The 72,089-nt window shown below is 31.7% G+C and overlaps 1 protein-coding gene and 1 long non-coding RNA gene across 3 annotated transcripts; one reads left to right on the top strand and one right to left on the bottom strand.

The window, feature by feature from the left end:
• Positions 1-34,613: 34,613 nt before the first annotated feature.
• LOC139867431 (V-type proton ATPase subunit B 1) lies at positions 34,614-44,334 on the bottom strand. Its single transcript, XM_071855794.1, has 15 exons — positions 44,201-44,334; positions 43,099-43,171; positions 42,869-42,924; positions 42,639-42,737; positions 41,966-42,025; positions 41,535-41,646; positions 40,730-40,938; positions 40,055-40,186; positions 39,805-39,942; positions 39,353-39,503; positions 38,870-38,952; positions 38,679-38,726; positions 38,525-38,578; positions 35,166-35,249; positions 34,614-35,052 (listed from the first exon to the last, which is right to left on the bottom strand). The coding sequence occupies exons 2-15, from the start codon at positions 43,154-43,156 to the stop codon at positions 34,867-34,869; spliced, it is 1,470 nt and encodes a 489-aa protein (XP_071711895.1). The 5' UTR covers positions 43,157-43,171; positions 44,201-44,334; the 3' UTR covers positions 34,614-34,866.
• A 335-nt stretch (positions 44,335-44,669) lies between these two features.
• On the top strand, positions 44,670-46,781 carry LOC139867425 (uncharacterized). 2 transcript variants are annotated; one of them, XR_011765836.1, is made up of 3 exons: positions 44,670-45,606; positions 45,891-45,983; positions 46,257-46,781. It is a non-coding gene; the product is annotated as an uncharacterized lncRNA (long non-coding RNA). The 2 variants fall into 2 exon arrangements; XR_011765835.1 differs by having other exon boundaries at positions 45,891-46,781.
• The last annotated feature ends 25,308 nt before the right edge of the window (positions 46,782-72,089 follow it).

Below are 72,089 nucleotides of genomic sequence, written 5' to 3'. Positions count from 1 at the left end.
TACTTTAATGTTTGATTTGATTAATGCATGATAATTATGAGTTTTGATTAAGAACCATTCTTGTGGGTGTTGATTATTGTTACTAGGTTGATTAGTGATCTTGTTTGAACAAAGGGAACCCTGTTTCAATTTAGTACACTAGTTTTCAATTGATTTGTCTTAACCAATTGGGTGCTTACTGGACCAAGGGGTAAACCGGGTAACATAGATTAAACAAAATAGGGGTGAATTGTGTGGAGCGAACGCGTAACCAATTAAATCTTAATCTTATAATTAGTTAATTACTAAGTCACAAGCGAAAGAGGTCTTTGGTGAAAGGGAACCCTAAGCCAATAAATCCAAGTTTGACGTGTTTGCTAAAAGAGAACTCTGGGCAAACCGACTCTGTAGTTGCATGTATTGATAAACTGAACTAGAACTTAATAACAAATCATCCAACACTGCGAATAGGAGATCTAGGCGAACATTCTTTTATATATTGAATTCAAATATCTTTACTTTCCGTTGAGTCTGCATTTATTTCTTATAAACTTAAAAACACAAAAATATTGTCTTTTACTTTTAATCAATCTTTGATTTGGCTAATCGTTAAATAGCCACAAAATAAATTATCTCGTACTTTCGATTTTCATAGATTAACTTAGTATTTTATTAGTTGCAATCTTAATTCTCACGTTTAAAACTGTCCTTGGAACGATTTCGGAATTACCAACTTTATACTATTGCATGATCGGGTACACTGCCCGTTAGTGTGTAGTAATCTTTAAACCGGCATTTTCCAAGATAAATTATATACTAGATTTTACACATCACTTACCATTAAGATCTTTGTTAAAAACTCTTGAGCCACTTTGGATGGCAGTTTTATAAAATTTGTTAGGAAGTCTTTGCGCTCATAAAATGTTCCTTCTAAGGTTAGACATGGCAAGAACGTGGGCCGATAAATCAATTTTCTGAGGTACACTCAGTGGTCACCCTATTGTAGGAAAGGCACTAGGTGGGTTTCTACTCTTAATATTTCACGGCTAATCGCAACACCCTCATAAACATCATTTCTATGATCCAGTACGTTGAGATTCTTTTCACTTGGAGTAAACCACTCTTTATGACCAAGGGTTCACGTATCTTCTCATCCGTGCATCCCCTTAAGTATAAGGATAAATTTAGATCAACTCGCTCGTTGTACGAAGAATTCACTCTAGTTCAAAGATCACACCTTTCGTGCGATTTTCTTTCGGAAATGTAATATAAAATACTTTAAAAACCCCTTGAATTCTGGAATTCAACCATAACTACGTCAAAAGTTAAGACGCACCTTATTTTCTAAATTCAACCCTGTTTACGTCAAAAGCTAAGGAAAATCTTATTTTCTTCAATTCACTCTTTTGCGATAGCTTCACTCGTATTCTTAGAATAATCAAATTATTTTATCAATATTATTCAATGATGATAAACCTCTAATTATCAACTCATATTGGTCATGAAATTTTTTTTATTGTAAGCCATGACCACCTCACTCAAATTTTGGGACGAAATTTCTTTAACGGGTAGGTACTGTGACGACCCGGGAATTTCCGACCAAATTTAAACTTATTCTTTATATGTTCCGACACGATAAGCAAAGTCTGTAGTGTTGAAGTCTCAAAAACTTTGAACTGTATTCATGTACACCTTTGAACTTTGACTAAGCTCGACGATTTACAAACAATTGTTGTTAATAATTATGTATATATAAATGTAAGTATAGGTATATTAATTTGAAATTATAAAATATAATTAACATATAGTTAAATAGGTAAACTGAAATACAATTTAATTAATTGTAATTTAAAAATGAATCTATATATATAAAGTATTTTGAAAATATTATAAAATGATTTTAGTACTCGAAGTAACAATGAGTAATTATATATGGTAGATTGTTATATATATATATATATATATATATATATATATATATATATATATATATATATATATATATATATATATATATATATATATATATATATATATATATATATATATATATATATATATATATATATATATATATATATATAAACATAGAGTTCTATATATTGTAAGATAAAAAGTATAAATAATGCATGTTGGAAATTTATAAAATAACATATAGTACTTATGTAGATAAAACATTATATTTGCATACATATGGTATGATATAAATAATATGCAACCTCATAATATATAAAATGTATAAATATTCAATATTTAATATATGCTATATATAATTTATTAAATACGGTAGTATCTAACAAAGTGTGATATCAATAGATACAAAGTAATTACAAGTTTAAAATATAGTATTATACTAATATTATTATTATTACCCTCTTCATTATTATTAGAATTAATATATACTAATATCAGTAATATTAAGACTATTAAAAATATATAAGAGATATATGTATATAGAGATAGATATATGCAGCTATATATAATATATATACATACGATGTTATATATAAAAATCAGTATTTATTTTACTTAAATTATTAACATAAATATAATTAATAATTAATATCGTTATTTATATAAAAATCACACAAATTGGAGTTTAATTCTGTTTCAGGTATCCATCATATCGTAATCAGTTTTATTTTTTGTCCCTAAAACTAATGCATAAACGAATCTGGGTAAACACATATTCCAAATTCTGTTATCTATTATTATCACTTTTAATTTTTTAAATGAAAAAAAGTGTACGATCGATTTATCCCGTGATTTCCTTTTTGATATAAAACAAATAGAATTGCTTGGTGTGTGGAAAACAAACTATCAATTCAGTTCACCACTATTAGTTAAGTAAACACAATTATTCAGTATATTTTTTTTCCAGTTCGACACCTCTGTTTCCCTTTCACTTTTATCAAAACTAGAAATCAGAACAATTGTTAGAATTTAGAATTATAGAGTTGTTAGGAATTATTCAAATAATCTTCCTGCAAAGTTTCATGACCCAATTCCCCTTATCAATTGTTAATTTTCGAGTCAAAGTTAATTTCTCTAAAAAGTCAACTTTATGTTCATCATCAAATTCAATTCTGTTTTAATGTTTTTGTTGAAATTAACGAACCAAAATGTTTCTATATACGAATTAAAACATGTTTCATTTTATATGTATAATCTAAAACTTCCTTAAAATCAAAAGGCGAATTTTTTTTAAAGACAGCAGTGACGAGCAAGAAGCTGTTCGTTCTTTTTTTTATTTTTTTTTTCTTTCTTTCAATCTAATTTAACTGAAATAAAAGTCTCTCTGTTGAATAATAAATTCTAAAACTAGTTAATAAACTGATTGTTAGTTGGAATTGATCCTTGGTTGAATTTATACAAGTTGGAGGAAGAAGATGAACAAGAGAAACATACGGTTTAATTAGTTTCAGTTTAGGATATAAATCAGAAAACATTAGACAGCTGAATGTTAAAGAGGTGGTGACGGGTATACAGGAGGTCTCGGGTTCGATCCGTGGCAAGGACATTTTTTTTAGAAAACCTATTTCTTGAGGTAGCTTCATCATTTATTATTATTATTATTAGTTGATGTCGTAGCGTGGGGGTACGAAATAGTACTATATTTTACTACAAAATACGTTACAAATTACACAAGTTTTAATTATTTAATTACAAATGGGATATACCTAAACCTTGCTACAACACTATAGGCAGTGTACCTAATCGTAGAGTAGTATAGTTTTTAGTAAGTCCGGTTCGTTCCACAGGGAGCGGGCTTATTTAACACTATATTTTTAAACAACTATATTTGTACAAAATATATATAATTATATATATTAATATATAAAAGGGGGTTTACCGTTTAATGACCGGTTTGTCGATTTATATTTTAAACGAAGCGTATAGTAAATGACGATATTTAAATAAGAATATAAAATAAATAACAATAATTAAAATGACAATAAATAAAAGTACGAGGAAAATGAAATAAAATATATTATGCTTATTTAAACTTCCGTAATCATGATGTTTGACGTGTTGATTTTAGTTTTATGCCCATGGGTTAATTGTCCTTTGTCCTGGATTATTTAATATGTCCGTCTGGTTTTTGTCCATAACAGTCCATCGGTCATAAATTTAAAGTGCGAGTGTCCTCGTCAAATTATCCTTATACCAGAAGTCAAATATTCCAACTAATTGGGGACTTAAACTGTAACAAGGTTTTAATACTTTATTTAATAATTACACCAGGTTATCGACTGCGTGTAACCCAAGGTTTTAATACTTTGTTATCAATTATGCCAAGTGTCCTTGTACATAATTTCACCCCTGTTTTAATAATTCCATAGACTATTAATCCATTCCCGTATCCGGTTAAATGAACGATTATTCGTACATATAAATACCCCGCCCATCGTATCCGATTGAGTGTATATGGTTATTTATAGAGACGTTCAATTGTAAATCTTTATATTAAAATTAACAAACTATCATTTAGTTAAACAAATATAAAGCCCATTAATAGCCCATAGTCTAATTTCCACAAGTGTCGTTCTTTTGTCCAAACCCCAATTATGGTACAAAGCCCAATTACCCAATTTTAATATTTTTAGCCCAACATCATGATTACTTCGTCTTAAATAAGCATAATAATAACTTAAGTACGAGACATTAATTTAAAAAGGAGAACATAGCTTACATTGATTATTTATCGCGTAGTGTTACACGGACAGAGCTCCGACTTTAAAACCCGTAAAATAACCTTTACATAACCCGAACTAATCTAATATAACACTAATCTATATTATATATATATATATATATATATATATATATATATATATATATATATATATATATATATATATATATTATATATTTATTTATATTATACTAGGGAGTATTATTATTATTATATTATTTTTACTCGCAGAATTCGTGAACTTTTAGAGGAGTTTTGATTTCTGACAGCTCCGCGAGTCGTGGAGTTTTTAGCCTTCAAACTCCGCGAGTCGTGGAGTTTGAAAATCCAGCTCAGGATCATTTGTCTCATAGCTTGTCGACATAATTTTTAAATATATATAATATATAAATAATTTATATAATTATTTAAATATTATATTATATTCTTGTGCATAGTTGACTTGTAATTTTTGGTCCGTTGCGTCGGGCGTTGATAGTTGACTAATGTCCCGGTTCCGGATTTTCGAACGTCCTTGCGTACAATTTAATATCTTGTACTTTGCGTTTTGTAACTTGTACTCTTGTCATTTTTAGACGTTTTTCATTAATAAATTGAACCTTTTGAATTGTATCTTGAACATTTAAGCTTTTTGGACGTTTGTGTCTTCAAATCTTCGTTTTCGCCTTTTGTCTTCGCACTTATTTATTTAAACAATTACAATGAAAATATAATACAATTACATATGAAAACCTATTATTTAGGAGGGATATTGCTATGAAATATATGTTCCTTTTTAGCCTTATCAAACATCCCCACACTTGAGCGTTGCTTGTCCTCAAGCAATACAGAACTTGAAATAAAAACATACATGAATCACTTTTTTATTCATCACACTTTGTACATCAGTGATTTTGATATGGTGGTATAAACAATGATAGTAACGATAGAACCATGGTTAAAGGTGGGTGTGTCATCTACAGTTGCCTCGGGTTTAGGTCAACGACACTTGCAATCAAATAGCCGATTTACTTTCGGTTTCCAAAGCAAAGTGCACATTTGAAAGGCGGTTTACAGTCCCACATGACTATGAAAATTTAGATCCGTTAGGAAATTGGATCTTTATGAAAATATTTGATCTTTTAAAAATTCAATCTAGCTTTTACCCTAGACAAGTTTTCCGGAATAACCCTTCACCGGTGTTGCAAAATATTTTTGTGGGTTTTGTGGGTTTCAGATTTAAAAATTTTAGCTCAACACTTGTGGTTTTGTGTTACCCACTTGCTAACCTTGTATTAGGAAAGCAACACGTCCAGTTTACTTGTCCCGTATATTACCTTTCGGCAAACTACCGTCCGGTTGTAAAGGAAAGCGATGAACAAGCAACTGTTAAGGCAATGTCCCGTGACATGCTTTTGATTATGGTCTATAACGTGTCAGACGCAATTACTATCCTTTGTAGGAGCAATAGTAAAGCTCACCCTTATAATTTTTCGGTCTGGCACAAGGTCCTGTCTTCGACCATGCTATGCAACCACCGTTCTTACGGTTGACACCCGATTTGGTTCAGGTGACCTAATGAATTCTAGGTGAATTCCTAGGATTTTACGTTCAATGGTAATGAACGCATTGAAAATAGGTTTTCAGAAAACAAATCGGTTTTAATTTTGATCAAAATATTTTCTCGTTCAAGCTCGAGTTTAGATATCATTGAATTCCATGAGTTTGTAATTCTCAATCTTTAAAGTCAATCTCAAGGATTGAGTAATATCAGTCTTAAAAGCTGATTTTTAATCTTTAAAAGGATATTATCCTTTCTGGGGGTCTGATTCATTAGTCTTATCAAGCTAATTTGCACGGCGTCCTCCCCATTTTACGAGACAGATCCTCTCATGGTTAGGATAAGTCTGACCACTTGGCGACCCTGTTTGATGCTGAGGTCCGTGGATTTCCTGCTGATTTTAGTGATGACTTTTCTAGATTTTTCGTCAACCTACAGCTGGTATGGACGACAACTTCCTGACCTAAATCAAGAAGCGCGTTTATTTTTCGGAAGACTTTACTTCCTTTTAATAGATCCATCTTTTCTTTTCTTTCATCGGGTAAAATAGTTAATTTAGTCCAAAACAAAAGCACCTGCAATAACTTTACGGAAACATGTGATAGATAGTTTTTAATTGAATAACTTGGCACATTCTCCCCACACTTAGTTTCTTTCTTTGCCTTTTTATTCTCCTTTATTCCATTTTAAATGAATTCAATCGTTTTAGGGTGTTTCTCAATTTATGTCCTTTCCGAGGTAACGATAATTTCGGTATTAACACCTAGTTTTCACCGTTCATAAATATATATAAACATGATTTTAAATTCATTTAGTTTGAAAATTTTTCAAATTTTCATAAAATTTGGCAAATAAACCAAGTATAAACCCGAGAGAATTTATAACCCTTCCCCACACTTGAGATCATGCAATGCCCTCATTTGCATGAAATCAGACTCTAATTATAAATTCATGAGGGTGATTAGTGTAGAAAAGTGATTGAAAATACCCAGTTTGTAATTACAAAGCTTGTCGAATGATAGATGGCGCGCCTCATCGTTCATTCCTTCTTGTTTTACCACACATGCTTTTTTTTTTTTTCAAAAACGGCTGCTTTTCTGAACTGTTTACTAATATTTGAAAAAGCGTCTTTTACCCTAATCATGCATTTTTATTAACGAGTTATGCACTAACCCGAACCCCTAATTTAACGTTAAGTGGGGTTAGACTTCCCCACACTTAGCTGACGACATGTGAAATCGGTAGAATAAGTTCCACGAATTAGAATAGTGAGCCAGTTATTTACATCTCGGGTGGTGTATAATATATCAATGGGTTTAAAGTTTAGACTCTCCCGATCGTCACTACTTAATTCTTTTTTAAGTGTAGCTTTTAGTAAATGGATATGTCTCTTTTCTGGTTCTTGGTCAAATGGATCGATATACACCGACATATATATTATAGGGTGGTCAATTCCTAACATTTCCTTCCTTTTATTCTCAGGATTAAAGGTTTCACCTCTATTACCCAATTGGGTGAAATTTGAGGTGTCAATATCTATTACAGCTTGTAGTTCATCTTTGGTAGATGACTTGTCTATTGAGAATATTGAGTTGGAAGGTTGTGGAATGGTGAATTTCGGGATCAAAGCAAATTCTTCTTCATTAATCAGTCCCACCATTTTGGTCTCGGGGGTAAAATTTTCAACGTTATCGTTTTCCCATGAGTACCAATTTGTCACCCTTACTTCTTCTTCATCCATTGATGGATCGATGATTTCGTTGGTAGAGGCTAATGTGTCGATATGTTGTGAAATTGGTAAAACTGAATAAAAAGTATCATCGGGATAGTTGGTGATTTCGGAGCTCTCGAATTCATCAAAATTCGATGATATGAGATTTTCTTGCACAATACTCCTCAGATCAACAGGTGTGTAATCTGATAGAGTTTCAGCTTGCCGATTTACAAACTCTCTTATTTTTTCATTTTGAGCATCGAGTTCTTCGAGTTTGATTTTCATATTGTCTAATAAATTTTCAGACACGTAATTTTCCTCGTCTACTGGTTGTTGAGTTTGGATATATTCTTGGGAATAATCCCAATTAGAATTGTATTCCTCATAATCATTCCATTCAGGTTCCGTAGGTGCGTAATTTTCCATAGGAACGTAATAATAACATTCCCATGTTGAGTGATAATCTCCACAGATTTCACAACCAGTTATTGTTTCGTCATTCGTGATCCAAGATTGACCGAACGAATTGTCATCAACACCCATTTGAGAGTATTGATTTAATTGATTTTGGATATCAAAAAGAGTTTCCATAGCCTTGTTTTCAAAATTTTCCATTTTATTACGATGACCAAATTTTGGCTACAATGTGGTGCATTTACTAATTATCCTATTAGTTATAAAAATAGAAAAACTTATATAAGTTGTTCAATTAATAGACTTTTCTGCTTTTGCCCACGTTTCGAATAGCCAAAAGATGCAGCAGGGAGCCAGAACCCTTTAAATCGGAAGCTCACAACTCAGCCACTAACAAATCCAACTATTACTACGAAGCAGAAAATTGTCAACGTCCATTAATTTAACCATTTAAATAATTTTTCTTTCCGTTTGAGATATTAGATAAGAAATAGAGAAAATTTCTAAGTCCTAAAAAAAACTAAAGCGTCGAGAAATAAGAAAGAAAAAGAAGTGCGTCGAAAAATATCGAAAAATAAAAGTGTCGAAAAATAATAGGCGTCGAAAAATAAAAATAAGAAAGTAGCGCTTCAAAACTTAAAAAGGAATTAAAAACTAAGAATTAAAAGTTGCGTCTAAAAATATTAAAGCTTAAAAGAAAAACTATATCCCAAATGGTAATAACTTAAAAAGGTACTAAAATATAAAAACGGCGTCGCAAAATTCTAAAGCACCAAAATCTTAGTCTAAAGAAAAAACTCTTAAGGGATTTTATGACAAAGCCTAAAAATCTAGAAATAAAAATAACTACGGCAAAAACTATGACTTAAAACTAAGTACGAGCGATAAAATACAAATATTACGCTAAAACAAATAAAAAGATACAAAATATAAAAATAATCTTAAAGTTGTAAAAAGTACAATTTTTATAAAAATATTATTTTTATATTTTTATTTTATAAAAGTATTAATTTAAAATACATTTTAATTAAAAATTAAAACTAATTATATTAAATTAATAAAGTAATTAGGGTTTAAAAATAATAATAAATAATATTACTCCGTAATTAAAGCGAAAATAGGGTTTCTGTCAGCGCGTCAGAGCAGCTCCGCGAGTTGCGGCATTTTAAGCCTGCAAACTCCGCGAGTCGCGGGGTTCCAAAATTCAACTCTGGTACAGTTTTAAATTTGACGTTTTTTTTTTTTTTTTAACTTAAGTTTTATATTGTTTTTCTAAAAATATATATATTTATACAAAAATAAATTAAAAATATAGAGTTTCGCCGACTTCCCCGGCAGCGGCGCCAAAAACTTGATGTCGTAGCGTGGGGGTACGAAATAGTACTATATTTTACTACGAAATACGTTACAAATTACACAAGTTTTAATTATTTAATTACAAATGGGATATACCTAAACCTTGCTACAACACTATAGGCAGTGTACCTAATCGTAGAGTAGTATAGTTTTTAGTAAGTCCGGTTCGTTCCACAGGGAGCGGGCTTATTTAACACTATATTTTTAAACAACTATATTTGTACAGAATATATATAATTATATATATTAATATATAAAAGGGGGTTTACCGTTTAATGACCGGTTTGTCGATTTATATTTTAAACGAAGGGTATAGTAAATGACGATATTTAAATAACAATATAAAATAAATAACAATAATTAAAATGACAATAAATAAAAGTACGAGGAAAAATGAAATAAAATATATTATGCTTATTTAAACTTCCGTAATCATGATGTTTGACGTGTTGATTTTAGTTTTATGCCCATGGGTTAATTGTCCTTTGTCCTGGATTATTTAATATGTCCGTCTGGTTTTTATCCATAACAGTCCATCGGTCATAAATTTAAAGTGCGAGTGTCCTCGTCAAATTATCCTTATACCAGAAGTCAAATATTCCAACTAATTGGGGACTTAAACTGTAACAAGGTTTTAATACTTTATTTAATAATTACACCAGGTTATCGACTGCGTGTAACCCAAGGTTTTAATACTTGGTTATCAATTATGCCAAGTGTCCTTGTACATAATTTCACCCCTGTTTTAATAATTCCATAGACTATTAATCCATTCCCGTATCCGGTTAAATGAATGATTATTCGTACATATAAATACCCCGCCCATCGTGTCCGATTGAGTGTATATGGTTATTTATAGAGACGTCCAATTGTAAATCTTTATATTAAAATTAACAAACTATCATTTAGTTAAACAAATATAAAGCCCACTAATAGCCCATAGTCTAATTTCCACAAGTGTCGTTCTTTTGTCCAAACCCCAATTATGGTACAAAGCCCAATTACCCAATTTTAATATTTTTAGCCCAACATCATGATTACTTCGTCTTAAATAAGCATAATAATAACTTAAGTACGAGACATTAATTTAAAAAGGAGAACATAGCTTACATTGATTATTTATCGCGTAGTGTTACACGGACAGAGCTCCGACTTTAAAACCCGTAAAATAACCTTTACATAACCCGAACTAATCTAATATAACACTAATCTATATTATATATATATATATATATATATATATATATATATATATATATATATATATATATATATATATATATATATATATATATATATATATATATATATATATATATATATATATATTTATTTATATTATACTAGGGAGTATTATTATTATTATGTTATTTTTACTCGCAGAATTCGTGACCTTTTATAGGAGTTTTGATTTCTGACAGCTCCGCGAGTCGTGGAGTTTTTAGCCTTCAAACTCCGCGAGTCGTGGAGTTTGAAAATCCAGCTCAGGATCATTTGTCTCATAGCTTGTCGACATAATTTTTAAATATATATAATATATAAATAATTTATATAATTATTTAAATATTATATTATATTCTTGTGCATAGTTGACTTGTAATTTTTGGTCCGTTGCGTCAGGCGTTGATAGTTGACTCATGTCCCGGTTCCGGATTTTCGAACGTCCTTGCGTACAATTTAATATCTTGTACTTTGCGTTTTGTAACTTGTACTCTTGTCATTTTTAGACGTTTTTCATCAATAAATTGAACCTTTTGAATTGTATCTTGAACATTTAAGCTTTTTGGACGTTTGTGTCTTCAAATCTTCGTTTTCGCCTTTTGTCTTCGCACTTATTTATTTAAACAATTACAATGAAAATATAATACAATTACATATGAAAACCTATTATTTAGGAGGGATATTGCTATGAAATATATGTTCCTTTTTAGCCTTATCATTAGTATTATTATTATTATTATTATTATTATTATTATTATTATTATTATTATTATTATTATTATTATTATTATTATTATTATTGTAACTATTGTTATTAATATTTGAATATTAATGATTGTCATGAGTATTAATATAAATTTTGAGTGTATTATAAATATAGTATTATTATTGTCATAAATACTAGTATTATAAGTAATATGGTAATTATTATTGTAAATATCATAATTGTTAACTTTATTATAACTACAAGTGTTATATTTATTATTATTAAATTTAAAACTTTAATATTAGTGTTATTATGACGAATATGTTTAATATTATTATTATTATAAAAATAATATAAATTATTATTATTTTCATAGATATTAGTATTAATATCTTTTTATGAACAAAATTAACATAAGTAATATTAGTTATATTATCACAAGTATTATTATTATGTAATTACTAAAATCAATATCATGACATTTATTAACAAGAAAAATTAATATTTTACAAGTATTATTATTAATATCCTATTAGTATCATTAATAGAGTTATTACTAACATTATTAATTTTATTAGTAATATCATTATTCTAATCATTTCAAATATTTTCTTGTATTATTAAAATACTGTTCTAAACAAACAAATGACATTTATATATAAATATATATTTATTACAATTAACATAACAAAATTTATGCTTTTATATTATAAAATGAATATAAGTTATTAATATAAAAACTATATCACTAATAATAATTAAATTTTGTCCGATTACGAATATACATTTTAATATAAATAAACAAATGATATAGGTTCGTGAATCGAAGGCCAACCCTACATTGTTCAGTTGTTTAATGTCGTTATATTTATTTTTGCTACAAAATACATTAGGTGATTTTCATTTGCTCCCTTTTTAAATGCTTTTGCTATATATATTTTTGGGACTGAGAATACATGCGCTGCTTTTATAAATATTTTACGAAATAGACACAAGTACTTAAAATTACATTCTATGGTTGGATTATTAAACCGAATATCGCCCTTCAAGTCTGGTAACCTAAGAATTTAGGGAAATGGCCCCTGATTGACGCGAATCCTAAAGATAGATCTATAGACCTTGACAAGTCCCATTCGGGGTACGAATGCTTTAGTACTTCGAGATTATTATACAGACGAGAGGTTCTGTTTTGGGGATATTCTATTGCATTAAGTTAACGTCGGTTACCAGGTGTTCAATTCATATGAATGATTTTTATCTCTATGCAGTTTGCGAAATGCCTGATATGAGATGTATATTTATGGAAAAATTGAAATCTTGTGGTCTATTAAAATGATAGAAATGATTATTTATGTTAAACTAATGAACTCAGCAACCTTTTGGTTGACACTTTAAAGCATGTTTATTCTCAGGTACGAAAGAAATCTTCTGCTGTGCATTTGCTCATATTAGAGATATTACCTGGAGTCATTCATGACATATTTCAAAAGATGTTGCATTCGAGTCGTTGAGTTCATCAAGATTATTATTAAGTCAATTATATTTGGATATATTATGAAATGGTATGCATGTCTGTCAACTGTCGATGTAATGAAAGTTTGTCTTTTAAAATCGAATGCAATGTTTGTAAAATGTATCATATAGAGGTCAAGTACCTCGCGATGTAATCAACCATTGTGAATCGTTTATAATCGATATGGATTTCATCCAGATGGATTAGGACGGGTTATGAAAGTTGGTATCAGAGTGGTGGTCTTAGCGAACCAGGTCTTGCATTAGTGTGTCTAGCTGATAGTTGTTAGGATGCATTAGTGAGTATGGACTTCGACCGTGTCTGCATGTCAAAAGTTTTGCTTATCATTTCGTGTCGGAAATCATCTGCTTATCATCCTTAGGAAAATTACCTGCTTATCATTCTTAGTCTAGACACATCTTACTGCAATGATTGCATGAATAGTGTATAGACAAAATTCGTATCTTAGCGTATCTGCTAATTCATATCTTAGCGTATCTGTTACTGTAACATTTGCCTGACATATGCCGTAAATTCCTCCGTAGTCTACGAAATCTTTTGACCTATATATATATATATATATATATATATATATATATATATAGATATTCTATGTAGTTAGAATATCATCCAATATTCAAAAATCATTTCATATCGAAAAATCCTTTATTCTATCGTACGAGATGGAACTCGCAACTAGTTCAAATCCCTCGGATTCCGATAGCTATTCCGACATGGATGTTCACCTAAGCTCCGGAAGCATCGTCACCAGAATGAATCAACCAATCAGGCATCCTCAATTCATCTGATGGGTTTGTAGCCTCCTCAATCATTGGAGACAAGAAAAAGGCGATCCCTTCCATCCACCACATTGCCCTCTCGGCGAAGAACCTGAAGCACTTACAGGCGAACCTGTCCGAAACACCATTTTCTCTCTCATTTCCAGAGTATCTCGTCACGATTATATTCTATCCACAATTCTAAACCTTATTCAGCCGCTCGTTCCGATCGACAATCATCCCGGAATAATATAAGAAATTAACGAACTTCGCGCTCGAGTAATCAATATGGAGAATATGGTGCAAAATTTACCAACTTCAGCAACATCACCGGCACCAACGTTTACCAACCTCAGCAACATCACCGGCACCAACAGTACCACCAACATCGGTACTGATATCACCAGTACCATCAATAAACCATGCCTCAACATCTCATTCTGTACCTCGAGTATAATCATCGTTCTACGTATTGTTCTGCATCAATTATCTTCGTCTTCATGATGATTATGTAATATCTAACGTTTTAGAGATTATATATTCTTGTTCTAACGATAAATCAAATGAGTTTAATATCATATTGACTCATTAAATCCATGATTACATCTGAAGAAAATATATATGTATATATGTTTTCATAAAGATTGTAATTAAAAATTCTTTTGTACAAACTGTTAATGGTGAAAATATTTTAACGGGTAGGTAATACCCTAGAAATATTTAGACTTCACATTAATAAGTTACACTGTATATTCTTCGAATCTGATTCAATAGTTATTTACTATCCTACTTACATCTCCAGATATACGAATCCGTTCACCACAGAATAACCATTTTCATTAAATTTCATATTTGGATTTTGACCTATCAGAATCCAACAAGTGGCATAATGAAGAAAATATTGGACAAAATAAAATTTGTTAGAAACAAACAAATTAATTATGAGAAATTTTATTAAGAATCCACGCTAACTGTTCCTAGTTAACTGTTCCTAGCTAACTGTTAATTCCGTATTACATTTTAATTATCGCAATTTATTTATCGTAATTTAATTATCGCAATTTATTTTATCGCAATTTTAATTCTCGCAATTTTATTTATCGTCATTTAATTTTTGTTATTATTTAAATATCGGGACACGTATACAATGTTGAGGTTGATTCTATAATGATGATTATTAAAATCATTTAATAATAATCATCATTAAATCCATGATTACATCTGAAGAAAATATATATATTATTTGGAATCACCATAGACACTCTATATGCTGTAATGTTAGAGTTTGCTATACAGGGTTGAGGTTGATTCTATAATAATATATATACTTTGAGTTGTGATCGAGTCTGAGACATGTACACGGGTCACGATACGTATTAATTAATTCAAATATTATAAACTGTATATGAATTATTGAATTAGTAACTGTGAACTGCTAACTGTGGACTACCCACTTTGGACAATTAAAATGAATTAAAATATTGATTATAACATATGAAACTAAACGATTCTTCAAGTTTGCCACTTGATTTCATCTTAAACGCCATTTGTATCTTGACAATTCTAATCTGCATTCGAACCTTTCATAATTCTTGAAAACACCTCATTTAAAGGATGAACCAACCGCACTTCATCTACGGAAGAAAAGATTGATACATATAGTTATGCACCTGAAAATACTCGGAACCTGAGTAAACGTTTAACACGTATCTGTGCTAATTCATTTGGTGTTATTATCACCCAAAATAACTTGGTAATTCCTTTCAAAGTAGCAAATTTTGTCACACCTCCAGCAAGTCAACTTCGACTTTTCATTCGAAACAGTCTTATTAACACCTTGATATATATACGTGTGCTCTTTTATTATTACCGGGGAACCTTTTATATTCCACCATATTACCAGCGGACGTACCAGCCACCTCGTTGGTTCTTGACTTAAATCTCTCTGATAAATCATTATAACCCTATCATATGCTCATCCGCATCTTGTAACGAGAACTGTCATACCAATTACTGGGAATCAGCAATCGGTACTTTGAAGACTCACAGCATATCTACATCAACAGTTAAATGTATAACATTTATCTCTTAAGAATTATGATCTTTTATTCTGAAATTCTGAAAAGCACTCATTCTACAAATCAATACTCTGAATGTTGAAAAAGCTGAATGAAGCAGCAGAAACCGTAGACAACCGAAAACGACATTAATCATCGGAAGTTTGATGATAAGGAATAGTATGTTCGAAAAGCTCAGAAAAGTTGGGACTGGAAAATGGATTGAGCTAACCACTAAGGAGAACTAAGGACAAATACAAGGACCACACCCTATATTCAAACAATCCAGGTAATTCTGGATCCGTTGAAATCTTTAGAGAATATCTTGCTCCTAAGTCATGTTAAAATCTTGCGCAAAAATTTTTCTTCATCAACCTTCGAACTTGGAAATTCCAAAATATCATCATAAATATCTTCGATATTTCTGAGGATATTTTCATAAATATTCTCGTCCGAAATTATATACCTCTTCGTGCTTCCTATGTTTCATTATATTGGAAACTTCTGTAAAAAAAAATCTAAGTTTTATTTATGAATGAATTATGGAGAAATGTAAAGAAATTGATGCATGAATTAGTATAATATAATGACACTTGATCAACGTGATTATATTACAGTAAGTCATGCAGAGTTTCTAATGGAACGTGATGATTCACAGATCATAACTTCATTTTGTGCCATGTTACATAACTCTTTCATTCTGCTTAACCTCTGAACATATCAAGAAAATATATTCTTGATAGTTCTATTATCAGTAATTCTGGAAATTTGACAAATAAAATCGTGCTATTATGTTTATTCTTGTTTAGAACATTAAGCTCATTCGAAACTCCGTACTTACGAATTCTAAACCATTACTCGATTTACTAGAGGTCGAGAGGAGAATAAAAAGGCAAAGAGCTCTAAAATATAAGAGAAAATATAAAGCTCAATAACAAGTCGGAGGTTACAAACCATGGATATTAATACAAATGCAATATAGATACACGGTAGAATTAAGAATAGTATCACCCCAAGGTAATAGTAAAAGTAAACAGATTTTCTGGTGGAAGATTGAAAAGAAGGATGACAGAAATGATAATTAGAAAAATATCAAGAATTAGAACTGGATTAAGCATTTTCACAATCTTTTGGATGTACGAACTAAGAAAGTAAGTATAGGAATGGTGAGAATAATGGAACGAAAGAGTTTAATTTATAATGGAAATATCAGACAGAGTAATCGAGGCAGATCACCGTATTTAATTATAGAGATCTTAATTTCCTTACTCGCCGAAGAATCAAATCTTTTAAGATTTTGAAGATTTTCTTTAAACCCCTTGAATTCCGAAATTCAAACATAACTACGTCAAAAGTTAAGACGCACCTTATTTTCTAAATTCAACCCTGTTTACATCAAAAGTTAAGGAAAATCTTATTTTCTTCAATTCACTCTTTTGCGATAGCTTCACTCGTATTCTTAGAATAATCAAATTATTTTATCAATATTATTCAATGATGATAAACCTCTAATTATCAACTCATATTGGTCATGAAAACATTTTTATTGTAAGCCATGACCACCTCACTCAAATTTCGGGACGAAATTTCTTTAACGGGTAGGTACTGTGACGACCCGGGAATTTCCGACCAAATTTAAACTTATTCTTTATATGTTCCGACACGATAAGCAAAGTCTGTAGTGTTGAAGTCTCAAAAACTTTGAACTGTGTTCATGTACACCTTTGACCTTTGACTAAGCTCGACGATTCACAAACAATTGTTGTTAATCATTATGTATATATAAATGTAAGTATAGGTATATTAATTTGAAATTATAAAATATAATTAACATATAGTTAAATAGGTAAACTGAAATACAATTTAATTAATTGTAATTTAAAAATGAATCTATATATATAAAGTATTTTGAAAATATTATTAAATGATTTTAGTACTCGAAGTAACAATGAGTAATTATATATGGTAGATTGTTATATATATATATAAACATAGAATTCTATATATTGTAAGATAAAAAGTATAAATAATGCATGTTGGAAATTTATAAAATAACATATAGTACTTATGTAGATAAAGCATTATATTTGCATACATAAGGTATGATATAAATAATATGCAACCTCATAATATATAAAATGTATAAATATTCAATATTTAATATATGCTATATATAATTTATTAAATACGGTAGTATCTAACAAAGTGTGATATCAATAGATACAAAGTAATTACAAGTTTAAAATATAGTATTATACTAATATTATTATTATTACCCTCTTCATTATTATTAGAATTAATATATACTAATATCAGTAATATTAAGACTATTAAAAATATATAAGAGATATATGTATATAGAGATAGATATATGCAGCTATATATAATATATATACATACGCTGTTATATATAAAAATCAGTATTTATTTTACTTAAATTATTAACATAAATATAATTAATAATTAATATCATTATTTATATAAAAATCACACAAATTGGAGTTTAATTCTGTTTCAGGTATCCATCATATCGTAATCAGTTTTATTTTTTGTCCCTAAAACTAATGCACAAACGAATTTGGGTAAACACATATTCCAAATTCTGTTATCTATTATTATCACTTTTAATTTTTTAAATGAAAAAAAGTGTACGATCGATTTATCCCGTGATTTCCTTTTTGCTATAAAACAAATAGAATTGCTTGGTGTGTGGAAAACAAACTATCAATTCAGTTCACCACTATTAGTTAAGTAAACACAATTATTCAGTATATATTTTTTTTTCCAGTTCGACACCTCTGTTTCCCTTTCACTTTTATCAATACTAGAAATCAAAACAATTGTTAGAATTTAGAATTGTAGAGTTATTAGGAATTATTCAAATAATCTTCCTGCAAAGTTTCATGATCAAATTCCCCTTATCAATTGTTAATTTTCGAGTCAAAGGTAATTTCTCTAAAAAAGTCAACTTTATGTTCATCATCAAATTCAATTCTGTTTTAATATTTTTGTTGAAATTAACGAACCAAAACGTTTCTATATACGAATTAAAACATGTTTCATTTTATATGTATAATCTAAAGCTGTTCGTTCTTTTTTTATTATTTTTTTTCTTTCTTTCAATCCAATTTAACTCAAATAAAAGTCTCTCTGTTGAATAATAAATTCTAAAACTAGTTAATAAACTGATTATTAGTTGGAATTGATCCTTGGTTGAATTTATACAAGTTGGAGGAAGAAGATGAACAAGAGAAACATACGGTTTAATTAGTTTCAGTTTAGGATATAAATCAGAAAACATTAGACAGCCGAATGGTAAAGAGGTGGTGACGGGTATACAGGAGGTCGCGGGTTCGATCCGTGGCAAGGACATTTTTTTCTTAGAAAACCTATTTCTTGAGGTAGCTTCATCATTTATTATTATTATTATTATTATTATTATTATTATTATTATTATTATTATTATTATTATTATTATTATTATTATTATTATTATTATCATCATTATTATTGTAACTATTGTTATTAATATTTGAATATTAATGATTATCATGAGTAGTAATATAAATTTTGAGTGTATTATAAATATAGTATTATTATTGTCATAAATACTAGTATTATAAGTAATATGGTAATTATTATTGTAAATATCATAATTGTTAACTTTATTATAACTACAAGTGTTATATTTATTATTATTAATTTTAAAACTTTAATATTAGTATTATTATGACGAATATGTTTAATATTATTATTATTATAAAAATAATATAAATTATTATTATTTTCATAGATATTAGTATTAATATCTTTTTATGAACAAAATTAACATAAGTAATATTAGTTATATTATCACAAGTATTATTATTATGTAATTACTAAAATCAATATCATGACATTTATTAACAAGAAAAATTAATATTTTACAAGTATTATTATTAATATACTATTAATATCATTAATAGAGTTATTACTAACATTATTACTTTTATTAGTAATATCATTATTCTAATCATTTCAAATATTTTCTTGTATTATTAAAATACTGTTCTAAACAAACAAATGACATTTATATATAAATATATATTTATTACAATTAACATAACAATATTTATGCTTTTATATTTAAAATGAATATAAGTTATTAATATAAAAACTATATCACTAATAATAATTAAATTTTGTCCGATTACGAATATACGTTTTAATATAAATAAACAAATGATATAGGTTCGTGAATCGAAGGCCAACCCTACATTGTTCAGTTGTTTAATGTCATTATATGTATTTTTGCTACAAAATATATTAGGTGAGTTTCATTTGCTCCCTTTTTAAATGTTTTTGCTATATATATTTTTGGGACTGAGAATACATGCGCTGCTTTTATAAATGTTTTACGAAATAGACACAAGTACTTAAAATTACATTCTATGGTTGGATTATTAAACCGAATATCGCCCTTCAAGTCTGGTAACCTAAGAATTTAGGGAAATGGCCCCTGATTGACGCGAATCCTAAAGATAGATCTATAGACCTTGACAAGTCCCATTCGGGGTACGAATGCTTTAGTACTTCGAGATTATTATACAGACGAGAGGTTCTGTTTTGGGGATATTCTATTGCATTAAGTTAACGTCGGTTACCAGGTGTTCAATTCATATGAATGATTTTTATCTCTATGCAGTTTGCGAAATGCCTGATATGAGATGTATATTTATGGAAAAATTGAAATCTTGTGGTCTATTAAAATGATAGAAATGATTATTTATGTTAAACTAATGAACTCAGCAACCTTTTGGTTGACACTTTAAAGCATGTTTATTCTCAGGTACGAAAGAAATCTTCCGCTGTGCATTTGCTCATATTAGAGATATTACCTGGAGTCATTCATGACATATTTCAAAAGATGTTGCATTCAAGTTGTTGAGTTCATCAAGATTATTATTAAGTCAATTATATTTGGATATATTATGAAATGGTATGCATGTCTGTCAACTGTCGATGTAATGAAAGTTTATCTTTTAAAAACGAATGCAATGTTTGTAAAACGTATCATATAGAGGTCAAGTACCTCGAGATGTAATCAACTATTGTGAATCGTTTATAATCGATATGGATTTCATCCAGATGGATTAGGACGGGTTATGAAAAACACTATCCGGACATCAAATCGCATGGTTGAGAACACCATGTTTTCCATTCTATCTGTCAGCATTGTATTGCGACTTAAGCGCTCAATGTTTTAGATGAGTTGGGTAACATTCAGGATGCATTTCATGCATCCAGCTTACTGAAGATGCCTGTAAGGCTAAAAACATCATCTTTCCTTTTGTGCATATATATTCAGATGACATACTCATGTTAACAAGAAACGAAATCAATTTGTTGATCTCTAAGGTCAAGAGACTTAATGAATGGCATATACCTATTCTTACTTTTATACGCCCAAGTACCTTTTAAGGTAAATCGCTCACTTCTAAGCCCACAAGTCTCTCGGAACTTTGATACGTTCCTTCTTCTTCAAATTCGGTACCGTTGTTGGTCACTTCTCAAAATTTCGGGACTAAATTTTCTTTAACGGGTGGGTAATGTAACGACCCGACTTTTTCGACTTATATTTTTGTGCTCTATACTTTCACGAATCTGCGTATATGTGTGTACTCTGGGATCTTTATTCATGATTAATTACTTTCGTTAATATCTTACAACGTGTTGTTAAGTGCGTAATCACTTAACTTGATCCTCGAATGCTTTTACGATCGTTAGTGTCACTTGTCGTTTAAAACAAGCTATGTACTTTGTACACGTTAAACTTTGGTCATAATTGAAATATTATGACTACTTGAAACTAATTGTTATTTTCTAATGACAATTACTTGGCTTATTGGTTGCTTAATTACGCTTAGTAATTTACTAATGCACACTAGTTAGTCTTATTGGACTCTTTACCTTAATGGACTTAAGCCCACCCTACTCTAGTTAATGGACTTTTAAGTTAGCCTAATTTTAATGGGATTATGACCCATTAAAATGTAAGACAAAAACCCATTTAGATGAGCCAACATACTAGCATTTTTGTTAGCCATTACTACATATGTTGCATGGGATCCCAACAACAAGCACCACCTTTAGACCACACCATGCAAAAAGTAAAAAGTTATCCCCCTTGTCCCCCCCCCCCTGGCCTACGGTTTTGGAGACACCATACCACCCCTCCACCACTATAAATACAAGTCTTATTCTTTCATTTCACACTTCATTTCATCCTCATTTTACACACACTTGCTCTCTAATTTTCTCTCTAGTCTTTCTCACACTAAAATTGTAAGTTCTTGAATTTTCTTCTTCTTCTTCTCCTTCTTCTTCTCTTCTTAATCACGACATCATCATCATCATAAGATCAAGTTTTTTAGCTTTTTGATCTTGTTATATCTTGTAGATTCAAACTTTGATTTGAATCCTTTAAGAACATGAAAGATTCAAGCTTTCTAGCTTTGGATCTTCATTACTTTGATGGATCTAAGCTTTATAGATTAAGATCACTTTATTTTTGTTAAAAGATCAAAACTTGTGTCAAAAGGACAAAGGTTGAAGCTTTATTGTGTTTATACAATAAAGAGAGAACTTTGATGTTCAAAACTTATAGAAAGTTAGCTTTTACTTTTAATTGTGTGTTGATGGTTAAAACTTGGTCATAATAATGCTAAAACATCAAAGAGTTGTACACTTGAGGCTTATACGCATCAAGGATGAGAACCGTGATGAGCATCAAACACCAAGAAACCCACCGGAGCACTTGTTTTCTATTTTTCGGGTCTGATCAGACTCCTGAGACTTCTGGAAAGTTGATTTTCAGATATTTCGGTTCGAGTAGATGACTTTTCGTTTAAGACTCGCCTAAATCCGATATACGGTTTAGGATTTATAGCCTTCCGAAAATCACTACGCCTTTGTAACGATGTGCTGAAATTTCTGACCTACTCACGCTTGAACCGTCGCCACGGTCAAACGACATCGAGTTAGGATCTAAAAATTGGATAGCGATACTAGGACTCGCATACAGAGCCTTGGCCACTGACCACACATCTTTTCAGTTTGTATAGAGGTCGTAGCAACTGATCGAAGTCAGCCTTTTATTTCGATCTCTATTCTTGTTGAAAACTTACTTTATCTTTTACGAATGATGATGATGATGATGATGATGATACTTAAGACTTGATTTATTTACTTTTAAACCTTTGGGGACAATTTACTGACTTAGTAACCATTGACTTAGGTTGAGGATGGATCGACCAACTTACTTGTTTGGACCGACTTACTACCTGTTTACATTGTCGTATCAATTTTTCCGCACATTCACTGTGAGTTATAGCTCCCTTTCTACTTTACTATTTTTGAGACTAAGAATACATGCGCTTTTTATGTTTTACATACTAGACACGAGTACTTAAACTTTATATATGTGTGGGTGATATAACGGCACAAACATTCCCCTTAGCTCGGTAACGTTTAACTATTGGTTTTTGAACCGGTAGACACAAATCTTAAATATGGATCCATAGGGTTTGACATCCCCACTCGGGCTAGTCGCGCTAGCATTTAACGGGTGTTTAATACTTCGAGAACATACGCACTCGCCAAGTGTACTTTTAGGGGCGATATTTATATTACTTTGTTAAGTTAGTTACCGGGTGCCCACGGATAAGCATATACTTTATCATACGGATTTGAGATACTGTTTTGAATACAAAATCTCGTGGTCTACATTACATTGTTGTTTACAATTAAACTATAGCTCACCAACATTCGTGTTGACTTTTTAAAGCATGTATTTCTCAGGTGCTTAGACGTTGTTGCTTCCGCTGTTAGACTTGCTGTTATAGTCTTGGTGTTATAGACTTGCTGTTACAGACTCGCTGTGTTAGACTTCCGCTGCATTGTTTAGAGATGTCTCAATCATGGAACTTTTACTTTGCATTCACAACTTATGTTACATTTGAACAATGGTTTTGTAATGACCTTTGTGTCACGTACTTATGTTAATGCTTTCTATTCGTAGAAGCACGTTATCTTTGTAAAACATTTGACGTTGGTAAAGACGTCATCTTTTGTAAAACATTCGACGTTGGTAAAGACATCATCTTTTGTAAAACATTTGACGTTGGTAAAAACGTTACCTTTTCATGAATGCAAAACTTGTTTTAAAACAGCATATAGTGTTGTAACCGTGTAATGGACATGTTGTTGATGATCCGTACACATTGATTTTGTACGGGGCGTCACACATAAGCTCTAGCTAATTTACAAAACACTTATAAAACATAAGCTCCAGCTACTTTACCAAACTCTTATAGAACATAAGCTCAAGCTTCTAGCTTAAAAAATAAGCTTCAGCTTTCAGCTCTAGTTCCAACTCTAGCTACAAGCTAGTTTCATTCAAATACATCTATAAATTAGTTGTATGATACATTTGAGTATATAATTATAACCACTTTAAAAGTAATGCATAGTAGCTTATTTTTATGTTGTACAAACACAAACACGACATTTAGAAAGATCGTTTCTAAGTGTGCAATGCCTTGGTACGTCTACTTTTACATCTTTTTACATTAGACTAAAAAGAAGTCATTTACATACTTCGATGCAAAATCTACGAATTAATTACTTTTCTCGATCTATTTTAAGTGTTCATATTCAACCAACATATTTTTTTTTTTTTTTTTTGAAAAGCCAAAATTATTTATATATATAAAAGCACAAGAGTACAGCATCACATAAACACTACCACTATTGCATACTAACCTACAGCTATAAAACTATTATATATGTACATCCATGAAACAGAAACACACTAACTATACAACATTAGATTAAATGAAGCCTGAAGCTTGATTTATCTATCCATCACCTGTTCGCGCGTTACCATCAGACCCGAAGAAAGAAGAATTAATTAACCATTGATGTCACTCGATAGTTTTCCTTTTTGATCTCTTTGAAATCCATTCAAAACTTTTCACTTGAATATCATTAAAAAGTGTAGAACCCGATTTGAAGGAGTTTTGAAAAACCTTTTGATTTCGATTCTTCCACAACAAATACCCACATACCCATTCAACAGCTTGTCAAATCAATTTACCTCTCGTCCCGATTAAGTTATTACCTTCATCATTAAACATTTCATTAACGCTTGTGGTAGAAAAGTTGTCCAAGCCCCACCACCTATAGATTATTTCCCATACTTCAAACGAATGTTTGCATAAGACTAGCGCATGGTCAATTGATTCCACCTCCTCATCGCACATGGGGCACCGAACCGTATGAATGTGTGTGCCTCGGTTAGCTAATTCCACTCGCACCGGTAGTCTTCTACGTTTAGCACGCCATACGAAGATACCAAGTGATTGTGGAACTAGCTTATTTGAACACGTTTCCATCGCTCCAGACACATGGCCGTGAAACTTATCATCCAATAAATTAACCAAAGTTTTTGTATGGAACATACCATCGCTACAGTGTGAGCAACTCCATCCGTCCGCATCTTTGTTGCTGAAAACCGAAGCTGACAGGTCATTCATCAGCAGGTATAATTCGTCCAAAACTCTACCAGCAGGCTGTCTACTCCATTCCCAGCTTGTTACCAGCTCCGAATTCACTTTTTGTATTCGTTCGCCTACTTTTGCATCTTTAACTACATCTAGCCGATATAGTCTCGGGTATTTCTCTTTAAAACGTTTATCACCAAGCATCGATCATCCCAAAAAATTTGTCCCTGCCGCTACCAATAATTCTTACAAAAGAGTTGTTAAAATTTAAACCACATTTTGCCATATCTTTTCCAATGTTGATAATGCCTCTCCAAGGTGAGGTACCAATTAGACCTCTAAAAGTGCTCGAAGAATCCAACCCCCCATCCCGTCTATATATACTTTTAATAACCCTAACCCAAAAAGTATCGGTTTCGGTATGGAACCTCCACCACCATTTATCCAAAAGTGCCCATTTTTTTGCTTTCAACGAACCAATGTTCAACCCCCCGCCCTCATAAGGTAGTATTTTTATTCTAAAAAAATAAAAATAAAAAAATAGACATTTATAACCTGAAAGTACTAAAATACTTTGGAAAAATTGCAATCAAATGATCTTTAAATGCCGAAATGAAATCCTCCGACTCTTTAAATGAAATTCGGGTGAAGTCGTTTGAATGATATCACATCGTATTAGAAACAAAAACATCGATTGACATGATTGGTTAACAAATCCGGAAAGATATGCATATTAGTCGAGCATGATGGAGCTCTCGTGGAAGTTTTGCCGCACTCTCTGCAGTAGCCTTCATCTTATTATTTTGTTTCGTAAATCCGAGTTTCGCTATGTTTCGTGATTTATGGTTGGGTCTAATTTTATGACTGAGCCATTTGTAACATTGTACTCTTGTTTGTTGTTAATAAGAAAAACTTACTTGCTTTTAAAAAATAAAAAAAATATTAAAGTAATTAGATTAATAATGACTAAGTTGTTATCTAATCTAACTCGATATTAAAGGACTTGTATATCTATTCTATCTATATAAAAGAGATATTTGATTAGCTTACATGTCATTAGCTCCTTAAATATCGCATATTAAGTCAAGTGTAATTTTCACATGTCACAATTATTTATATATACCCTTATCAATCTTTAAAATCACATATTTACTCAAGTAAATAACATAATATGATATATACCCAATTTAAATACTAAAACTACCATATGTACCCATTTAATTTAAAAAATTCACTAAACTCAATTTTACACAATTTAATTCTTATTTCATCCCTACTCCTATATACTACTACGATCATCAGAAAAACCAAAGACATTTGTTCATACACACATGTCCTAAGAAAAATCATAAGAAAAACTACAAAACATTTTTTAATACTAATTTTGAGAGAATAGTAACTAATTACTCCTATTAGTAAAATTATGCCATTACATAATTAGATTCAACCGATTTTTCTTAAATCTGATAAAACTCGAGCAATTTTTTGTTGTTGCAACTGCACGCAATATGAAACATATATGTATTTTATAGTCCCGTTTTGCCAACGAAACATACTAACATACTAGAAATGTGTCATTTTTTAACAACTATGACTTATTGAAAGTAGAGTACGAACTCAAATTAACCACACTTAAGCTATTGGGTCGACATATCCCCCTTAAACGCAACCACAAATTGCTTGAAAATGTAGATCAAACGTCATAAAATTAAAATAAGTGACTTATTTAAAGCGGATTTTGAGTAGTCGTGCAACGCACGGGCTCAAAACCTAGTTATATTATATATTATAATAAATAATAATGAAATAAGTTAGTTATATAACTCGCCATTGCAAGTATTATATGATACTCGTATTTGATATGTAGCTTTAATCCAAAAATAAACGAAACAAACATAGTTCTAGCATCGAAACTCAAAAGCCTTGAAATTAGTATATTTAGGGTCCCCACAAGTTTAAATATTTAAATTTAGAGTGCGTGTCAGAAAAAAGAAGGTGGAGTCCACCATATATGACGGAGGATGTCCTGAACTAATAATAAAATATGAAGGTGCAATCATGATGGTTTGGAAGTACGCATGGCATGTCGTGTTGTACATCTAGGCTACGCTATCAACACATTAAACTTTGTACTCTCCTTCCTTTTTTCATAATATAAAGTTGTTGCTCTTTTAATAACCACCAAAATATTCTTTGCAATGACCTTTTATTCAAAGATACAAAATGAAACTTTTCATTAATTAAATATATTTAAATCACATTAATTATTAGATAGTTTTCACATTTTAAACTATTTATTAAATAGTTCGCAACCTAAAACTATTTCAAGAGAACGAGTGGAACAACAATTACATTCTAAACGAAATTAGTTAAACTTCGAATATATCTGTAAAGATATAGAAAAGAAAAATATATTGAAATTTATGGCTTGTCAACCCGTCATCACACGCTTTGTTTACCCCGATAATTGATGCTTGCAATCCTGATGTGCCCGTAGTTATTTGTGAGACAGAGCCACCCAGGTCGTCCGAACTTGAATCATCAAATGATAAGGCTCCTGATGTCCCTCTTATAGTCTTATCGATAGCGATCCGGTTGTTTCTGCACCATCTTTTTCGTGCTTAGGTAAAAATTGTGAAAAGAATTGTTCACGCGCTTGGTGGTAAGGTTGGTATAGAGAAGGTCACTTCCAATTTCGGTAAACCTTGTGTTATTTCGACTATGCTTCCTTCGGATTCGAACACGTTTGATGGTATTTCGGGGCCGGTTAAATCTTTTGCCGAATTTGATGTATTGATGACGAATTTAGCGGCCGAAAGTGTTGATGGGGATGACAATCCTCGTTCATCCGAAGAGTCCCCTCCAAAGGCGACTAAAGTGAGAGTTTCAAGAAGACGACGTCTGAGATAAAGAAGTTCGGAGAATTCATCAAAGATGCTTGAGTTCTTTTTTTGACTTACGGTTGTAGCGGTGTGATATAGATGGTTGCTAATCGTTCGTAGTACATTCGATTGGCCACCCTCTTTATTTGGTTGTTTGGTTGTTATTTTTGGTATTTCTTGAGCTTTACGTTTGGTCTGAGCTTGGTTATTTAGGTTTAGTTTTAAGTTCGGTTCTCTAAGGTTGTTTGTTTTTTAGGGTCATCAATTTTTGTTGAAGTTCTTTGTTTTAATGAAAGTTATTGTTTTTCACTGAAAAAAATTATTGGTTATCACTGGCCTATCATGGTGATTGTGTATGTGAAAGGGCATTGATCATCACTATCCTTCCATGGCCATGATACGTAGATGATCAGTTATTAACAGTTATTCTTATGGTTAAACAGACATATTTGTTTATAGAGTTATGTTGGTTCATCATGAGACATGATGGTTAGAACATAACTGCCGTATTTACAACTATAAATATCTCTCTAATTTCCATCATTTAATAATAACAAATTCTAGATGTTGGGAAATTACGGTCTCACTAATTCCCACCACCCAGCCCAACAATAATAGTAAAGAAATAAAAACAATACACAACACAAGATTTAACGTGGAAACTCCAAAACAGGAGAAAAACCACCGGCCCCCAAAGAGAGAAAATACACTATATCACAAATTGTTACAATGATATAGACGACTCTCTTAAGCCAACTACACTCTCCAAAATATTTAACTAATACAACTCTCAAACAAGGGTAAGAAAGAAAGAAATAATCAAATACTTAAAGTGTATTGATTGGTGCGATTTGGAATGAAGACTTAGCCCCTCTTATATAACCAAGTCACTCACCCCTCACATCTTCCTCCCACCTATGTGGGATACACATATCTTCTACTAGCCAAAATAAACCAACAAATCTCCACTTTTTGGATAGAAGAAGATAACCATACTTCCACATTGCGAAGATAACCGACGTAGATGCTTCCTCGACGACAACTTCAAGATCCTCATCTTCATGCCGTTGACATTATCTCTAACCCAAGAAATAAAATTTGCATCTTCATCAAACATTGTCAATACCCGACAATCATTGTCATCACAGACAATCATAACTCTTAACAGAATTATCATACTCCACCATTAAGAGTATAGCACTTAGAATATCACATTCCAAGCATTTCACCTCGGCACATGTTATTGAACAACCAGCTGAAACTTTATGGTGCAACTTCCCTGTTTGGCTTTCCCGAAAGTCCCATCAGCTACAACATCAGTTTCCACCACACAACCTGCATAAATGCCAAACCAATGCCCATGTGTAATTGTGGAACCGCTAACAAACATCCCTTTCCATGGTGGCGCGGACACACCATGAGGATGACGTGACTTCAGAGGAATTCGTCACTCTCCGTAACAACGGAGACAATGTTAGCGTCTTTGGAGCCATTTGCCGGATTAGCTCCACCTGGACAATTAACCCTTACATGCCCAGTCTTACCGCACCTCCAGCATACCAGATTCTTCCTAGAGTTTCTCTTTCGCCTATCCGAACACAACACTATCGTATCTCCTGATGACGAGACCCCGTTACCTTCCAGTCTTTTCTCCTCGGATAGGAGCTTGCTAGTAACGTCTTCAAACTTCGGAGTTTCTTTCCCATACATCAAAATAGGTTTCATGTGTTCATAAGACGATGACAAAGATAATATCAACCTCAAAGCTTTATCTTCATCATCCACTTTAACTCCAATAGCTTCAAGTTCTGAAACAATACCATTAAGAATACTTAGATGATCTGAAATCTTTGAACCCCCATCCATACGCAGAGTATGAATTTGTTCTTTAAGACACAACCGATTTGAGATGCCCTTGCCCTGGTACAACTGCTCTAGTTTAACCCAAAGCTCATTTGCCGTTGATAACTCGTGCACATTTGCAAGCACGTTCTTTGCAGGACACAAACGAATCGCACTTGCCGCCCTCAAATCCATATCATCCCATTCTTCTTCATCGAACTTCTTGCTAGAATCACTGCCGGGAACAAGGGTGGGTTTACCCTTCAAAGCCTTGTGTAAACCAGACTGAATCAACACATCCTTGACTTGAACCTGCCATAAGCCAAAATTGATCCTCCCATCAAATTTCTCAACATCAAACCTCATTGGACTGAACTTCGACATCGTATCCGTATCCTATAAACAACACTTTCTCTGATTTTGCTCACGTTTCGAATAGCCAAAAGATGTAGCAGGTAGCCAGGACCCTTTAAATCGGAAATCCACAACTAGGCCACTAACAAATCCAACTATTACTACGAATCAGAAAAAATATTGTCTAACCAGATACCCTATACGATCAATAGAACTCGTTTCTGATGTGGACGATCCACTCACGTGGCAACCACAGAGCATACTCCGACTCCTATAACCGAGACCCCCGTCAAACCTGACGCTCTGATACCAGTTGTTGGGAAATTACGGTCTCACTAATTCCCACCACCCAGCCCAACAATAATAGTAAAGAAATAAGAACAATACACAACACAAGATTTAACGTGGAAACTCCAAAACAGGAGAAAAACCACCGGCCCCCAAAGAGAGAAAATACACTATATCACAAATTGTTACAATGATATAGACGACTCTCTTAAGCCAACTACACTCTCCAAAATATTTAACTAATACAACTCTCAAACAAGGGTAAGAAAGAAAGAAATAATCAAATACTTAAAGTGTATTGATTGGTGCGATTTGGAATGAAGACTTAGCCCCTCTTATATAACCAAGTCACTCACCCCTCACATCTTCCTCCCACCTATGTGGGATACACATATCTTCTACTAGCCAAAATAAACCAACACTAGAATGATTACTCTCACATACACAAATGATATCCAATGATGTTCATGTGAATTTTATGTGCGCTGCATAACGTTCCTCATTTGAGGTTGAATCTTGAAAGAAGTTAGTCGAAACCCACCAGTGTTTCATAGTGGGAGCTAATATTCTTTAAGGACAGTGATCAACACGTCCTCAATTCTTGTTTAATTCTGATAGTATTCGAATTTTCAACAATCTTATAAAATATTAGTAAAGGATTCATCTAGTACCATACTCGGGATGTTTGGAAGTGGCACCATCAGATTTGACAGGATGGATGTGATGAACTTTACTTAATGGAATGAAAAAATGAAGTTCTTGTTAACAGCCCTCAAAGTTTATTACGTTTTGGATGATCAAATATTAGGTGTGTTAACTGAAGAAGAACAAAGACAATGAATTTGTTGAGACCCCAAAGTGTTTAAGGATTTAAGTATGACAAAACAGCATTATATATACTAAAATGTTATGTACAATCAGCATAGGTTTATTTATATATAGACTACATTTGTTGTTGTGTCGAGTGTTCCAGTATGCTGCCTGATCTACCAGCACAAGGTAGACAATATTCTTCAATCAGCACAGGATGTGTGCCCAACAAATTAAGAAGATCAAGTGAACCAGTAGAAGAACCAGTCTAGCTGGTAGCAGCATACAACACTTAGACAATTATGTTCTATTACAAGCATAATAGTTTTATGTGTGGTCTACATCAATCGTACTATTCAACAGAAGTCGAAGACAAAGTTGAATAGAAAATGACACGTGTCGGTGGCTGACAAGTGACCTTACAAGATCACGTGGGAATGCAGAAGTTTAACGCATGTGCAGACATGGGTTATTACTTGTCAACGCCTAGGGAACCCAACATTCTATTTGTTTATTTAATTAGTGGTGCCAAACCGAATTGAGGTGTTCCTGCAAATAGCTACCAAAGAGGAAAGAAAGAAAGCACGCTCTCTAATGATAGACTGTCTACACAGGTACAGACATCCTATGTACCATTGGACAATAGATCAATTACATGGATAATAGGACTCCTATAAATAGATGTTTCTACTATTGTAATATTTAGTAGTGTGAGTTTATTAAATAGAGTCCAAACTTGTAAAAGCTTTAAGATATCATCTTTAGCTAAACTTAAGTGTAATCTGTATCAACCAACTATTTATTCCGTCTTTGAACAGTTGCGATTCTTTGATATTTATATCAATAAAAGAATAACGTTGAAAATTACCCAATACTCTTATTTAATTATCTGTTTAAATACACTTAACTGCTATTTAACTTGTTTAAACAAAAAGAATTGTATTCACCCCTACAATACTCCTATTGTTATCGAAGTACCAACAGAATTCAACGTGAAACGTTGTGTAGAAGGTATATTCAGTCCACCCTCACAGATTGTTTGTATGATCTCTACACACCATTAATATCTGCAAAGGAGATCTGGATGAAGAAAAATACAGTGCTGAAAAAGAAGGAGCAGATAAGTTTATCACATTTAAATTCTTTGAATTTGTCATGGTTGGTGATTTCTCTATATTAAATCATGTTCACGAATTTCGGATTTTAGTTTCAAGGTTTAAAAATCTAAATATTGAAATTCTTTAAAAGTTATTGGCTAGTGCCATCATCACAAAGTTACTCCCTTCTTGGCTTAATCATAAAAAGAAAAAGATGCACACATCAGAATATTTCAATCTGAATCAGATTCAGAAACATCTTCGAATCGAAGAGGAAACACGATCGTGAAAAGAATCTAAATGGTTCATCAACTTCGAAAGTAACTTTGTTGATTCAGGAAAGAAGAACAACAAAGGAAATGACAAGAACCCAACGGAAAATCGGATTTCCTCGAAAGAAAATAAGAAAGGCAAAAAGTCCTATGTGATATGTTACAAACGTGGTGAAAAGGGACATATCAAACTCTTTTGCAAATATACAAAGAAGAAACATCACAGTTCTAAAGATGAAAGTGTTAATGTAGTCGAACATGATAATACCTCAAAAATAACTGCCATGGCTTTTGAAATGATCATTGGCATGATCCATGAAGCACATATGGCTAGTTTGACAACAACTGATGATTGGTGGTATGATTCGAATGCAACTTCTCAAACAACAAATCACTCTTCAAGGATTATGAAGAGTGTGGAGAAGGACAAGAAGTAATGATGGGTGTTCATCATACTTCTAGAGTTGTTGAAACATGGAATGCGGGTACTCGATCCGTGATGGGCGGGTAAAATTATAAAATCTTACCTGCAAGCGGGTCGCGGGTACATAATAACCGTCGCTGGTAAAACCTGATCCGTTAATTCATGAGACTTTTTTTAATTTATCCGTGAATTTATACATACAATTATCAATTTAAAAAGGATTTTACTTCTAATGCAATAATTATTAAAAATATAATATTATATATAGTAAAAAACTTGATTTTCACGTCATTTTACACATGTTAATCGTACATATTGTTTATAATTAATATAATTTCCTAACTTTTCAAAAAAAAAAATAACGAAGTTGTATATTATTACCTGCGGGTCACGGGCATGGGCAAAATATTTTTACCTGCGAGCGGGTAACGGGTCTCAACGAGCACAAAAATAACCTGATGGGCGGGTCGCGGGTATATAGAACCCGTGCCCATTGTATAATACAACTCATCAATACATAAAAATAATGGATCTCTCAATTTTAATGTTAGAATTACAACTTTTTATCCTTGAAACATACTTCATTTGACACTTTTCTTTCCTTTAAAAAACCACATTCACCTAGAAACTATACGAACAAAATTTTGGTGAGAATTAGTAGATGTGGAAAATTTATCAACACCCATTATGTAAATTGTTCGTTTAACCGTCATTAAGTTCAGGCACATACCCAACATATAAAAGTAATTGTAATTTTTTTTTTTCACCTTCTCTTTTAGTTAACTCTTCGTCCAAAACACTCAAAATTCTTTATAAAGTTCTGTTGCCTTTCAAAAAAAAAAAAAAACACTCAAAATTCCATCTTAACCCAAAAAAGAGAAATTTCAACTTTATTTTCCAGAACACCAAAATTTGTTCAAAGATTTATTATATATGTGCCTTAATTAGTTGATAGTTATGATCCCTTTATTGTAACTCTATGATCCATAATCTGTGAATCTATCTATGAATAAAACTAACTGAAACTATAAAGAAACAACCTGCCAACATTGTCACGAATTAGCTTTCCTCCTAACGCGTGTGTGGGTGACAAATGAGAGCTTCGATATCGCCATTCAAAAAAAAAAAAAAATTATACAAAGTACGTTTTCATCCGTAACTATATATGTGCATAGATCTTGTCTGCAAAACACAATTCTCATGCTAACATCTTGCGAGTCGCTCTATACCAAATAAATACCATAATTGTCTCTCAACGAAAAAATCAGTTGTTGGGCTTTCAACAAATTCAAATACAAACATAACCCTTATTACAAAACCAACATGAAGAAGAAGAAGACTATGTATGATACAAAAGGTTTGATTTCAAGTCATCATTTTTTAATTGGATGCTTCACGACTGTAGAATGCGTCAAGGGTTTTTGCAGGTATACGATGAAGAAGTTCACGTGGGAAGATCCTCAAAAGCGTCCACGCTAAATCAAGCGACTGAAAGATGTTTCGCGTGTCGTATGCTCCTTGTGCCACAAACTTCCTCTCAAACTTGTCCAGAAACTCCAAATACAACTGTTCCATTTATTTTATATATTAAACAAAAAAGTATCACTGATATGTAAATGTCAAATAAATATATATAATATCAATATATTTGAATACATATGAGTGAGTGAGATTCAGACCAAATCCTCAGATGAGAGAGCTTCTTCTCCAACCACTGCTTTCATAGCTTGGACATCTTTTCCAATAGCATAATTTGCATATAGCTGAAATATACCAACAAAATTCCTTACTTATTCTGCGAATTTGAAGGTTGCAAGAATCGCTACTCGGGGAGTAATCGGCATGTTGTGGAGTAATTGGATTGAACTTTTTATACATTTATAATGTAGTAAATTTCGAAATTGTGTAAATATACAAGAAATGCATAAACATAAACATAAACATAAACATAAACATTATTATAAATGTCTAGAAACATAATCTTCATTTGTTCAATAACTCTAAAATTCTAATTTAAATTTAAATGTTGACCAATATTTACTTTGACTAACTAAATCTAAATTTGACCCTCTGACAGATGTTGACCAATTAATTACTCGGATTATGGAAAATGATATCGGCCGGTTCCTAAAAAGGAGTAACCGAGGAGTAATTGGCATTAATGAGGGAGTTCGGTGAAGCTAGATCACAATTTGTGTACTCAAAGGGTAATATAAATGTATTAGATTAGATGATTCAAGTACAACTTTCTGACTTCGTCAAATGCCTGAAAGCTTTACATTAGGACATATATAGGCGGAGGCTGAAATGCATACTCAAGTAAAAGTTTTTTTTTTTTTGTCCTAAGGCTGAGTTCTACCATTTTTATAAATCAAAATTTGCGAGTGACAGTCTGATTTGGAATCCGCCTACATTCAGCCCATCATCGGTTTTAACCAGCGAGGAATCAAGTACCCTCGAGTTGATGATTTCAGAAAGTGAAATTCGAGACACGATTTGGGAATGCGGTAACGATAAAGCTCCAGGTCCGGATGGATTTAACTTTGCATTTGTTAAAAAGTATTGGCTATTGTTAAAAGAAGCTTTTTGCAAGTCGATTACAGATGCCTTTCGAGATAAAGGTTGCGTCAGGGGGGTCATCATCCGCGTTTATAACTTTGATTCCGAAAGTCCCGAATCCTGCTTTCATCAAAGAAGATTATGGACCGATCTCTTTGATTGGTATTGTGTATAAGGTCAATGTGAAAATCTTAACCAATCGACTTTCAAAGGTAATTGTTAAGATTGTGAGTAACAAACAGTTGGCTTTCATATCCGGAAAACAAATATTGGATGGACCATTGATATGAACGAAGTCATGGAGTGGTACAAAAAACGCAGACAAAAATTGATGATTTTTAAAGTTTATTTTGAAAAAGCATACGATTCCGTGAATTGGTCTTTCTTGGATTTCATGCTCGCAAAATTGGGTTTTGGTTTTGTTTGGCGATCATGGGTCAAAATGTGTCTTCATTCGGCACGCTCCTCCGTTCTCGTTAACGGGAGTCCAACAAAGGAATTTGACATTCAACGAGGTTTACATCAAGGTGACCCGTTGAGTCCTTTTCTTTTCATTATCGTCATGGAAGGGTTGCACCTTTTAATCGAAGAAAGTGTTATTTTTGGGCGCATTAGTGGGGTTGAAGTCGGCATCATCCGGTAAATATATCGCATCTTTTTTTTGCGGATGACGCTATTTTTGTTACTAAGTGGAGTTTTGCGAATATGGATCATTTGCTCGAGATTTTACATACGTTTTATAGTTTATCAGCCTGCGTATAAACATAATAAATCGCGAGTTTTTGGTATGGGAACTTCGGAAGCTGAACTCGATTCGATGCTAAGGCATTCGGGTTGTATTAAAGGTTCCTTACCGTTTCAGTATTTGGGTTTAACGGTGGGCGGTAACATGAACAGAGTGGCTAAATGGGGTGATCTAGTGGCTCGGTACACGAAGAAATTATCGTCTTGGAAAGCTAATTTACTCTCAATCGGTGGTAGATTAACACTTATTAAAGCGGCACTCGGTAGTCTTGGCATTTATTATTTCTCACTTTACAAATGTCCGGAAACGGTGATCGACAAACTAGAAAGTTTACGAGCAAAAGATTTTTCTGGGGATGTTCCGGAGTTGAAACAAAACTTCATTGGGTTAAGTGGGAACAAATTTTAGCATCACGTGAATATGGTGGGCTATATGTTGGTAGTATTCGAGCTTTTAACCTCGCTCTTGTATTTAAGTGGGTATGGAGATATCACACTAACCCAGATGCTACATGGGCTACCGTCATGCGAGCCATGTATGGCTCGGCAGGAGGTTTAAGTGATGTAAACACTATTCGAGGCAACAGTGTTTGGCCTTGCATTTTACGATGGTTTATTAAGGCTAAACAGCGCCACTTTATTCCTAATGACACGCTCAGAATGAAGATTGGGAATGGACGTTCGGTGAAGTTTTGGTCGGATAATTGGAAAGGAGATGGTGCGTTAAAAACGGAATTTAGTAGGGCTTATTACTCAACTATCGACAAAGATGCTAGTGTAGCTGATATGATTATAGATGGATCGTGGAGATGGTCTTGGACTCGAGAATTGGGCCCTAGAAATGAAGCTATGTTGCTACAGTTACACGAACACTTCGGTGAGTTACAATTGTCTGACGCTCGCGATAGGTGGGAGTGGAAGATTGGAATTGACGGACTATTTCTGGTAAACTCAACTCGTTCCCGTATTGACGAGGTGGTTTTACCCGTGTCTGAAATTGCTACCCGGTGGTCAAAGGTGATACCTCGGAAGGTGAATATTTTTATTTGGAGATTAGCTCGGGATCGTCTTCCTAATCGCCTTAATTTATCTAGAAGGGGTTTGGAAATTGATCGAATCGATTGTGTGGTTTGTGACCGTCAGGTCGAGGGCATTGACCATGTTATGTTTTCATGCCCCGTTGCAGAGGCTCTTTGGCGTAAGGTAAAGATATGGCTCGATATGCAGATTCCAGGATTCGATTCCTGGTCAACTTGTATGGAATGGTTCGATAACTTGCAGCTTTCATCGAAGGCCAAGGACATTATCTATGTCATTATCGCGTCCGTAGTATGGCACATATGGAGATTTCGAAACGACGTCTTGTTTCCAAATAGGACAATGGAGTATTTATTTGATTTTATTAGGTTATTTTCCTATAATTGGTTTTGTAGTCGTTCTTCGTGTAATTATCGTTGGGATTCTTGGCTAACAAAGCCATTGTAATGTGTTCGGTTTTTTTCTCTTTTCTAGCTCCTCGTTAGGAGAGTGACTTTTTGTGATTATTAATAAATTTGACGTAAAAAAAAATCCAAAAAAACAAAACACAAAAAGACGATAGCTGATGTCACGCTGGCATCATCAAGTAGGTATTTGTGTTGGGCAGTTTGGTCATCAAACATTGTCCACTAATATTATTATGTATAATGTTTGTTTACTGATGCGTTAACCAGCAGTGAGACAATATTTAATTTACCTGGTTGGACACATCAGAATGATCTTTGCGAGTCATACCCTCACCAATAGCACTCTATAAGAATACAACTTTAATTAGATAAAACCATTTGAGAAAAACATCACTTATTAAATTTACTACATATGAAAAAATCTGAGTACCACTTTTGGCTTACCTTCATCAGTCGAGATAGTGACGGAAGCACATTGATTGGTGGGTAAATCTGTAAATATTCATTATACAATCATGTAAATTTCAATCTTAGAAAAAGGTCAAGATACATCATCAAACTCACTAACAAGCTAAAGCCTGTTCTATGACTCATAATCTCAGTAACAAAAAAAAAAAATAAAATTAGAATATCACCTGTCTGTTGTGGAGTTGTCTGTCTATGTATATTTGCCCTTCGGTAATGTAGCCCGTAAGATCGGGAGTGGGATGTGTAATATCTGATAAATCATAAAGTTTTGAAAACTGATATCAATCAAGGTTGCAAAAATCGCTACTCGGGGGAGTACCCGGATGTTGACCGAATTTGACTTTTACGGAGTTTAACCGTAATTGACTTTTACGGAGTTTGACCGAATTTGACTTTTACGTAGTTTGACCGAATTTGACTTTTACGTAGTTTGACCGAATTTGACTTTGACTAAATTGGACCAAGTTTGACTGATTTTCCAAGTCTTGGCCGATTTTCCGGGTATTCCCAAATTTTGGCCGAGTTAGACTAAGTTTTGACCAAGTACTCGTCGAGTAATTCCAAGTTCTGCAACACTAATACCGATAAGCGAAACAATGCTAAAATGACGAAAAAACGATATTAAGAAAAGAGTTAGAAAAATGGCAGACCATCATTGGGCATGGTCAAAATTGGAATTTGGGTGATTGACCCCGTTCGGCCTTCAATACGTCCTGCACGCTCATATATTGTAGCCAAATCGGTATACATATAACCAGGATATCCACGCCTACCAGGTACTTCCTCTCTAGCAGCAGAAACCTGAAATTACGAACTACTTCTGTTAACGAGTCTGTATCAGGATTGCAAAAATCGTTACTCGGAGTACTCGGTCAAGACCTTTTAGGGAGTACTCGGCAACTCGGGAAGTACGCGGATGTTGACCAAGTCTGACTTTGACCGATCTTAATCAATTATTGACCGATTTTGACTGATTATTAGAGTAATCCCGAGTTTGACCAAGTTTTGTTGCAAAAACCGAGTACTCGCCGAGTAATTCCGAGTTCTGCAACACTGACTCTGTATCAGAAAAGATGAAAACGAAGGGAGAATATGCGGATACCTCACGAAGGGCATCAGCGTAGGAACTCATATCTGTCAAGATTACAAGAACATGTTTCCCGCATTCATATGCTAAATATTCTGCTGTGGTCAGAGCAATACGAGGAGTGATGATACGCTCAATTGTAGGGTCATTGGCCTATTTAACAAGTAATAATAATGAGAATGAGAATATATAATATATAAGAAGGTAAACAAAAATATACGTACAATAATAATTAATAAACTAAAAACAAATACGAGGAACTTACAAGGTTGAGAAAAAGAGTCACTCTCTCCATTGATCCATTTTCCTCAAAATCACGTTTGAAAAATTGTGCAGTCTCCATGTTCACTCCCATAGCTGCGAACACAATGGCGAAATTGTCTTCTTCTCCCCCAGCCTGTAAGAAAAACCATTTAATAACATTTGTAATATCTATGCAAGGTATATGCACTGTTGTAAAAGTCGGACGACGGGTCGGTTTGGGGACTAGCCCGTCCAGACTCGCCCAAACGCCTTAAAAGTCAGTCAACGCTAAAAGGTCAATCGAAGTCGGATTCATCCGGCCCGAGTTGGTGAAAGTCCCTCAAAGTCAAAATTAGGTAGAAAAAAATATAATTTATAAAATTAGATTTTGTGCCATGTATCTATGTTTGAAATATTTACGTTTTAGGTTTGATATATTTATGTGTAATATATATATGTTTAATTTATTTAATACTAAAAGTCAACGTTCCCGAGTTGTCCCCAACTCATCCCCGATTTGTCCCTCCAAATTCCCGACTGACTTGTCTCCGACCAGCGACTTTTACAACCTTGGTTATATGGTAAACAGACATAACCATAAATTATGCAGAATGAATAAAAAGCCTATTATTATATAAAATATATTCAGTGAAGCGATTCAGTGATTGTGCTATATAATGTTATATGTAATAACTACCTCGAGCAAGTTTTCAGTTTTCTCCAACCGCTTAACGAGACCAGCTTGACGACAGATCTGCGCAGCTATTTCATTGTGGGGAAGACCAGCTGCAGAAAATAGAGGAATCTTTTGTCCTCTAGCGATTGAATTCATAACATCAATTGTTGATATACCAGTTTGTATCATTTCCTCGGGGTACGTTCTCTCACTAGGGTTGATCGAACTTCCTGAAACAATAATATACAAGTGATATAAACACTAACACTATTAATTATGGGGACTGTTGTAAAAAAACCCGATTACTCCCGATTTATCACGGATTACTCCTTTTTAAGTACAGGCCGATCCAATTTACCAAAATACGTTTAATAACTTCGGTTAATTGGTTATAATCGGATTTGTTGGTCAAAGTCGGTCAACATTTTAATATGAATATAAACTAGAATCTTTAGTTTTTGATCAACTGACCGATTATGTTTATGTACGACAATTATGTTAAAAGTTTATGTTTATTTTTATGATCTGTATTTATACATATAATTTTGAAATTTATAAATTAAAAGTATAAAAAGTCAAATCCGAATAATGCCCTAGTTGCCGATTACTCCCTCCAAAGTCCCGACCGATTATTACTACCGAGTAGCGAATTTTGCAACCTTGATTATGGGTCTCATCCAGTCTACCCAGATTGGTTGGGATGATGGTGCTTTATTGAATTGGAATGAAATAGTATGTAACACTACTTTTTTTTCAAAATGGCTAATGGTAAAAGAAAGATTACTGGCAGAACATATATGTATTCAGTGTACTGGAAGTTGATTACCAGAAATATCGAGGTACGCCTCTGGCAATATAGGAGGACCATTGTCGATGGGCTTTCCAGAACCGTTAAATATTCGCCCAAGCATATCCATGGAAACGGGAGTTTTTAAAACCTGCAAAATGACAATCACGTTATCTAACAACATAATTCGCACTTAAATTTGATATAAAGCACAAAATATAGGTTTCTTGGAGCCTCAGAAAACAGTGGATGCAGCATCATGTGCACATGATACATGTCTATTAAAGATTTATTTCAAATGGAAGGTAAGCGCACATAACAGTATGTAAAGATTCATTCAATTTCACTGCAAATCAATATTATTATGAAATCCACGCATGGAAAAGAGAGTAAAATTAACCCAACAAAACTATGCTTTCATCATTAACTTCTTAACAAGGGGTCAAATGGGTAAAAGGAAATTAGTGCACCTCCCCTGTAAACTGAACAGTTGTGAACTTATTGTCGATTCCAGAAGTTCCTTCGAAAACCTGGTTAAGAGAGAAAAAAATTAAAAATTGCATTAGGTGGATTTTTTAACAATTAAATTACTACTTGAAGACCTTAAACAAACTGTAGATCAACCAGTGGCGGAATATAGGCTAGTTTGGAAGGGGTGGGTGCCCCACCTGGCTTTTAACTTCTAACTAGCTATTTCACCTTATTTTGGGCTTTTTATATATTTGTGCTATATATCACCCCCTCTACATGCTACAAACAAAGACAAACATATAATTGAGCCAGTAATAAATTTAGATACAATATCCCAAAATAAAGTGACTGTCCAGCATTATTGGTTATTTGTGTTTTTCATTTTTATAATTTTATGAATTGACGATCTCGTCCCCCCGATAAAAAAGTTCAAGTTCCACCACTGAGATCAACTGTGTGTTTAGACAAAATGTACAGAGAAAGCACAATATATACGTATATATGTGTGTGCGTGTGTGTATATTATCAAACATATAATTTATTATGCGCATTGAAACTACAACCCTAGTGCATTAAACAGTCGATTCCATTGCATTTAGTTAAAATTAGAGAAGCATAGATAAAATGGATTTTGTCAATCATGAATGTACAAAAGAAAATGTATTTAATGACCTGAACAACAGCTTTCTCTCCATCAACTTCCAATACTTGACCACGTCGTGTTGTTCCATCTCCCAAACGGATATTCACAATTTCTTGATATTTCGGTCCCTATCATAATACAAATAGGAATACATAGCAACAACACCATGTTAACAAACATATAAAAAGAATTTATGTTTGCAAATGCATTTTTGTTCAATAACTAAACTATAATAGTTGTGATCTAAACATTAACTTACCTTCACTTTATCAAGGATGACCAACGGTCCGGCAACTCCGGAGACAGTTCTATATTCTGTGCAATAGTTAAGAAATAAAATAGTTAAGATGTCACTATAAAAAAGGAGATCTTAGATTCCATATCCAACTTTATAATACATTTGGTAAATAACGGTAAACTCGATCCAAATCTGACAATTATATCAAATAAAGTTGGATTGGAATGACAAATTAATGATGAAAAGTATACCCATTCCAATTTCAAGTGTTCCATCCTCCACGCCATTACTGTTTTGTGCAACACCCATATTCAACTAACAAACCTACACAATCAAAAATAAGATTACTTAGAAGAAATCATCTTTAAATACTTTACCATCATTTCAGGGTGTGTTTGATAAAACTGAATGATGAAGCGCTAAATAATTCATAATGTGAAATCTGAAATCTGAATAATTCAAAGGTTCTAAATAAATTTGGATCTGAATGAAAATAAGTTGTTTGATAATTGTTTTGAATAAACAATATGAATGAGATAAAATTACCTTATTAACATTTTACATGAACAAAAGAATTCAATAAACTTGTTTGATAAGTGTTCTATCACAAAAAATTTAGGTGTTTAATAGTTAAGAGATTGTTTCAACTCGATGTTGAACCATTCAACATTCAACATCATACTTCATTAAAAGGTCAGAAACAAATGCGTTGAATTCTGAATTGTTCAGCATTCAGTGCTGAACCATTCCATTAAGAGGTAAACAAACACACCATCAGTCAAGTATAACCAATCACAATAACAGTGCATACACGTTTTTACACATTAAAGCCAAACAAAAATCAACGATTGACTAAACAATGGCTAAAAGAATAAAACACAACACTATACAATTGGCAGATAGATTAAACAGCTTTAATAGCAAAAATAAGATCCACACACACAAACCGTACAAAACTAATTGGATCAATCAATTTAGACACACATGTTGAATCTACATCAAAATATTAACTACTCTTTGAAATGATTGGTCCACGACACTTCTAACGGATGCTACAATAATTTAGGTTTCATCTTGAGCGCTACTCTCTGTATGTATAATATAACTTGAATTGAAAAACTACTTTCAACAGTAATGAGATGAGATTTCAAAGAACAATAGTTTGCCCTAAATACTCGAACATAGCTAATTGGTTACAAAATCTATAAGGATCAGATAAATTATGTGGATCTGGAGGGAACTACAGATATACAGCATAAAGAATACTATTACTATATACAGAAAAATATAATAATATAAAATTGAATGAAATTAAAACAGTAGGCTGAGTTTGATGATGATGGTGAATGTTACCTGATAGATGCAGATGGTGCTTTAGATCAAAAGAGGGGAGGAAGGAGATGATTAATGCATCAGAACACAAAGGGAACACAACAATAAGAAAAAGAGAGAATATCAAATGAGATGGCAAATATCGTGTCTGTTTTATTTTAGTTTTATTATTTATTATATGACATCATAAAAAAATAATTTTCTTTATTTAAAAAAAATTAAAATAAAAAAGAAAAAAATCTAGGCACCCTAGATGACATCATTAATCATTTAATTTACAATTAAAAAATATAATTTTTATAATTATACGGAGTATTAGTCTCATTCGGTACGCTCCTTTTTTCCTAATCTGCTCTCAATTTTTTAGACCCATCTTTCAATTCCAATAATAAAAAGAAGCCCTAGAAAATTGATTTGAAATAATCTATTGATTTCTCATTCGATTCAATTCCATTAAATCGTCTCTGCTTCTTCTCATCTCTATTATCACTCGATCTCTAATCGATTGTTCCTGTGATGATTTTAACCGTTACGGTGGTGTTGATCGAATTTTTGCGGTCTTTAATCGATTGGAAAAAAAACTCATCGTTTGCGATGGCTAAAAAATTGAATGTTGTTGGTGGTTTTAACCACTAAGATGGTTTTAATCGATGGTTTTAACCAAGGGTTTGCGTTTTATACTCGATGGAAATATTTTCGATTTCTGTCATGCCTTTCACCACTGCTAAATGCACCTGTTTGATTGTGCTGTTGTTATGGTGTCTTAATATGCTATTATGATAACTATTTTAACTATTGTTTATAGTGATGGTATCTTTTGTAGTTGTTCTCGCTGTTGGTAGTGTTGTGATTAACAAATATTGATTTACTATCAGTTCTTATTAGCTTGCAATAGTTGTTTAATTTTCTTACGTTGGTGCTGCTGATATCCTTTGTTTCGTGTCAACTAGGTCTCGTGCCGTTTTCGGACTTGGCTGCCAGCTCCCGATGAAGATCAACGAGGTCTATAACAAAAGGTTTGAAATACAGGGGCTGTGATGATGAATATGTGGGAGCTGGGTTGAACTATGAGAGTAAATGGGTTCGTATCTTGGCTAGGCAACTTTAAAGTTGCAGCCATGCTCGCCTAAACTTTCTTGCTTAATTATATACATATTTCTGAGTCCATTCTTTTTGTCGCTAGATATAGAATATTTTACAAATAGGCTATGACGATTGACATTTGGGAACTAAGTCAATGAAGGAGGAAACATGAGGTCGTATCTTGGCATGGAAACTTGCAGGTTGCAGCCAGTGCGAATCATGTATTCTTCCCTGATTATATACACGTATCTGAGCCTAATTGATTAGGCGATTTTTAAGGTTTAAATAAACGAGATTGTGAATGGGACTTCTCAAATGTGTACTTTTGATTCGGTAAATTTCAGGTACTTTCATTTATCTATTTTTACTCTAATATTCTTGCACCTTATTTATTTTTTCCCCTTTTATGAGTTCGGGATAATCTTGTGTCTGTTATTAGTTAGGTACATCTATAGATTCTATTATATTGCTAAAATGATGACATCATACAAAAATAATTTTCTTTGTTTAAAAAAATTTAAAATAAAAAAGAAAAAAATCTAGGCACTCTAGATGACATCATTAATCATTTAATTTACAATTATTTTACTATACTATATCAGATTAATCATCACACTGTTTGATGTAGGTTATGGTGGTAGAAAGCAAGGAAATTGTACGTCATTCATTTTTACATGAGAACTAAAATAATTACCAAGTTTTAATCGAATTCATCTATGAGGTAAGTTTTGTGGTTTCAAGTTTTAATTGTCATGAACCATTGTTTTTTAGTAGTTGCAGAGACTTGAGTTTCATGTTTAGTTTGTTTTTGTTAGGAGTATCAATAAGCTATATCTATATCTGTTGAACCACACGTTTAAAATTCATCTAACAAGAACTTCTTTCATTTTATATGTAATCATCATATAATTATAATTATAATATAAATACAAATATATAATATATTATATAATAATAATATTTGGTATAACTTAGCATTTTCATTTGTTTGTAGATTTGTTCAAGATAGCTTCTTTTAACTAATTGAAGACACAAATGCAATAACATGTAGGTTGTTCATTCACATAAGTATTTTCATGTATTTTCAACACTCTCAAGCAGGTGTTCAAATGTAAGTTTCAAAATTTTTGTTTCACCAATTTTTGCACACAATGTTTCTTCATTCGATCGCATTAACTTGGCCTAAATGGTGAACATATGTCGTGGCGTACTCTGCTCATATCTCTTCCTACGCGGAACCTTGACCAGTTTTTTGGATAAACGAATTGACCATGTTTAACATGTTTGGTACTGTTAGAATGTGTTTACCTTTATGAATTGAATAAACTGAAAATGACACAAGTACTTTGTTAGTATTTGTTTACGGTATTAAGTTTATTTTTCCTTCCAGAAATGAATGGATATTTGGCCTAAGTCAACTAAACTATTGTTATATGTTTTAAATTTTTGGTAAAATTATACTCTAAATATGTTGTGTTTTTATTTGTAGCATAATTTCAAGATGAGAGTTGTTGTCATCCATCTTACTGTTTTAATTTTAGATGGTATGTTATTGATTATACTCGCAAAGAGTGAAACATGGTTTGATGGTCTCAATATGCTGAAGTAGGGAGTATTCATGTTAATCATAAACACACACAACGCACTGATCAGTGAAAACATCTTATTAGTTATTACTCTATATATACGCTTATGTTTTTTTGTTCTTATAGTATTTGAGTATTTATATTTTTAAAACAAACCCGTGGTTTCACGGGTCATTTCACTAGTTATTAATTTAAATTTAATATTAATAATAATATTAATTAATATTAATTATTAATTAATATTAATTAATTATTATTATTACTAGTTTATAACCCGCGATTTCGCGAAACTGAAATATTAGGGTACGTATATTTTTCTTCTAATTGAATAGTTTACTGTAGAGTGTTAAACCGTTCAACATTTAATGTGTTTGTTTTTCATGACCCGTCCTAATCCATCTGGACGAATACATTATATTTGGTTACATCGCGAGGTACTTGACCTCTATATGATACATTTTACAAACATTGCTTTCGTTTTAAAAAGACAAAATTTCTTTACATCGAAAGTTGACGGCATGCATACCATTTCATAATATATCCAACTATAATTGACTTAATAATAATCTTGATGAACTCAACGACTCGAATGCAACGTCTTTTGAAATATGTCATGAATGACTCCAAGTAATATCTCTAAAATGAGCAAATGCACAGCGGAAGATTTCTTTCATACCTGAGAATAAACATGCTTTCAAGTGTCATCCAAAATGTTGGTGAGTTCATTATTTTATCATAATCAATCATTTCCAATAATATAATAGACCACAAGATTTCATTTTTCATAAACATCCATCTCATATCAGGCATTTTGCAAACTGCATAGAGATAAAAATCATTCATATGGTGAACACCTGGTAACCGACCTTAACAGGATGCATATAAAATATCTCCATCATTCCGGGACTCCCTCCGGACATGATAAATTTGAAGTACTAAAGCATCCGGTACTTTGGATGGGGCTTGTTGGGCACAATAGATCTATCTTTAAGATTCGCGTCAATTAGGGTGTCTGTTCCCTAATTCTTAGATTACCAGACTAAAAAGGGGGCATATTCGGTTTAATAATTCAACCATAGAATGTAGTTTCGATTACTTGTGTCTATTTCGTAAAACAGTTATAAAAGCAGCGCATGTATTCTCAGTCCCAAAAATATATATTGCAAAAGCATTTAAAAAGGGAGCAAATGAAACTCACTATACTGTATTTTGTAGTAAAAATACGTATGACGTCATTGAACAAGTGTAGGGTTAGCTTTGAATTCATGAACCTATATCATTCATATATGTATTAAAACATATTCTTGTAATCGAATAAATTTATATATTATTATTAGTGATATAATTGTTATTTTTAATAATTTATATGTTTCATTATTTATTTTTATATCTTTATTTTATATATAGTAATATTAATATAGTTAAGTTAAGTATATTAAATATATCTTTTATATAAAGATTATTTGTTTATGAATTTGTTAATTTTGATGATACTAAAGTTAGTAAAAATAATGATATTATATAATTATATCGATAAAAGTGATGATAATAATAATGTTAATAGAATTAATGATATTAATAATGATAATAATACTAAATTGTACTATGATAACAATAGTTATAATAATTTTAACAATTCCTTTAAATCATAAATTAAGAAATTTTAATTTTTCCCATTTTCTTACTAATCTTTATATCCAAGATTTCTGTGTTCATAATCCTAATAATAATATTATTAAAAGCTTTATATTCCTAATCATCATAATCTTCGTGTCAACTTTCTACGCTACTGCCTATAGGTTTGTAATACATTAATTTGTACTAAAATCATAATTTTTACTCGTATTCGTATACCTATAACTAATTTCTATCGTATCATCTTTTATTATGTGTTTATGTTAATAATATGTTTAGTATCATAATGATAATAATAATAATAACAACAACAACAACAACAACAACAACAACAACAACAATAATAATAATAATAATAATAATAATAATAATAATAATAATAATAATAATAATAATAATAATAATAATTTATAAGTTTAATACTAGTAATAATAATGTTAATATTATAAATTGTATTAATAATCATTTTGTTAATAAGTATATTTTAACATAATAACTATAAGTATAGTAATAATAATAACAATAATAATAATAATAATAATAATAATAATAATAATAATAATAATAATAATAATAATAATAATAATAATAATAATAATAGAAGTAAAAATAACAAGGTATACCCTTTGAAATCTTTTCTAAGAAAATTGCTGCAGACCGGGCTCGAACCCGAGACCTCTCGCTCACCCGCTAATACCCCTCACCATTGCTCTGTTTCTGATTATCTGTTGTATTTTATCTTTTTATAAATATAACCCATATATATTTCTGTTTCCCTTCTTCCTTTTACATTCACTGATCGATCATTGACTCTTCAACAATATTAATAATCGACTGAAATGGGTTTTTGGTTTCATGAACTAACATAAACGAATTGAATGTGGATTATTTGAATTGTGTTTAATAGGAAATAAAAAGAAATAAAAAGAAATAAAAAAATAAACAGGCCCGTTTTGAAGAAGGTGAATTCCTACTCTGATTTTGATTTTAAGAGTGTTTTAACTCACGTTTCCAACATGAATTATACCTTAATACTTTCTTAGGAACTTTCTGAGTATTCAATTGCACTTAAAACATCGAAATTAATTCGAATTTTGTGAAGAACCAAAACGTTTGACTTTTTAAGATAATAACTTTGACTTCAATTTTTTAGATCGATAAGATGAATTGAAGTGTGCAAATTTGCAGAAAGATTTAGTAAAATAATACTAACAATACCACATTAGCAAAATTTGAAATTTATTTAAAAATCGAGCTGTTTGAAATTGGGACCAAGAACAGAGTAAACCATCAGTTGTTTTCAAAATAAATTTCTGTTTTTCTTCGAATTGCATTATGTAGAGGATTATGTAGTGGTTAACTGTTATAATTACAACTAATTGACTCAATTATTCTTTGTTTTGTAGCTGAATTACTTCGACACAAATTATTCGATTGTACATAAATAATTAAAAGAAATATAAAAAGTGAGAACGGATCGTACTAAGGATTAAGATGTTTAACAATTTAGGATTCAAACAAAAATAAGATACAGTTAGTTGATTGTGATGTAGAACTGAATTTGATCCCTTTATGCATAAATACGTAAGATTAATTATTAATACAATATATAAAAATACTGGTTTATGTAATATCAGTATATATATGCGTATATATTCAGTTTTGTATATATCTGTATTTATCTATTTTTACGAATTACTTGCATTTATATATATACATGAATATCTGTTTTTATAATATATGTATATATTTGTATTTATATTTCAATTAATCTTGTTCACTAATAAATATCACTATAAATAATAATACCCTTACTATTATAAATAATAATAATAATAATAATAATAATAATAATAGTACTAATAATAATTATATTAATAATATTTATATTAATAATAGATATTAAAAAATGGTGATAATAATATTATTCATAATGCAAAATAACGATACTAATTATATTAATACTAATTACAATAATACTAATAATAATAATAATATATCAAATATCATAATTGTATATTTCTTATATTTATATATTTACATTTATAGATTTTAACTAATCTTATTAATAAATATAAATGTAATAATAATACTCTTAATATTATAACTAATAGAAATGCAAATATAATAGTAATAATAATAATATTATTACTAATGATAATGATGTTAATTACTATAAAATGTATATCAATAATATTATTAATAACAATAATACTAATAATCATATATCAATTGATATATATATATATATATATATATATATATATATATATATATATATATATATATATATATATATATCAATTTCTATATTTATATGTAGTGACCCGAAAATTTCCGATCAAATTTAAAGTTTAATCTTTATATGGTTCCGACACGATAAGCAAAGTCTATAATATTGAGTCACAAAAATTTTGAACTGTTACATATATTCAATTGGCCTTCGACTACTCTCGACGATTCACGAACCACTAATTGTAAATAAATACATGTATATTTAAATATATGAATATATAATAATAATTTGAAATATTGTATGTTGTTGTTATTAAAATTAATTATGTAACATAAAATAAAAAAATATGATATTATGATAATTATTATTTAAAACATATCTATATATATAAATAAAGTATATTGAATAAGTATATATAATTTTGAAATTATTTTGTAATCATCAGTAGCACTCAATTATCTTTCGATGGATATTAAACAAGTTAAATATGAATTTATATGATTTTAAAATAAACGGTGATTCGGAAATGAGGTATATAATTTTTAGGCCTATTAAATACATATTTAGGAGTTTTTTTGTTAAGTTTTACCCTTAGCATGTTTTACTTTGGGTTGGGAGCTAATAATCAATTTGTTTTTTTATTTAATAATTGTAAATAGTTAACGATCAATTTGGATACCATAATGACGGAAATAATTAAAGAAACTTAATATAAACATTTGAGATTTCTTTTCGAATACTTTTATCCGCCACTGATTTACAAACGGAGTACGACATAATATCTCTATTAAAACTGTGGGTGGAAGGCTGCTGAACTGTTGTATATTGTGAATCATGTGATTAATAATTATTACTATATTATTATGATCTTCTATCGAGTTTTGTTTTAAACTGTGTTTGATTAACAAATAGTAATTACATCCGTGATATTGAATTAGGAACTGAAAATCATTGGTTTGCTTTTTATTTTATCAAGCTAGCCTATCGATCCTATTCCTGTTGCAATTCAAGAACCAAGTCAAACACCTTTAAACTAATTGATCAACTATCACCATCTCACAAAAACGAAGATACCCACCGAGAATTATGCCTACTACTTTCTGTTTCAAGTCTTATTCAATCTAATCTCTAAAATATATATATATATATATATATATATATATATATATATATATATATATATATATATATATATATATATATATATATATATATATATACTTTACATATTATATTGGTAAAAGATAGATATATACACTTATTAAATATATGATCAAATATCTAAAAACCACAACACAAAAACTATAATTCGACACTTGTTTTGTTCCTATTTTTTTTATCGACCCCCACAACCATACTATACGAACAACACCATAACAAGCCACAAACCACCGGTATCGTTACTGCATCTGTTTCTATATTTCTATTTCAGTTTACATTTAACCACGATCATCACCCAAGCCATAATCCTCGTCCCATTTATCTCCTATTTTACTTCTATCAACAACCATCAATAACCACCTTATCACCATGAAACCCACTTCACCAATCCCTTGACTTTTGTTTATGTTTCTAGCTTTTTCAATATACGCAATCCATTGAATCCTGAATAACCACTGATAAGGCTAAAAAGGAACATATATTTCATAGCAAAATCCCCCAAGAAAGACAAGATTTTAGTTGCAATTGTTCCATTTTCAAGTAATATTCGTTTATTTTAAATAAGTGCGAAGACAAAAGGCAAAAACGACGAATTGAAGACACAAAGGTCCAAAAAGCTCAAAAGTACAAGATACAATCAAAAAGGTTCAAATTATTGATGAGGAACGTCTAAAAATGACAAGAGTACAAGTTACAAAACGCAAAGTACAAAATATAAAATTGTACGCAAGGACGTTCGAAAATCCGGAACCGGGACCAGAGTCAACTCTCAACGCTCGACGCAACGGTGTAAAAATTACGAGTCAACTATGCACAAGAATAAAATATAATATTTAAATAATTCATAATAAGAATAATATTAAATAATAAAAAGTTGTTAATTGAGCATAGTTCAGGGGTCATAAGTGAAAATTCAATTTCTAAATTCGCCTATAAAAGGCTTTGTAATCGTAATGTAAAAACACACCTTTTTCTATCTTTTTCTTATTTATCAATATCAATTATCAATATCTATATTCTATATCTCTATCATAATGTTAACTTAATAAGATATAACAATAATCTTAATTTTAATTTTAAATTATGATAATAATAAGATTTATGATAGAGATCGTTTGAGTGTGTAAGTCGAAATTCTGTCCGTGTAACGCTACGCTATTTTTAATCATTGTAAGTTATGTTCAACCTTTTTACATTAATGTATCGTAACTAAGTTATTATTATGCTTATTTGAGCCGAAGTAATCGTGATGTTGGGCTAAAATATTAAGAAGGGGTTATTGAACTTTGGACCATAATTAAGGTTTGGGCAAAAGACCAACACTTGTGGAAATTGAACTATTGACTATTAATAGATGGGGGGTATTGTCTAATTGAGTGACAACTCATTGGAGTCTGTCGAACCTATCTTCAAATTAATTAACCTAATAATTAATAATGATTATGGTTGTCCTATTTAGTGATGTTCATATGGAATCTGTTATAATCATTTAATTAATCAATTGGGTTGGGTAATTGATTATTCATTCTGATCAAGTGGATGAATTAATATTCATAAACTAATTAAAACAGGGGTGGATTACATACAGTGATAACTGGTGTAATTGTTGACAGAAGTGATAACTGCGTCACAGTTTAAATCCTTAATCAGTTGGAATATTTGACTTCGGGTATAAGGGTAATTTGACGAGGATACTCGCACTTTATTTTTATGACCGATGGACTATTATGGACAAAAACCAGATAGACGTATCAAATAAACCAGGACAAAGGACAATTAACCCATGGTAATAAATTAAAATCAACACGTCAAACATCATGATTACGAAAGTTTAAATAAGCATAATTCTTTTATTATATTTCTCATCGTATCTTTATTTACTGTCATTTTATTACTCGCAATTTTATTTACTGTCATTTTATTTATTGTCATTATTTTACGCACTTTAATTATCGTCATTTATCTTTACGCTTAAAATATAGAATCGACAAACCGGTCATTAAACGGTAAAACCCCCCTTTTATAATAATATTACTACTTATATAATTATATATATTTTGTATAAATATAGTTAAAAATATAGTAAGTATCACCAGCTCCCTGTGGAACGAACCGGACTTACTAAAAACTACACTACTCTACGATTAGGTACACTGCCTATAGTGTTGTAGCAAGGTTTAGGTATATCCCATCCGTAAATTAATAAAACTTGTGTCATATTTTGTAGTATTTTGTATTAAAAATAATACTATTTCGTACCCTCACGCTACATCATCAAGTTTTTGGCGCCGCTGCCGGGGAGCGCTAAAACGCTATATTTTTAATTATAATAATATTGAAATAAAATATAATAATATTGAAATAGAATATAATAATATAATAATATTGAAATAGAATATAATAATATAATAATATTTTAGAATTACGTAAAATTTTAAAAAGACGTATTTATTAAATACTTCAGGGGTATATTATGTAACTTGTAATTAATAATTTCTATCATATCGCTTTCATGTGAATAGTAAATTAATTAATTTCTTTTCATTTACTATTCATGAATAGTAAATGACTTAAAAAAAAAAGTTTTGAAAAAAAATAATAATTATAAAAAAATTATTAATTTGTAAAAAAAAAACCTAAAAAAAAAAAAAAACGAAAAAAAAAAAAACCTAAAAAAAAAAAAAAAAAAAAACCTAAAAAAAAAAAATGTTTTTTTTTAGTTTTATTACCTTTAGATTTTTAGACTATAGTCGCAACTTTTAGTATTAAGTTTAGTTTTGCCATAGTTATTTTTACTTCTAGAATTTTTAGGCTTTGCCGTAAAATCCCTTAAGTGCTTATTCCTTAGACTAAGTTTTAGGTGCTTTAGAATTTTACGACGCCGTATTTCGCACTACTTTCTTATTTTTATTTTTCGACGCCTATTTTTCGACCTTTTTATTTTTCGACACTTTTCGACGCGCAATTTTTTTCTCTCTTATTTCTCGCCATTCTAGTTTTTAGGACTTAGATTTTTTTCTACTTCTTCTCTAAATTTCTTAAAATTACGAAAATTTATTTTAAGTGGTTAAATTGATAGACATTAAAATTTTCTGGTTCGTAGTAATAGTTGGATTTGTACGTGGACCGGGTTATTGGAGCCAAACAGTACTCAATTATATTGAGACCAAACGAATCCTGCCCCTCTGCTGCATCTTTTGGCTATTCGAAACGTGGGCAAAATCAGAAAAGTCTATTGATTGGACAACTTATATAAGTTTTTCTATTTTTATAACTAATAGGATATCCTGTGAATGCACCGAGCAAGACGTTCATCACCTTTTGTACGTTCACCACCTGTAACTCGATCAAGACATTTAGCAAATATCGCCGCCATTGATTTTTCTTTAGAATCATCATCCAGTCGACCAAGTACTCAAACTCAAACTTCCGATAACCCAGTTTTTGAAACAAACCTCACAATTGAGAATCCGGAGAATACTCAGGGACAATTCCGAGACCCTGATCCACTAATTATTCCTCCAGAACCACCAATCCTTCAAACAGAGATTGTTGAGGAAGAAACCATTAAATTAGAAACCTCTAGTGATTTGGATACAACACTTCCAATCATGGAAAATCTAGAACCTCTAAGTATGGAAGACCGAATGAGAGCTACACGCACGGGCCAAGGTCACGCCATTATTAAGCCAGAAGTTAATGCGCCAGATTATGAAATCAAAGGACAAATTCTACACATGGTAACTAACCAATGCCAATTCAGTGGTGCACCGAATGAAGATCCTAACGAACACCTTCGTACGTTTAAAAGAATTTGTACACTATTCAAAATCCGAGAAGTGGAAGATGAGCAGATCTATCTCATGTTGTTTCCCTGGACTTTAAAGGGAGAAGCCAAAGATTGGTTAGAATCGTTACCTGAAGGGGCGATTGACACATGGGATGTTTTAGTTGAAAAATTTCTTAAACAATTCTTTCCGGCATCCAAAGCCGTGAGACTTCAAGGAGAAATTGTTACGTTCGCGCAAAAGCCAAATGAAACTCTATATGAGGCGTGGACAAGATTTGAAAAGTTGTTGAGAGGATGTCCTCAACACGGTTTAGACACTTATCAAATAGTACAAATATTCTACCAAGGTGTCAACGTTGCTACATGAAAAGACATCGACATAACAGCTGGTGGTTCCATTATGAAGAAAACCGCAACTGAAGCTTACAAAATTATTGATAACACAGCCTCCCACTCTCATGAGTGGCATCAAGAAAAAGATATTTTTCGTTCATCTAAAGCGGCTAGAGCCGATTCTAGCCATGACTTTGATTCCGTTTCCGCAAAAATAGATGCTTTCGAAAGACGAATGGAAAAGATGAATAAAGATATTCACGCAATACGAATCAGTTGTGAGCAATGCGGTGGACCACACTTAATGAAAGACTGTCACATTGAACAAACGATGGAACAACGTGAGAATGTTGTCTACATGAACCAAAGGCTGGAAAATAGTTATCAGAATAATTATCAACCGCCAAGGCCAAACTTCAATCGAAATCAAAACATTCTTTACAATCCAAAAGGACCCGACAATAACTCGTATAACCAACAAGGTCCGAATAACCAACCAACTCAAAACAACACTTTCAATCAACAAAGACCTGGCTTGTATAAACCACCACAACAAACCGACGAGAAGAAGTCAAATCTGGAAGAAGTGGTATTTAAGCTAGTTGAATCTCAAACACAATTTATTGAAACTCAAACCCAAACGAATGAGAGGTTTGAGCAGTCATTTAGAACTCAACAAGCTTCCATTTTGAATCTAGAAAAACAAGTAGGTACTCTTGTTAGATTGATGAGTGAAAGGGAACAAGGAAAGCTACCGAGTAATAATGAAGTAAATCCTCGGAATGAAAATGTTAACATGATATCAACAAATTCTGAAAAACCAATACCAGAAGATGGGAAAGTTTTAGATGTAAGTAACAATGAAGAAGTTACACCACCACCACCACCCGAGTATGTAAAGCCAGTGGTGGCACCATACAGACCACCCATCCCGTTTCCAAGAAAAGGAGTTGAGTATGAGCAAGTAATAGGTAATAAAGTTTGTGATACCTCTGGAAAGAAGAAGAAGAAGAATAAAAAAGTGCAAGAAACAAAAACAGTAGAAGTAAACCCGGTGAAGACAGTTCCACCAAATCCTCCACCTAGGGTAGGTGATCCGGGTGAATTTATTGTTCCTTGTCTACTTAGTGACTGTGTCATGTATGATGCACTAGCAGATTTAGGTTCAAGTGTGAGTGTTATGCCTCTTTCATTATATAAGAGATTAGGTGTAGGTGAGTTAACTCCAACGGATATGAGTGTTCGACTCCTTGATCAAACCATTAAGCACCCAGTTGGAATTGCTGACAACCTACCCGTTCAAGTAGGTAATTTAACCTTTCTAGTCGAATTCATTGTCATTGACATAGAAGAGGACTCAAACGTTCCTCTAATTTTAGGTCGACCATTCTTAGCGTCCACCGGGGCGTTATTTGATGTAAGAAAGGGTAGAATGACACTTAGTAATGATGAGAAATCGATCACCTTTATGATTCGAAAGTCTAAATATCCACAAACCAAAACCGTTGAACCGACAAAAACGATTGGTAAGAACCATGTTGTTTTACCAACTCCAACGGTAATGCTTAACAATAATAGAACGCCTAAGTGTGGGGAAAATGAAGTAACACCTAATGATGACTTGATAATAAAGAACCCCATAGTTGATACGAAATTAAATAACCCCGTTATTAACAGTTCAATGAAGAAACTTTTTAAACGGGTTATTGATGCTAAAAGTAAGGGAAACTTTAGGTTATATAACCGGTTAGTATCCAATCTGTCGCCTAAAGAAAAGGCGAAGCTAGTTGAATTTGTGGATATTACGGAAAAAGCTGGTCACTGGCTTAAAGCAAAAGTCACAGATATGCAAGTTGATTATGGTCCAAGAGAAATTGACGATGAAGTTAATCACAATTTCGACACCACATCTACCTAAGTGTGAGGAGATTCAAATATTCTAAAAAGAAAATGCTGTTTGGAGTTAGTTGTTCTGTTCTCGTGTAGTTCCGAGAATGGAATTCGATTGGTCTTTTCCGCTAGCAGACACTAAAGAACTAGTTTTCTCCCCCCATTCTGAATTTTTTTTTGTTTTTTAGGTTTTATATGAAATTAATATGTTTTCTTTTTAAGTTTTGTGTGAATTTAAAAACAAAAATTTACTTTATTTCATTAAGTTGAAAAAAAATGATTTCTAAAATTCGTCGTGAGTTGAAGACTAGGCCGTTGAGCCGAAATTACTTTACCCGAGGGCGGGGCGAAAATTTTTTTCATCATTATTTTTAATTTTATTGATTTAAAGTATGCCAAAAAAAAATATATTTGATTTTATAAATTTTTGAACGTGGGGTAATATACCCAACTTTAAAAATATGTATATATGTTCGTATTTTATCATGTAAACAACAGGGTAAAACAACGCACTTTCAAAGACTAACATTAAGTTCAGCAAAAGGTACTGATTTTGACGACAAGATGTAAAACAACAAATGTGATATAATAAATGAAGGAATGAACGATGAGGCGCGCCATCTATCATTCGACGAGCTTTGTAATTACAAACTGGGTATTTTTAATCACTTTTCTACACTAATCACCCTCATGAATTAATAATTATAGTCTGATTTCATGCAAATGAGGGCATTGCATGATCTCAAGTGTGGGGAAGGGTTATAAATTCTCTCGGGTTTATACTTGGCTTATTTTCTAAATATTATGAAAATTTTAAAATTTTTTAACTAAATGAATTCAAAATCATGTTTATACATATTTATGAATGATAAAACTAGGTGTTAATGCCGAAATTATCGTTACCTCGGAAAGGACATAAATTGAGAAACAACCTAAAATGCTTGAATTCATTTAAAATGGAATAAAGGAGAATAAAAAGGCAAAGAAAGAAACTAAGTGTGGGGAGAATGTACCAAGTTATTCAATTAAAAATTATCTATCACATATCTTTGTACAAGATTATTGCAGGTACTTTTGTTTTGGATGATACTAATCAGTTTTACCCGGTTTACTGTAATATATTTGAAAGAAAGATGGATCTACACGATGAATCAATTCCATCATTAAATGGAAGTAAAGTCTTCCGAAAAAGACACGTGCTTCTTGATTTAGGTCATGAAGTTGTCGTCCAGACCAGCTGTAGGTTGACGAAAAATCTAGAAAAGTCATCTCTAAAATCAGCAGGAAATCCACGGACCTCAGCATCAAACAGGGTCGCCAAGTGGTCAGATTTATCCTAACCATGAGAAGGATTTATCTCGTACAATGGGGAGGCACCGTGCAAATTAGCTTGATAAGACTAATGAATCAGATCCCCAGAAAGGATAATCTCCTTAAAGATTAAAAATCAGCTTTTAAGACTGATATTACTCAATCCTTGAGATTGACCTTAAAGATTGAGAATTCAAACTCATGGAATTCAATGATATCTAAACTCGAGCTTGAACGAGAAAATATTTTGATCAAAAATACAAACCGATTTGTTTTCTGAAAACCCATTTTCAATGCGTTCATTACCATTGAACGTAAAATCCTAGGAATTCACCTGGAATTCATTAGGTCACCTGAACCAAATCGGGTGTCAACCGTAAGAACGGTGGTTGCATAGCATGGTCGGAGACAGGACCTTGTGCCAGACCGAAAAATCATAGGATGATCTTTACTATCGCTCCTACCAAGGATAGTTCTAGCATCCGACACGTTAAAAGACCATAATCATCTGCATGTCACGGGACATTGCCTTAACAGTTTCTTGTTCATCGCTTTCCTTTACAACCGGACGGTAGTTTACCGAAAGATAATATACGGAACAAGTAAACTGGATGTGTACTTTCCGATACCGGGATAACAGTGGATTACATGAACCTAAAAGTTTTAGCCAAAATATTGATCCACAAATATATTTTGCAACACCGATGATGGATCAAATCAGAAAACTTGTCTAGGGTAAAATCTAGCTTGAATTTTCAAAAGATCAAATGTTTTCATAAAGATCCAATTTCCTTAAAGGATCTAAATTTTTATAGTCATGTGGGACTGTAAACCGCCTTTCAAATGTGCACTTTGCTTTGGAAACCGAAAGTAAATCGGCTATTTGATTGCAAGTGTCGTTGTCCTAAACCCAAGGCAACTGTGGATGACACACCCACCTTTAACCATATCGTTACTATCATTGTTTATACAGCTCTATCAAAATCACTGATGTACAAAGTGTGAAGAATAAAGAAGTGATTCGTGTGATGTATTATATTATTTCAAGACTGTATTGCTTGAGGACAAGCAACGCTCAAGTGTGGGGATATTGATAAGGCTAAAAAGGAACATATATTTCATAGCAAAATCCCCCAAGAAAGACAAGATTTTAGTTGCAATTGTTCCATTTTCAAGTAATATTCGTTTATTTTAAATAAGTGCGAAGACAAAAGGCAAAAACGACGAATTGAAGACACAAAGGTCCAAAAAGCTCAAAAGTACAAGATACAATCAAAAAGGTTCAAATTATTGATGAGGAACGTCTAAAAATGACAAGAGTACAAGTTACAAAACGCAAAGTACAAAATATAAAATTGTACGCAAGGACGTTCGAAAATCCGGAACCGGGACCAGAGTCAACTCTCAACGCTCGACGCAACGGTGTAAAAATTACGAGTCAACTATGCACAAGAATAAAATATAATATTTAAATAATTCATAATAAGAATAATATTAAATAATAAAAAGTTGTTAATTGAGCATAGTTCAGGGGTCATAAGTGAAAATTCAATTTCTAAATTCGCCTATAAAAGGCTTTGTAATCGTAATGTAAAAACACACCTTTTTCTATCTTTTTCTTATTTATCAATATCAATTATCAATATCTATATTCTATATCTCTATCATAATGTTAACTTAATAAGATATAACAATAATCTTAATTTTAATTTTAAATTATGATAATAATAAGATTTATGATAGAGATCGTTTGAGTGTGTAAGTCGAAATTCTGTCCGTGTAACGCTACGCTATTTTTAATCATTGTAAGTTATGTTCAACCTTTTTACATTAATGTATCGTAACTAAGTTATTATTATGCTTATTTGAGCCGAAGTAATCGTGATGTTGGGCTAAAATATTAAGAAGGGGTTATTGAACTTTGGACCATAATTAAGGTTTGGGCAAAAGACCAACACTTGTGGAAATTGAACTATTGACTATTAATAGATGGGGGGTATTGTCTAATTGAGTGACAACTCATTGGAGTCTGTCGAACCTATCTTCAAATTAATTAACCTAATAATTAATAATGATTATGGTTGTCCTATTTAGTGATGTTCATATGGAATCTGTTATAATCATTTAATTAATCAATTGGGTTGGGTAATTGATTATTCATTCTGATCAAGTGGATGAATTAATATTCATAAACTAATTAAAACAGGGGTGGATTACATACAGTGATAACTGGTGTAATTGTTGACAGAAGTGATAACTGCGTCACAGTTTAAATCCTTAATCAGTTGGAATATTTGACTTCGGGTATAAGGGTAATTTGACGAGGATACTCGCACTTTATTTTTATGACCGATGGACTATTATGGACAAAAACCAGATAGACGTATCAAATAAACCAGGACAAAGGACAATTAACCCATGGTAATAAATTAAAATCAACACGTCAAACATCATGATTACGGAAGTTTAAATAAGCATAATTCTTTTATTATATTTCTCATCGTATCTTTATTTACTGTCATTTTATTACTCGCAATTTTATTTACTGTCATTTTATTTATTGTCATTATTTTACGCACTTTAATTATCGTCATTTATCTTTACGCTTAAAATATAGAATCGACAAACCGGTCATTAAACGGTAAAACCCCCCTTTTATAATAATATTACTACTTATATAATTATATATATTTTGTATAAATATAGTTAAAAATATAGTAAGTATCACCAGCTCCCTGTGGAACGAACCGGACTTACTAAAAACTACACTACTCTACGATTAGGTACACTGCCTATAGTGTTGTAGCAAGGTTTAGGTATATCCCATCCGTAAATTAATAAAACTTGTGTCATATTTTGTAGTATTTTGTATTAAAAATAATACTATTTCGTACCCTCACGCTACATCATCAACCACCATCACCATCGTTACATTGTGTTTTCATTCCTTCGCGAAACTTACACCACCATCATTCAAAATCATCACCTCAACTGTTGTAAACCACCAACGAGCCACCACTATAACCACCACATCCATGATTACTGCTGCAGAAATTCTATCACTATTACAGCTTGTGTTTCGATTAAAATCATCGCAAAACACCACTACGAACTCACTTACAACTGCTCGAGTGCTGCTACTATCGTGTGTTTTAACCTTCATCATAGGTGAGTGCTACTATGTGAGGTTTCTGTAATCTAAGAGCACCGTAATATTTTTTTTATTTCACTTGGGCCACTTGGGAATTAAAGTGACATTCTATATTTTTTTTAGTAATTAGGTGAATCATATGATGATGATAGAATGATTAAAGTATGTTGAATCATTGTGTGTTGTATTCCAGATGAACCCCACCACAATTCAATCTATCGATCAATTTATAACCACGATTACATTTGGGCCGAGACTTTTATTTCTGTTGGGATATTAGATTAGTATTGGGCCGGTTCTAGATCATTTGGACTTACATGTTGGGCCGAGAGATATATAGACTAAAACATAGGGTGGTTATATGAATGATGTACGTGACCAAGAATGATACGTAAAGATTATATGATGATGACGGGTATGATATTCATAATGATCATATGAGGATATATGTGATTTAGGAATGATGATGTAAGTGGTGATTACCGATCATGTTTAGAATTGCTGATGATGAAATGATAACGAGTAATAGGAGGATAATTATGGTTGATAATAAATAATGATCATAATATGTTAAGTAGAGATTATGATTATGTTATAGTTATGATGACAATTATTGATTGTTATGAGGATGGTAAGGAGACGAAAACATTGTTGATGATTATGGTAAAATGAAATGATCATGGTGGTAATAAATGATTATAATGATGCGGATTCGATGAAAATGATATAAAAATGGTTATGATAATGAATGACGAGTATGATGATGATGATTAGACAATATGAGTAGGTGATGGAATCATGATCATATGATAATGATTATGTACGATAAGGATGATGCTCGCCATAATGATGAAACAATGGTGATGAGATGATCACTTAGACGAACGGATGATGATAAAAAAAATAATGATGTTATGATGTAGTAATTAGGACAATGAGGATAATGATGCGTAATGATTATGACAAGGTTAGATGATTAAGATGTTAGATTAAGAATTACGATGGATATGATGTAAATGAAAGGATTAAAATCCTAGTTGAATTAGAAAGACACAGATAGAGCGATGATTAGGGGAGTTATTGGGTTAGCGGGACGTCGCGGGTTCGAACCCGGACTTGGGCATTTTTTTTTTAGGGTTACTCCTTTGAGGTTCATGAATCCGAGGCCAACCTTGCACTTGTTCAATGCCATCATATGTATTTTTACTACAAAATACAGTATTATGAGTTCATTTGATTCCCTTTTACTCTTTACATTTTTGGGACTGAGAATACATGCACTATTTTTACAACTGCTTTATTAAATGCTTTTGAAATATATTTTGAACTGCGAATACATGAAATGCTTTTATAAATGTTTGACGAGATAGACACAAGCAAAACATTCCTCGAATGAATTATTATGCAGACAGAAGTTCTGCGGATTATTATTGAATTATGTGGACAGGATAATTGTCACCGTTGAATTATGTGGACATGATAATTGCCACCGTTGAATTATGTGGACATGATAATTGCCACCATTGAATTATGTGGACATGATAATTGCCACCAATTGATATGAATGTTATATATCGAGAGAATGATTTTATACACAGGTTATGTGTATGATATTTTGTACACGAGATATGTGTACGGTTACCAATATTTGTTAAAATGCTTTTGTACACGAGAAAGGTGTACTGTTTTTAAAAGATATCGCATGTACATTACAGGTGGGTATAGGATTCGGGCCCATTTGTACCATGCAGGATTTAAATCTTGTGGTCTATCAAAATGATGAATTTTATTGTTTTATGATAAGCCTATGAACTTACCAACCTTTTGGTTGACACTTTAAAGCATGTTTATTCTCAGGTATGAAAGAAATCTTCCGCTGTGCATTTGCTCATATTACATGGAGTCGTTCATGGCATATAGAGGTCAGAACCTCGCAATAGGACCAACTGTTGAATACTTCGTCCAGATGGATTAGGATGGGGCATTTCATTATATATTATCTATTGATAATAATAACATATCTAACACTAATTTTAAAAAAAAATATTAATATCAATAATGGTACAAAAATATTATTAGTTATAATAGTTTTTAATTTTTATTGATAATAATATTATTAACAATAATAATTTAACAACTTTTACTTATCAAATTCTATATGTATATATATACTTGATATAATAATCTTAATGATACAAATATTAATATTAATATTAATAGTAATATTAATAAAATTAATGATAATATTGTTAATGTAGCAATTAAAATTTTAACTTGTAATTACATATAATTTATTAACATTTATTATACCGTATCTATATACACATCAATGTTCGTGAATCGTCGAGCACAGTCAAAGGGTAATTGATTATATGAATATAGTTCAAAGTTTTTGAAACTTCAACATTACAGACTTTGCTTATCGTATCAAGATCATGTAAAGATTAAGTTTAAATTTGGTCGAAAAGTTCCGGGTCGTCACAGTACCTACCCGTTAAAGAAATTTCGTCCCGACATTTGATTGGGATGGTCATGGCTGACAATAAGTATGTTTTCATGACGCATACGAGTTGAAAATTAGAGTTTTATCATCATTGAGTAACATAGATAAAATAATTTGATTTTGTGAAGGGTACGAATGAAGTTATCATGAAAGAGTGAAATGATTAAATGCAGGTTTGACTTAACCGGTGACGTAGTCACGGTGGATTTCCGGAATTCAAGGGATTTAGAGAAAATTTTCAAAATAAGATTTGATTCTTCAATAATTAAGGAAATTAGAATCATCTTTGGTTAAATGCGATAATCTGTTTTGATTGTTCAGCCGGGTATTTCACTATACATCCACCCTATTCATTTCCTTTATATTTTGGAGTTCCGTCCTTTTGTTTTCTCTTCCCGACTTTAAGTCAAGCGAATATTTATCCAGAATTCATATGTATGAAATTTCGAATGAACATGGCTAATGTTCTTAGAGGGAAATTGTAATGGCACAATCTTGATTGGTTAAATTACCAGAATTCAAGAGAAAAGATAGAACTATCAAGAAAATATGTTCTTGATATGTCTGGAGATTAGATAGAATGTAAGAGTGTGTATTATGGCACATGATGACGTTATGATCTGTGAATCATCACGTTTCATTTTAGAAACTCAGCATGAATTACTGTAATATAATCACGTTGATCAAGTGTCATTATATTATACTAATTCATGCATCAATTTCTTTACATTTCTCCAGAATTCATTCATAAATTAAACTTAGATTTTACAGAAGTTTCCAATATAATGAAACACAGGAAGTACGAAGAGGTATATAATTTTGGACGAGAATATTTATGAAAATATCCTCAGAAATATCGAAGATATTTATGATGATATTTTGGAATTTCCAAGTTCGAAGGTTGATGAAGAAATTTTTTTTGCAAGATTTTAACATGACTTCGGAGCAAGATATTTTCTAAAGATTTCAACGGATCCAGAATTACCTGGATTCTTTGAATATAGAGTATGGTCCTTGTATTTGTCTTTGGTCTCCTTCGTGGTTAGCTCAATCCGTTTTCCAGTTTCAATTTTTCTGAGCTTTTCCAACATACCATTCTTTATCATCAAACTTCTGACGATTAAGGTCGTTTACGGTTGTCTACAGTTTCTGCTGCTTCATTCAGCTTTTTCAAAGTTCAATGTATTGATTTGTAGGCTGGGTGCTTTTCAAAATTTTCGAATGAAAGATCATAATTCTAAGAGATACATGTTATATATATACATATAACTGTTGATGTAGTAACGCTACAAGATTTCAAAATACTGATTGTTAGTTCTCGATAATTGATATGGCAATTCTCGTTATAAGATGCGGATAGGGTTTCGATAAATATAATGATTTTTCGGAAAGTCAAAAATCAATGAAGTTGCTGGTAAGTTTACTGCTAACGTGATGGAATATAAACGGTTCCCCGGTAACGATGACGAAAGGCAAACTTATATATCAAAGTTATAATAGAGTTTATTCGAACGAAAGGTCGATGTTGATTTGCTGGAGCTGTGACAAAATTGGCTAATTTGGAAAGAAATTGCAAAGTTATTTTTGGTAATAACAACGCCAAATGAGTTAGCACAGATACGTGTTAAACGTTTACTTATGTTCCGAGAATTTTTCAGGTGCATAACTATGTGCATACATCTTTCCTTCCGTAGATGAAGTGCAGTTGGTTCATCCTTTCGATTGAGGTGTTTTCAAGAATCATGAAAGGTTTAAACGCAGATTATAATCGTCAAGATACAAATGAGGTTTAAGATGAAATCAAGTGGCAAACTTCAAGAGATGTTTAGTTTCATATGTTATAATCAATATTTTAATTCATTTTAATTATCCAATGTCATTAGTCCACAGTTCGTAGTCCACAATTAGTAGTACAACAATTCATATATACTTTAATATGTAATATTCGAATTAATTAATACGTATCGTGACCCATTGTATACATGTCTCAGACTCGATCACAACTCAAAGTATATATATTATTGTAGAATCAACCTCAACCCTGTATAGAGAACTCGATCTTTACTGCATATAGAGTGTCTATGGTTATTCCAAATAATATATATAGATGACGTCGATATGATATGTCAAAATATTGTTTACGTGTCCTGATATTTAAAGTGCATAAAAATAAATAACAGAAATTAAATGACGATAAATAAAATTGCGAGAATTAAAATTGCAATAAATAAATTGCGGTAAATAAATGTAAATAGGAATTAACAGTTAGCTAGGAACAGTTAGCTAGGATTTTGTTAGCGTGGATTCTTAACAACATTTCTCATAGTTAATTTGTTTATTTCTAACAAATTTTACTTGTCCAATGTTTTCTTCATTATGCCACTTGTTGGATTTTGATAGGTCAAAATCTAAATATAAAATTGAATGAAAATGATTATTCTGTGGTGAACGAATTCGTATATCTGTGGATGTAAGTAGGATAGTAAATGACCGTTGAATCAAGTTTAAAGAATGTACAGTGTAACTTATTAGTATGAAATCTAAATATTCCTCGGATATTACCTACCCGTTAAAATATTTTCACCATTAACAGTTTGTACAAAAGAATCTTGTAATTACAATCTTTATGAAAATATATATACATATATATTTTCTTCATATGTAATTATGGATTTAATGAGTTAATATAACATTAAACTCATTTGCTTTTCGATTAGAATTAGAGTACATAATCATTAAAACATTAGAGATTACATAATCATCATGTTGAAAGAAGATAAATAATGTAGAACGTCACGTAGAACGATGATTATACTCGAGGTACAGAATGAGATGTTGAGGCATGGGATGCGGATGTTGCTGTTGATGGTGATACTGGTATTGATGTTGGTGGTACTGTTGGTGCCGGTGATGTTGTTGAAGCTGGTACGTTTTGCACCATATTTTCCAAGGCTACAACTCGGGCGCAAAGTTCATTAACTTCTTCTATCACACCAGGGTGATTGTCGGTTCGGATGAGTGGATGAATAAGATCTAGAATCTGAGATAGTATATAATCATGACGAGATACTCGGGAAATGAGAGAGAAAATGGTGTTTCAAACAGGTTCGCCAGTAAGTGCTTCAGGTTCTTCGCCGAGAGGGCAATGTGGTGGATGGAAGAGATCGCCTTCTTCTTGTCTCCAATGATTGAGGAGGCTACGAACCCATCTCCAATTCATCCAAAATAGATGATGACTTATTGGTTGATCCATTCCGGTCACACTGCGTTCGGAGCGTGAATGGGATTCCATTTCGGAATCCGATGGACTCGAACTGGTTGAAGGATTCATCTCGTACGATCAGATGAAGGATTTTCGATAAGAAATAGATTATATGATGTAGACTAGTACCCTGCAATACATAATTTACATATGCACATATAATACTAAAATCCCATAAGTTACGGAGGAATCTACGGAAGTTATCAGGCAAAGGTAACAATAATAGATACGCTAAGATATGAATTTTGTCTATACACTATTCATGCCATCAATGCAATAAGATGTGTATAGACTTAAGAATGATAAGCAAGTGATTCCCTAAGAAGGATAAGCAGGTAATTTTCGACACGAAATGATAAGCAAAACTTTTGACATGCAGACACGGTCGAAGTCCAGACCCACTAATGCATCTAAACAACTACCAGTTAGACACACTAATGCAAGACCTGGTTCGCAAAGACCACCGCTCTGATACCTATATATATATCAATTTCCATATTTATATATTATCCATTGATAATAATAACATATCTAACACTAATTTTAATAAAAATATTAATATCAATAATGGTACAAAAATATTATTAGTTATAATAGTTTTTAATTTTTATTGATAATAATATTATTAACAATAATAATTTAACAACTTTTACTTATCAAATTATATATGTATATATATACTTGATATAATAATATTAATGATACAAATATTAATATTAATAGTAATATTAATAAAATTAATGATAATATTGTTAATGTAGCAATTAAAATTTTAACTTGTAATTACATATAATTTATTACCATTTATTATACCGTATCTATATACACATCAATGTTCGTGAATCGTCGAGCACAGTCAAAGGGTAATTGATTATATGAATATAGTTCAAAGTTTTTGAAACTTCAACATTACAGACTTTGCTTATCGTATCAAGATCATGTAAAGATTAAGTTTAAATTTGGTTGGAAAGCTCCGGGTCGTCACATTGTTTGTGACATCTGAACCACAGATGATAATACATTTATTTTACATCATTTATAAAGTTAAATCACAATGATTATTAAACAAGCCTTTGTCATAGTTATAATTACTAAAATAATTATCAAACCATATTAGGGTCTGGGGTGGGTTATAGATCCAAACGCGCAAATCTGACTCGTATACACAATAAATAACCAGAATATGTATTATCGACTTGTTTAAATTACAATTACAATTACAATTACAATTACAATTACAATAATAATAAAAACAATATTTATATTCCTTACCACTTGTCACTCAATCTTAATTCATGTTAATTCATGACGTTCCCTTCTCCTAAATTTTTTTCCAAATAACCAAATCCGATATTCCATAGTTCTGAGTTTCCGATTGATAATAGTAATAAAGTATGTAAATTGATAATTTTGTCGCTCTAATAGAGTTATATTAATATTAATTGATAATATACATACAATAATTGTTAATATATATATATATATATATATATATATATATATATATATATATATATATATATATATATATATGTTATAATTCAGTAGGCTTATAACTACCTTTAGTGGTTTGATTCTTGATTAAGAATACTAATAATGAAGTGTAAGAACAAAGATGATAATGGAGAGAAAGAAAGAAACACTTTGTAAGTGTGAGAAATGGTGCAAGTGTTTTAGCTTGCAATACATGGCTATTTATACAAAAACAAAGCTACCCAATATTGACTAAGTATTAATACAAAATTGACTATCCACATATAAATAATATTGTTATTATTATAACACTCCCCCTTGGATATCAATTTTGTTTTATTGAAGATCAACTATAAGTTACTGCCTCGTTAAAAACCTTGCTAAAGAAAACCCAGTGGGAAAAAACTTTAGCTAAGGGAAAAAGAGTGTAGCATGGAGTTGACTCCCCCTCAAGTAGACATCATTGAGTCGTCACATCTTTTGAACTTGACTCATGCCAATATTGTGAACGTGTGTTCTGGAAATAGCAGTTGACAGTGCTTTGGTATAAAGATCAGCAGAGTTGTTGATTGAACGTATCTCATTTCAATCTGGTTGGCCTTTATGAAATCTTGAGTATATGAGAAGAATCTGAGGTTTTCATCTGAAACTGTATCATCTAAATCTTTTATGTACAAGTTTAGCCTGTGTGATTTGTCTACAACCTCCTTCATGGTTAGCTCAACGTTGTTTCAATTCCTATTCCCTTTCAGTCTTTTTCTAAGTTTTACCTACATACCGTTCTTTCCCATCAAACTTATGACCACTAAGACCGTCTATGGCTTTAGCATCTTTTCTGCATTTATATTTTGTTCTGTCACTTTTGATACTCTTCTTTCATTTGTACTATGCAAGCTGCATTATCTTCATATATAGTTGTTGGTGAAGATAGTTGTTGGTCATTTTATAGCGTTCTAGCCCATAAGAATCAATAATGATTTGTGTCATTGATCTCAACCAAAAACATTTTCGAGTAGTTTCATATAATGCAATCAATTAGTCATGATTTGATGATATTGCAACAAGTGTTTGTTTTAAGAACGCCATGATTTTGTGGTACCTCCATTTAGGAATACATATCGAGTTTGAGATTTATCTTTATGAGGATTTGATGAATGACCTGCATATACATAATCAACCAAATCTTGTTTTGAAGCGTTAGAATAAAAAAAAATTTAAATTAGCAGTTCCTCAAGGGTATCAAAATATCTGTTTGATCCCATTTCAATGTCTTTTTATAGGGGTTGAACTGAACCTTGTCAACAAATTAACTGCAAAGAAATGTCAGGCCTTGTACAATTTGTAAAATACATAATAACCCCAATTGCACTAAGATATGGAACTTTTGATCCGTAAAGATCTTCATGATCTTCACGGGGATAAAATGGATCAGTGTCAATATTGAGTGATATATCAACTAATGGTTTTGTCTTTAAAAATGTTTTAAAATCTTTTTGGTATAGTTTGTTTGATGTACAAGTAAGCCATTAGGCATATGCTCAATCTGCAAACCAAGGCAATACTTGGTTTTTCAGAGATCTTTCATTTCAAATTCTTTCTTTATAAGTTGAATAGTTTCATGGATCTCTTTATTTGTACATATGATGTTAATATCATCGACATAAACAGTTTACAATCACATATCCGGACATTGTTTTCTTAATAAGAACACATGTGTAAATAAGATTATTTTTACACCTTTTTTCTTATCAAGTAATCACTTAATCGGTTATACCACTGTATCAACCCATATAAAAATCTTTGTGATTTAATGGAATACATTTCCTTGTGTTTTGCATTAGATGCTTCTGATACCTTAAACCCTTCAGGTATCTTCATATATATATTACTATCAAGTGATCTATATAGATAAGCAGTAACAACATCCATTAGATGTATTTCTAAATTTTTTAGAAACTGCCAGGCTGATTAAGTAATTTCATCCATAACAGGAGAATAAGTTTCCTCATAATCAATTTCTTGTCTTTGAGAGAAGTCTTGAGTTACAAGTATAGCTTTACCATGTAACTTCATTTTTCTCATTTCCTTTTCGGGTAAAAATTCATTTGTGTCCCATACGTTTCACATCTTTAAAAGTGAAAATGATTTATCTGAAAACTTTTCTTTTATTGAGCAATTCTAATTCAGCTTGTATATAGTCATGTCTATTTTGACATTCAATGACAGATTTTGGTTCCAGCTCATCATCTTTATTCATGATGTCATTATATGAAAAATTCTCATCAATATTTGTCATTCCATTTCGATTCCATATTATTGCATAATTTATTGCAATTTATGTATTTACATTTATCAATATCCTCTGCAGAAGGAATATTGATTTGTGGTTCTTTTTGAACACTTTCTTTTACCTCATTATCAGCTGATTTTCCTTTTTAAGGTTTTTTTATCTTTGGAACCAATTGGTCTTCCACGTTTCAGACGTGGCAAAGACTC

This window comes from Rutidosis leptorrhynchoides, chromosome 9 (genome assembly GCF_046630445.1).
Source record: "Rutidosis leptorrhynchoides isolate AG116_Rl617_1_P2 chromosome 9, CSIRO_AGI_Rlap_v1, whole genome shotgun sequence".
Lineage (NCBI taxonomy): Eukaryota > Viridiplantae > Streptophyta > Magnoliopsida > Asterales > Asteraceae > Rutidosis > Rutidosis leptorrhynchoides.
The sequence above is the reverse complement of the archived record's forward strand: the minus strand, read 5'-3'. Positions and strand labels throughout refer to the sequence as shown.

Coding starts and splice junctions, on each gene's coding strand:
- LOC139867431 (XM_071855794.1), bottom strand. CDS start 43,156: ATGGGTGTTGCACAAAACAGTAATGGCGTGGAGGATGGAACACTTGAA. Junction 42,925..43,098: donor AACACTTGAAATTGGAATGG/GTATACTTTTCA, acceptor ACTATTGCACAG/AATATAGAACTGTCTCCGGA. Junction 35,250..38,524: donor ATTCTGATGTGTCCAACCAG/GTAAATTAAATA, acceptor GGTATATTTCAG/CTATATGCAAATTATGCTAT.